The sequence below is a fragment of the Crocodylus porosus genome, unplaced genomic scaffold, assembly GCF_001723895.1.
Source record: "Crocodylus porosus isolate Cpor-Errol unplaced genomic scaffold, CroPor_comp1, whole genome shotgun sequence".
Classification (NCBI taxonomy): Eukaryota; Metazoa; Chordata; order Crocodylia; family Crocodylidae; genus Crocodylus; species Crocodylus porosus.
In genome coordinates, this window is record NW_017728886.1 from 92,204,572 (window position 1) to 92,271,454 (window position 66,883).

Sequence of the window (66,883 nt, forward strand, 5' to 3'; positions counted from 1 at the left end):
ATATGTATGTTCTGTTTGGTGTACATGTCATTTGAAATATGCTGGGTCTATCAATTTGATTCTATCTTACTTCTTTTTATTTTGATATTCAGCTTTATCCTCTTTACTTGTCTAAGGACCTAAATCAACATCAGTCAGCAAGTCTCTCATCTATGTATTTGTTAAGTTAAACTTACACATTGTATTTTTCCATTTGCAGGGCGCACACGTGTTTCAACCGCTTGGATCTTCCACCCTACCCATCTTACTCTATGCTGTATGAAAAGCTCTTGACAGCTGTTGAAGAAACTAGCACCTTTGGACTTGAGTGAGGGGATTTAGGCACATCGGGTGTTTTCCTAGCTGATGTCACCTTCCTTCTCCACCATCATATGGTCTTGACTTCCCATGATTTTTATTTTTGAAAACCAAAATCAAGATTGACAAAAGCTGTGCATGAAGAACTGCCTCCCTCTCAGATCTAACCTTCATGCTTTCATCCTCAGTTTCAAATGGACTGCTAGCCTGTATGCAATAGAAAACAACTGTCTCAAGGTTTCTGTATATCTCCACATACCTCCATTATTAACAATGAAAATACGAATGCAAGTTATGCTACACTTGACCAAATGTTAATAAATGTTTACTTTCATCTACGTTGATTAAAAAATTAAAAAAAACCCTCATCAAGCATTCCAAGCTTTTATATGCCCATATCTTCTAAACAAAGCCACAGTCATCTTACTTTCTAACAGTTGAATCCAGTACTGGGGAGCTGGTCAAATTTTTCTTTCATCCATGCTTGGTTTTTCCTGTCCATCTGAAAGACACCTCTGAGCAAAACTGAAATTTTTATACATGAACTCATGATCCACATCATATCAGCTGGAACTGCTCCAGTCATATGGTGCAGATAAGACACTCGAAAACAAAAACCTGTAAAGCAATGCAAAGTATTCCAGCAATTGCTATGATTGTTACTTGCCAGTACAAGAAAGAACTTGCACTTCAGAGATATTGGGAGGGGCATCTCTATCATAATGTTTACCGTACCAGAAGCACAAATTTGTGCACGCTCTAAAAGGATGTCTCACTATGTAGCATAAAGGACAAGGTTCCCTTATCTAAATATTGTACACGACAAGGAGAAGGGAAGTAAGAAGAATGTTCTAATCTTATTGATATCTTTGGGTTCTGTTTACTGATTCTTTGTTATATGATGTTTAAAACCCTCCCTCACAAATGAAAAATCTAGACAATCCCATCACCTATTGTCAGAAGCCATTTATTTCTCATTGAGCAGGGTTAACGTATGTTTGCTTATATATTTGTTTTTTCCTTTTCTTTTTTCCTTTTGTTTTTGAATGCAAACCTCCATAAACTCAGAACTGGATATGCACAGAAGGGTTTTGCCAAGGTTCCATTAAAAACGAAGCTGCAGAGAATGATGGTGGTTGTCAGGAATAAAGGAGATTGTATCTCACTTTTGGTTATATATTTGTAGCAGTTCCTCTTGGAGTGAAGCCATTGGTCCTGTTATGTCACGTCCAGCCCAATTAAAGACCTGACTCTTTTTTGGTACCCAGTTCAAACATCTTGGTCATTAGTTTTGTGGGCTTCGTCATTCAGCTGCAAAGGCAAGGCATAAGACAGCAGGCTTGCTTTGACAGTAATTCTGGGGCTTTCGTATCAACCTCACAACAATGATTGTGTCCTACTTTTAACCCTTGCTGCCCTTGTTTTCCAAAACTAATCATGGATTGAAAGTGTTTGTCTTGACTGGGAAAAGGAAAGTGGCCCTTTATTTTGTATCACACTACCAGCTTAATATCTGCCAGCAGCTCACATGAAATAGCTGGTAGTCAAATACCATATTTTTTTGTGTGTCTTTTATTATGCTAGTTGTTTTATAGCTGAACGTCAGAACACTGTCAAATCTGCAGACTAATTCAACACCAAACACATTATCTTTTCATCAACTTTGCACTTAGAGAGTGTAGTCAGGCCCAGCCTCCCCATACAGTTTGACTGATCAAAATTATAATAATTCCATCAATGTGTGCATAACAGCATTCTGTTATTTTTTAATGTTTTTTCCCCTTTGATTTTTGAAGTCAGTATATAGCTTAAAAGCAACAGGCAAGGGAGGCTTCTAAACAGTAATATTACATGCTGGGTTCATAGCATACAAGGGAGATGTAGAGTAGTCCATTCATTATTTTTCTAATATTCCAGTCATTGTAGTATGTGATTGTACATGCTTAGTAAGTATTTATTTCCTAACACCCATTCTTGCTTATTATTTGTAAGATGGTAGAACATATAGAGCCCAGGGCCTTATTGTGGCAGGCACAGTAAACGCAAGCCCTGTGCCAACAACTCTCAGCCCTTACAAATTGTTCGGGAACCCACTTCTTCATGAGAGCATTCATTACATTGGAATGAGAGTGAGATACAACAGGATAGTCATAGCCTACACTTCAACGTGCAAACACCACCTCATTCAGCAGGAGCACCATGTATACTGAGCCATGGAGCCCAGTTACTTGTATAAGGATCCTATTTTATCCCTGATAACATCTTTACAAAGTAATCTGCATTATATTCAATGCTGGGTGTCTTCCAATAATAAAAGAAAACAAAGAGATGTATCCAACTGGTTGCTCCCAGTTTGGCCAAAGGAAACAGTACATCAAAAACTGTCTCACTAATACAAACAGGGAAAAGATCCCAATCTTTAGAATACTGTATAGTTAGGATTTTTTTAAATATTTAAAAGCTATATTTTGGTAAAGAAATCAAACTATTTTTTGTAGCATACTAAAAGATATTTGTATTTCGGAGACGGCATCTAGACCCAAACTGAAACAAGAAGGAATCCTGAGTTTCTCCTTTATATCAGGTTCTGATATTGGCAATATACAAGCAGGTAGTGTAGATTGTAGGCATCCTCACATTTGGCAGCCACCATTTCTAGCTACTTGTATGTTCCTGTTTCAGTAAATGTATGGCATGGCCATCTATTTTCCAACAAAATGCCTCTGACAAGTGTACAGCATGGAAATTTTTTTTTTTAAAGGCTGATTTCTGACAACTCTGGTGGCAAGAGAGTACCAACATCCTACATAGTTTTGGATCAAAAACAACATAAGAGGAAAACAGTTAAATCTGCATTTCTTCGTAATCTTTCTAGTCAGGGTTTTGCTACTCCAGTTACCAAATCATTAACACGGAGAGAAAGAAAACATACTTTATCTGTTTGCCCTTCCTATCATCCTGCCTCTATTCTCTCCCCCTGACACCCTTGTCATCTGCAGTGTATGAAAGTTATTGACATATCTGGGATATCAGGGTTTGAATTTAGTTTACATTTCTTAACAGAAACTGTCCATTCATTTTGTCTTCACTATTTGTTGATTTTTTTTACCACATATACATAGTGATGTATCTTCCCTTATTCTCCTTCAATTCAAATTCTCCTACTTAGCTATAACTCAGAGACTTTTCTGTTCTCTCTCCAGGTCTGTATGCTCATTGTAAAAATAATGATCACTGTAAGCTTGTTCCTCTGCCTTTCCACAGAAAAAAACTGCAAGGTTTTCAACACAGCGTGTTACTGTGAAGCAAATGAATAATACACACTAAAAATCACAACCCATTTAATTCCCTGCTTCACAGTTCCTTTATCATTATGTTGGATCATCATACAAAGATGTGATAACCATGTCAATAGATCTTAGAATGCAAGAGAAGAAAAATAGAAAAAACTGACAGGTTTTGTGAATGACAATCTTGGAAGGAGCTAATCAAACATTACCACTAGTTGATTGGCTTCAAGAATTCTGGGTTTGGTTTTCTTGATGTTGTGGTTGTTGTTGGTAGTAGTGGTTATGATGGTGGTGGTGATGATCAATTCATTTGTTTCTGAAATTCTGGTGAGATGCTAGAACTCAAAGCATGAATAAATGTTCAGGAAAAAAAATGTCTTAAGCTAAATCTTTCACCCTCCACACTCAAGTGGTCCTGTTGACTTCATCAGGTCTGCCAATGGAGTAAGCTATACTGTATTTGATCCAGTATGAATATAAGTATATCTCACTGACTGCATTAGGTAAAATATTTCCTTATTTATTAGTTTCAATATGCAAAGGTTCACAATAGTCTTCTGTTTAGACCTCTGAGACTGACATTTTATGTTCTGGAGTCCAAAAGCACCATAAAGCTGAAAGGAAGTGGACCAAGCTAGACCTCATATTTCAGGGAAACTGAATTTTGTGCAGCTATAGCATTGACATTTTTTTCCCAGTTTGCTCTAGTGCCCATGAATCTTCTAGTGAATTGTAACCTAAATTTTGAGTTTGCAACTTAATCTGAAACCTGTGCTGCTTTTTTTAGTTTCTTTCTGGGGGCAGGGAAAGGCAATTCAGGTTTCACCAAATATTTGATGGCTTATTCCATGGCTTCAACTCAAAAAAAGTTGGAGACTGAAATCCCAAATAGCAAAAAAAACAAAACAGGGTAGAGCAAAATTTGGAAAATAAAACAGTTTTAGAAATTAGTAAAAATATATATACACACTCAAACATACTTGTGCGCATGCACACACACCTATGTGTGTACAAGAATTAAATTCATCCCAAATATTAATCCTAAAAAGGAGATGGAGGTCCAGTAGGAGGAGTTTGGCTTTGGAATAGTTTTGATATCATGAATATTCACCCTGTGTTCATAGCAACATGAACAGAGCTTCCCAGTAAAGATTAAACACTTTCAGTCAAATGCAGACCAACAGACCTTTCTACAACTAATGCGGTGCTTTTTTTATTATTCTTGCTGTACCTCAGTGTTCGTTATTTAAAAATTGACTGAAATATACTACAAATCTGGGATAGGTTTTCCAGTTATCACAAGGTCCAAAAGATCAGCTTGTTACTTTCTATCTAGTGAGTCATGTAGTCCCTTTGTTCTTGTAGACAAACAGATGCCTGTAGGTAGTAGATATTAGGTATAGTAAATATTGTATCCTAGGCCGAATTCCCTGCAGCTTCCAATTTATCTAACAGAAATGTCTATTATGGTTTTGTTAAATACATCATACAAGTCAATGGCAGGAAAGGTCCTCATGGTTAGACTGATTTTGCTTCTATTGACAGAAAAATGTCACATGATACTCAGGCTGCGCTTTCTATTCAATCATATCACTATAGAGGAATGTCAATAAAATCACTTTGTTATGGCATTGTGTGTACTGTTTATTAAAAATAATTTATTTTGTGGAGGATGCATTTTATCCTAGCAGGGCAAATTCATCCTTGGTGGAACTTCATTGACTTGTGGAGTTGTGTTCACAATCATCACGGTTGGATCTGGTTTGTTATCAACATAGCATTTGGACAGTTTCAGTGTTCCTGTTCCTTCTTTCACTGTTGTGCTTTAAGCCCAGATCCTTACATGCATAATACCAAAATGCTGAACTACACAAATGTTTGAGAGCTGCAGTAGCTTCAGTGGTCTGTAAATATAGATACGTCCTGGAGTACGTATACACAATCAAAATGCTCAGGCTTTGTGAAGACCAGCTGAAGGTCAAACTCGCCCTGAATAACATTAAACTTTGTTTTATTTTACAGAAATGTTACTGACAGATGGCAAAAGCCATATACTTGCGTCTCTCTCTCTCTTAAGCATCATTTCTTGTATTGCTCTCTCCTTAGCATAATTGCTTCTAAGTATAATTGCTTCTAAGTATAATTGACCACAGTGGGTAGATGATTTAATAACACATGCTGGGGCTGAGGTAACTGTTGACACCAACTAGATGGATTCTCTGGGACTCATGCCATAATATGTACATTTCTCAGGTTTTCAGAATTGTGGTATCACAGTCATGCTTTATGAACGTGACGTGCTATTGTGGAATAAAAAATGCATACCTTAAATATGCAGTCAGTATGGAGACAGTGTTTCCAAACTGAGGAACTGTAAACACATGGAAGGGTCCCCTGAGAAAAATGATCAGTGCTGCATTGGTCACAACATTTAGAATTAGGACAAACAAACTATTAACATGCAACCTATTGACGGGCAGATGCATGTAGGTGATGGTGAAAAACTGGTGAGGCCCTTCCTGAGCATGAGAGAGACAAATCCTTTTTCAGGAGGTCCTGTTTGAGCACAGCTCAGCCAGGCCTAAGAATCAAACCTTGAATCTCTGCTTTTGAAGATCAAGACCTGTGTACCACTTCCTTCACTAATATTGAAATACATGAGGAGTGGCAAACTCAGAACCCAGGTAGCAGATCTGCCACAGCAGCTGAAAAGGCCATGGTGAGAAATTGTTTTGAGGGAGGAAAAAGTGAATAATCAGTATAGGTGGATTAACACATGGGCCTGGGCCCAGGGGCCCCTGCCAATCAGGAGCCCCTGGATGCCTGGGTTCCCTCAGGAAACAGTGAACTTCCCCTTGCAGGTAGGCAGCATTGCAGCCTGCAAGGGGTCCTGCTTGGGGCTGCCATGTGCATGGCCAGGAATGCAACTGGGCAGCATGGAGACCAGCTTCCTGTAGGTAAGTCTATGGGGAGGAAGGGGCAAGGGGGTGCAGATTGAGGCTCCTAGGCTGCAGAGTGAGGGAGGGAGTCAGGCAGGGGCTGGGGGGTGCTGCCCAGCCAAGACGGTGCATGGGACCCAGGGCCAGGGCAGGGAGCAGGACAGAGCTATGGGCAGCTCATCTGGGGGGGAGGGGCGTGGCTGTCAGACAACGCATGCACCCCCAGGGGGAGACATGGGGGGCATGTGCCCCCCCCAATTTGTATGTGGGATGGATATGGGCTGCTTGCTGTGAGTTTGGGGTTCTCCACTCTGCTACCTTTGCTTTGGGAGCCCTGCACTTGCCTCATGCCCCCTGCCTGCCAGGCAGCAGTGGGGGTGGTGAATTGTGCCTCCTGCTGCTGGGCAGGCAGGGGATGCACAGCCAGTGTGAGGCCGAAGGGCAAAGGTAGCAGGGTGGAGAACCCTGAGCCCACAGCAGGCAGCATGGATGACTGGTGCCTCCCGAGTGAGGGGGGGCAGATTGCCAATGGGGGGGGTCCCCCAGTGGCCAATTGCTGAGCCAGCAGCGAAACTAGAAGTGTACTTCTGGTTTTGTGGCTGGCACTTCCAGGGGGTGCATGGCCAATCTCAGGGAGTGCACGTGCACCCGCATGCATCCCCTATGCATCACCAGTAGTGGGCAGCCTGCATCCTCCCTTGCTCCACTTGGCTCCACACTGGTCATGGGGGAGAGCAGGGGCGGAGAGCAGGGAGGAGAGGCAGGCATGTGCCACCCCTCTCCCAGCTTGGCCGGGTCCACCCAGCCTCACCCACAAGGCATGGAGGCCTGCTCCACCCTCAGCAGGGCAGCACCAGGAGGGGAAGGGAGCCCTCCCCACGCTGGAGTCCCTGCTGGGGTGTGGGGAGCCTCCAATTTTCTCTTTCCCCAGGGCTCCAATAAATCTTAACCTACCACTGATAATCAGAAAGTCAGTGATGCTCAGAGACTGTTATAGGTATACCAGTGAGAAGCATAATAATCCCTTCTTCTCTCAAGAGATGGTTAGTTGCCTTGTCCAATCTCTGTCTTAGATTTTTTTATTGCCTGTTTGTTTTATTTTTGCTTGATACTATGTTTTGTTATGTTTTATGTTTTGCTTGACACCATATTTTATTAAATTTTGACAGATAAAGGGAAGAAGAAACAGTAGTTATTAAAATCAGTGAGCTATCCAACCACTCCAGCTTAATAGGGTATAACTGTTTGCAACTTTGACCCATTTATGTGACTGGAGAAATTAAATAGATCATTTTACTAGCACCCATTATATGACATACATTAGCTAAACTGAGTTGACTTCAGAATATGCTTATGATCTACCTGGAGATTTGACACCTAAATCAAATGTCTCATGCCCCTTAACAAGACCATAACCTTATGAAGTATGATAAATTAGGTTGTAATAATTTATCATTACTACAACCCAGTTGTAGTAATGATAAGTTATTACAACCTAATTTATCATACTTCACCCTTTGCTAACAACATCATGATGCTGAAAATGGACAATTAATTGGTTCATGACTAATTGGCTCATATTTGTATTTGTAGGTTAAGAACCTCACACCAGACTGGAAAATAATTATAATTGTGCTGGGCTATACGAGCTAGAGAGCATACTCAGAGCAAAAAGCATTATGTCTTTTCTGACCACAAATCATCATAGTTGAATATCAGAGCTGCTCTAATGTTTCCCCCTCTAACTCTGATGATTTTCCAGGTTGAATTCTGACTGGCAAGCTTTCCCAAAATAAATATGCTGCAACGTTAAAGCAAGAAAGAACTTTTGGGATTTTAATCTCTATCCTTCTGCATTGAGATCTGGAGCAAAAAAGAATCATCCTGTGCTCTGTGTGGAGTACACAGACTTGATTCTCATGTACATTAAACCTCCACTCTTGCCTTACACTGCTCTGGTGTTGCTGTTGAGTAACATTTCTTTTTGATGCAATCCAACAGAAGTCTATGGAGAACTCATAAAGAGTGCAAGAAACCTACCATGACTTTTCTGAATAAACAAAATGTAGAGTTTCTCGTTATAGCACCTCATAATATAGAAAGAATTAGATTGTAGGAATCTTCATCTGAAGTTTTGCTGTTTTGAGCCACAAACTACTGAAGGTGTATGAGAAAATTCTTTGTGACAATAACAAAAAGTCTTTTCTTTATTTTAAAGTAATATCCTTTTTAGACTAATCTGGATTTTTTAGCCTTTTTCCCATTAAAACAAAATATCAGTTTTTCCAAAAGCTTGTATGAGCAGTTTGGTGCCTTGCACAGTGACCCTGCTAATGCACTGAAGCAGGGGTGATGAAAAATGCCACAAAATGTGTATTATGGCGCTGAAAACTAGTTCAGTTGACTCTGAGAGTGAATTGCAGATCAGATTTTGAAAATGAATGATTTAAATGATTATTTTGTTAAATTTCAGATGTAATGGTCTCAAACCAAAATTACCTGAAGAATCAGTTGTGTTTCCTCATGATTCAGTGTGCAAAGGTTTATATTCATCATTCCCAAAGCATTATAAATGACCTAAACAGTATGCTTCATGGAACCATAGGTGTTAGACCACAGCTTCTCAGGAATGCAGCTGTTGCAGTATTGAAGCTGTGAATTTATTTCAGATTTATTGTACAATCCGTTAGTGTGTCAGTCCTTGTACACTGTTGAGAAAGTACTAAAAGCAGTACTGGGGGTGGGGGGCAACTGGGCCACCAGCCCTGGGTGTCAACTTAGGGAGTGAGCAACAATAGCAGCTGCTGCTGTCAACAGCCTGGCTGTGGCCGCTGCCCCAGGCGCCATCATTGCCCTGGGGCACAAAACTGACCAGTTATGTCTCAGACTAAATACACAACATTTGTAACCATGCTGCTCTCTCTTATGAAAAGAAGTCTCTTAACTAGAAATGTAATAAATTCAGCTATCTGATCTCACAAGATTAGATCAATGGTAGGTTGAATCCAGAATCTTGCCTCTGCCTGTAGTCAACAGGGTTCCTGGTTTTCCCTAATATAAAAATCACAAATTCTCTGTTAAAAACCCTGATTAAAAAGAAAGGCCCCCACCCCCCCAACCGCCCTGGCCCTCCTGCTTCCCCCACCTTCTCCCCCCACAGTCCCCTGGGCCTGCTTGGGCCCTTCACGGCCCCCCCCAGCCTCCTGCTCCTGACCCTAGCCCTGCCAGAGGGGGCCCCTAGCTGCCAGGGCTACAGGATCAGGGAGCAGGGTCCACAGCCCCCTGCCCCCAGCAGGAGGCGGGGGCTGCTGCTCTCCTGCCACTGCCTGCTGCAGGCTTGGGTTGGGGGGGCATAGCTCCTCGCTGCTCTGTGCACTCCCGGAGCGGCAAGGGAGACCCATGCCCCCCTGATCTGTGCATGGGGCAGAGACAGGCATGGGCTGCTCACTGCAGGATCAGGCTTCTGCCCTGCTGCCCTCCCCCAGAGCCTCTGACACCAGGCAGGTGTGACTCAGTGCTGCAGGGCAGAGCAGGGCCACGCTGAGATCTCCATGCCATTGCGAGCTCCATGCTGGCCTGGTAATATGCCCCCTGCACAGCAGCAGCGAGGGGCAAAACCCCGCGCTGCCACACCCACTGCTGCCAAGCACACAGGACACATTGCCAAGGCAGTGCAGAGCTCACAGCAGCAAGGAGATCTCCATGTGACTTCTCTGTGCCCTGCATTGCCAGGCCACACCTGCCAGGCTGCAGAGACCCTGGGGGGAGGGCAGCAGGGAGGGAGCCCAAGCCCACAGTGGGCAGCCTGCACTCACCCCACCCCATACATGGATCTGGGGGTCATGGGTCCCCCCTATGCCCTGGGAGTGTGTGCCGTGGTGGGGAGCTGGCCCCTCCCCCTGCCCCCCAGACAAGTCAGCTGTGACCCAGTCCCACTCCCTGCCAGGGCCATGCATTGTGGCCTTAGTCTCCACATGCTGCCCAGCTAGGCAGCAGCCCCAGCCCTGCCAAACTCCCTTCTCCCCTCCCTCCCTCCCTCCCTTTGGGGGCCTGACTCTCCCCACCCCCCAACTTACCTGGTGCCCAATGCATATACATGCACACGGTGCCCCCTGCCAGACCGTCCTCCTCCCACTCCCCCCCCCAGCCACTTACAGGCTGGAACTCTGTCAGCTGGCAGAGGGCTCGTTGCAAAACCCATGGGTTTCTCCAGTCAAATAAGAAATCTGCATTTCCTCCAGTAAAAGGCAAAATCCATGGTTTTCTCCATTTTTCCATGGGAAACAGAAAACCCGGATCCCTGGTAATCACCACCTGACATTTCAGAGGAACAGAAACCTTCATGTCATTCACTTCATGCTGTAATGTTATACCTGGGGGTCAAACATCCCTGATGAATCATACATCCATCAATTCAGGTTTTTAAAGAAAACTATTTTATCACCTTTTATACATTGGACCTGATGACCATAAACCAAGAGAGTTACTTTTGAGGCTTAAAATAAACAAAGCTAAAAAATGGGGGAAATTTCTGTGGACTCCCATTATTTCTCCATCTAGTTTTATACCATAATAGGATTTGCCATGAGCCAGCTATGAATCATGAAGGGCCACTCAGTTTTACACATGATTCTATTCAGTCATGCTCCATTTTTTGGAAACAGACATTTGATGCCAGCAATTCATTAAGCAAAAAATCATCTCATCCTCGGTGTGCAAGTCTTTGAATGTTAACTGGTAATATCAAGCTATATACATAACAGAATTATCCTACATGGTAGTGATAATTGGTGAAACGCTACAGAAAGCATGTGCGTAGAAGCATGAATTAAGTCAGGCGTAAGTTATGCCTAGGCATTCTGACTCTTCCTCTGCATGGGAGTAATATCATGTTGCCAAATCTAATATTGGCAAATAGAGCCAAATCCCATGATTTTATCACAGTTCTCACTGTATTTCTTTAAGCTTCAGCTCTTGGAATCAAGTTATTTCATGGAAATCTCAGCTTCAATTAAAAAAGAAGTTTGGGACCTCACTTGAGGTTTTTTCCAATGCTTGGGGTTGGTAAATGATATGTAGGAAGTATCTGCTCATAATTTTATCGTCTTTGTGAAATGTGCTGTAAATTTACCAAAGTTGGGCAACAAATGAATTAAAAAGCTTTAATCTAATAACTGTGGCCCTAAATGTCTTATCTCTTACCATATCAAAATGACACGGGCCATTTTAATATGCTTCAAATACATTTTTACAGCCCTCCTAGTATATTGATTGTCCTGAGTTCTCTTTGTGCTCTGGGCATGCAACAAAAAGAAAGCAGGTTCACACCTTGGATTTAGATCTTCGTGAAATATGGCTCTACCTTGACTATGAGAGCCGATCTGGAGAAACTGCAGAATTGATCTTTCTGTAGACAGTGGTTTAAAAACAGATTCTTTTTGTTGATGTAACTCCAGTGATTAATATGACTTTTTAACTAGAGAAATTAAAGAGATACTGAGCTCAATAGTCTGACTGGGAGAAATGATTACTTGCAGGCGTCTGCAGTAAACAAAGGGTGGGTTTGAAATGCTGAGTTACAAGAGACAAGAAATATCTAAACGTTATAACTGGTGGCCAGTCTTACACGTTTCCTGGATGGCAGATGACCGTTGTTACAAAACTCTTATTGTATTGCAGTGTTTACTAGCAGCACTCAGATTCTGGGTGGAAACCACTGCAGAAAATTAATGTAAGCCCTTGTGTGGAAAACAGCCTGTAAAAGGATACTCATGGGTCTTTTTAAAAAGAGCTTAGGCACAGCTCTGGTAAAGTATTTTGATGCCTAATTCCTAGTTAGGATCTTTCGTCTCATCCAATAGGAGTTAGGTGTCTTTATATCCTTGTGGTTTTAGTCACCCGTTTTGCAAACTTTGAATTCTGTGGGCAACTGTATCGATGGCTGGATTAGCAATCTAGATTAAATTTACTTGTGTAAAATAGTAATTCAGGATATTAACAGTAATTTGTGTGCCTAGTGCTGCCACTCTGTGTGCTGTGCATCTTTCCGTAAACTGCACAGCAAACATAAAGACTAAAGAAACCTGGTAGTATAGCTAAAAGGAAAACTAGTTTCTTTGCTGTCCTTCGATTTTTGATTCATCTAAACTTGTACAAAAGAACGAAGCACAAAACTGATTTGCAATTACATGTCTCATTTTGAATGAACACCTTGGAAAACCAGGGCTTAGGTTTTGACAAGAATAATTTTTTAAAAAGTGCATGAATGTAGTATCCCAGGTTGGAAAGGTGTAGTTCTTTCATCATAATATAAAACAAAGGACTGCATGTTGAAATGACTAGTTTTATCAACTTAGAATAAATAAAATACTTCATACATCATTTAGCTAGACTGTAAAAGTGACAACCCCAGTAGCATTATGCCTTAGTACTTAGATTATTTAAAGTAGGAATTTTATTACATCTGAATAGCATTCTTAGCTGCACGTGCCAGGATACAGACAGTCAAATGCTTATGCTTACACTACAAACAGGTCATCATGATGATCAGAAAGGAAATTGTTTCCTCCATGTCCAGTATAACTCAGGAAGTTCAATATTAGGCAAAGGATCAGGCTAGAGTTTACCAGACTTAAAAGCCATTGTTTGACCTAACCAGGCAAATCCTGCGCTCTCATACAACATTGCTTGATTCACCCCTCAAGGGCAAAAGTGAAATCATGCTTTCACTTCACTGTGTGCAGACATAAATCAAAAGGACAGCCTCCTGAGCAAAGTACTGGAGGCATTGTCCTCCACTCCACCTCCTTCCTCACTGCTTGTAGGTCAAGTACATCTTATAAAAAAAGAATTAAATTCTGGGACATATCAGACTGAAAAAAAGTCGAACTATAAGACACTAATGCTACCAGTACAGGCAGAGATAAATGGCTACCTTGCCATTTGAGTGAGACTGAGCATAAAACTAGCTTTCCTCTAAAATGGAAGAGTACAATACTTTGGTCACTGACAGCTAATATGGAAGCATCAAAGAGGACTCGTGCACGGTTTCAGTGTGAGATGACTGTAAGGCATCTATCTATCTTTGTCTGACCAGTTTCAAAATAGATTAAGCTTTGTTCTATAGGGGGAAATTTATCCCTGTCCAGATAATTAATATAAGTGTTGTGCTGCTTTATTTAAATTCCACATAACCCTATTTTAGTACTTCTGTGACACTAAAGTGATACCTGGGACTCCTCTGAACTTAGACAAATATTATTTACACAGGATCTAAATGGTATAGATATCTATTCTATAGCATTATACCAGAGCATTCCAGCTGTTGTGTGGTGCAGTGGAAGGCAAATGGACTTCAGTCAGTCTGCAAGAGAGTTAAACAAAATGTTTCTTCTCCCAACCTTTCTATTCAGCAGGGAATTCTGATTAATGGTGCAGCAAATCTATCTTTCTGTTACACTGAAACAATGAACTTCTGAAGGGGTTGGCATTTACTACCCCATGGAGGAGAAAAATAAATGAAAGAATGACTGGAACTGGACTCCATGATGGATTGTATAGAAATTTGATGTTTACTGACAATTTACCCACATTGGGGAAACCAGAGAACTCGGGAAACTTGTTTATATAAGCTTAATGTATGTGTATTAGGGCCTGTACTTACCTGAACAAAATAACACTAACTATTAAAGAAGAGCTTCTGACTTCTGAATTTATACATGCTATAAACAGACAGGCTGGGTTTTTTAAAGATATTTAGGTATTTAACGCTTATTAAAATCAAAAGTACCTTGAAAACTTAACAAATCTTGCCAACGTACTCAAAGAAAGGACTTATTTCTGAGAGAAGCAATATCTGTTCCACTGTTCTGGCAATCCAGACATTTACACTTTACTTTCCTAAATTTATTTTGCAATTACATTTGAAAAACATGTTTCTTTACTTCCTGGTATGGTGATATTCCCTAAACTATTGGACAGTTGCTATTTTGGGCTGGTTTTCACCCCAAATGCAAGGGCATTTTCTGTTAAATATTTTGAGATTTTCTAGGAAGAAAGGCACTGTAACAATAAGAAATTGAACGATATTCATTCAAGAGTGCAGAGATGTGCATGCATGCAGAGTTAGCAAATAGCTTAATCGGATTTGGTTGCCTTCAAAGTGCAATATAAAACTCAATTTAAAAGATTTTGGAATAAAGAATAAATAAAAGTGAACTGAGCACTCAGAGGGAATGATGAAAAAAATGTTCTCCCCTATATGCTGCCTTAGAACTGTCATACTGGCAAAAGGAGTAGAATATTTAAAATATTGCTCTAAAAAGACAATATGCACCCTGCTTGCTATATATGCCACTCATCTGGCTACATGTAGTTTAACATGTATTTCCCATTACATGGGACAACTACATGCTCTGGAGCAGAATACTTCTGCTTGTCTCCAAAAATGGGGTGTGTCCTACTCCACTAGTATCTTCATGTTCTACTCTGGCTACTTCTTGTTATGGAGTGCTGTTTGTAAGGTTGACTGCCAGCTCTGGGACAAACTGATCACCATGATGCTCTAGGACCCGGTTTTCTAGGAAATCACTACTTGCTTAAAGTGAAAGAAAGTGAAACAGGAATATTGGACGGGAATGACAAGGCTGCCTCCTGTAAATTTCAGATTTACATGCTCTTGAGGAAGAATTATTATTCGTCAGATACCAACACATTGTCTGGATACCAGTTAATTCCAGTGATACGCAATTTCAGCCTTAACAGTAATAATTAACATTTAGATTTTATTTATTAACAATGTTCTGTCCCGCTTATCAGTGACAATATTCTGTGTATGAAGCACATTGAATCTTTCTTAAACACAGCTCTGATTGTCATTGCCTTTTAATAACTTCCTTTTTTTCTCTCTTTTAAAATAATTCATTACAGAATGATCTCTTTTTCCAAATCTGACTTGGCACTGGGTGAACAAGGGAATTTCAGCAAAATTTCTGTCTTAAATGTATTCACTTGAATTTACATAATAATTGATTCATGATTGGAAGGTTTGCAGGACTCCTAACCTATATGTTGGGCCTTTGCCTCATTAATCTTTTCTGTGACAGGCTCTGGACACCCGCAGGCACTCAAGAAGCATGTGTCTGAGTGATTAACACAGACAGATGCTGCAATATTGTCTCTCTTAAATAAGATTTTTTTTCCTTCAAAATGTACAGTAAGCAAAAGTCTAGAGGATAGGACTTGTTAGGCAAGCTAGAAATGTCCTCTACTCTTTCTCAGTTATACCCCCTTTCTTATTAGATGACGATGCTCCCCTGCTAAAAGAAAAATCCTGCCTTCATAGAACTAAATATGACACTAAAACAAAGCTCCAAAACTGTCCATTCTTAGGAGCAGTAGGAATTCCCATAACCCACATGCTAGCCCCAAAAGTTAGTGGTTGCTTTGTGATTTGAAGTTTCATAGACACTCAGTTTTTATCCTAGTGAATGTAACTGTATGTATCCTCAAACTCTTGGTTTCATTGGTAAGGTTAAAAGTTAATGCTGGATTACAAGGGGAGAAAGAAGTATTTAACATTTCTCATATTGCTATTTACTGTAATTGCACTGCCCCCTTGGATTCATGTATTATGAAAAGCAAAAAATTACATTCTTGAATTACCTTGTCTATACTAATCCAACTAGATAGTTGCAAAACAATCTCTTTATTTGCAAGATTTCAGGCTCACGCTCCCTTCCCTTCCTCAGGCAAAGGAGAATGCAAAGCAATTATAAATTTTTTCTCAGGTAGAAATACTTTTCCCCTTGCAATTCAGGATTAACTTTTAAGATTGTAAAATTCCTCCCAGGTAGAAATGAAAGTTTAATTTCTACCTAGGAGAAATTTGCATTCTCCTTTGCCTGAGGAATGGTGCGTAGGTCTGAAAGCTTGCAAATAAAGACATTTTTTTGCAACTAGCTAGTTGGTTTAATAAAAGATATCACTTCTACCACACTGACTGCTTTTGCTTTTTAACTAACACAGCTACAGCCTTTATCCCTTGTCTATACTAGTCATTTTATATATCTACATCTAATTTTTCAATCCTCACATTTGCAATCAAGTCCATCCATGCTTCTAATGTATAGATTTGTAATGATCTTTCTGTTTTTGTGCATATTCCAATTAGCTAAGTCCATTTTGGGCCTGTGCAGATCTCTGCAGTAGGAGAAGTTGAAATGGAAGTAGCTTTGGTGCTAGTTGTCCCTGTCAAAAGTCTGGGATGGAAACCAGGATGGGAGTGCAAGGTGGCTGATCTAGTTAGATTTGTAGGTTCTTGGGGCCCTCTCTTTTACTATACATTTTATACCTCCTAAAATTATACCTCTAGGGCTAAAAATAAAGGTCAGGTTTACCCTGGAGCTGAATGTCCTGGGCTTTGACTCCCATCAAAACAGTCTTTTACACAAATTGAAATTAGCCAAATTAGATCTGATTGCCAGGGAAAAGTGTTAACTCAGTACTTCACAGGTATTTAAAATGGAACAATGGGTTTGCACTTGTGAAGAATCCCAGAGTTAAAAAGGCTTTGTCCTGGAAGGAATCCACTGTCAGTTTTTAGCCTAGTGGAAGGTCAGTGGTCCTCAGTCTGTTCCAGCTATGCATAGATTTCTGGTTTATGTTGGCCTATACAGCTAAATGTTTTGCAATCAGGACTCATAGTAGAGATGATATCTTTTATTAGACCAACACAAGTTTTGCAAAAAAAAAAAAAAATCTTTAATTGCACACTTTCGGGCACCAACACGCTTCATCAGGCGTTGGAGAAAAGATTGTAAAAGTTCTCCTGGGTAGAAATGAAAGTTCATATTTCATAGAGTCAATAGATGGAAAACTCCTCTGGGCAGTCAGTTCATAGCTGGTTCATAGCTGGTAAATGTTTATTGGACTCTCATGAGTGATCCCACTCCTGAGAGCTGTGACCCCAATCACTGTTTTACAGTAACAGAAGTACAATGCAAGAAGAATGATGCAGGGTCTGCCTTGCCTCAGCAGCAAAATCACGTTACATTCAGGAAACTTTTATAGCGAAGATGAGCTGGGCTGGGTTGTGTTTGACCAGCAGGAGAGCCATGCTTACAGCAGGCATCATTGGCACTGCCCCATGCTTTGACAGAGGTTATAGCTTTGATTGAGGTGATAGGTATGTAGCAGGATTCAGAGTCAAGGAATCTAACAAGGACCATGATGTGAACTCTATGCTTCAAGTCAACAAATGTTGATTATCTGCACTTACTCGCTGGAATCACCCCACCAGACAAGAGCACGGCACAGAACGCACCCAGCAGATTGAAGAGGCACCCACTACGAGGCCACAGCGTGGCTCCCGATAGACTGAAACCATGGAAAAGTCCCCTTTCTACGAGGGGGCCACTACATCAAACACTGACAGCCGCACCACTAGAAACGTGGTGGTCACAATTAGAAATGGCCCAGGAGAGAGTTAGGATGAATATCAAAGCTGATGAATATCACCCTAGAGGAGCAGAGCTTGACTGGCTGACACGGAGAAGCTCCAACTGCCTCTGAACAGGCCAGTAACACTACAGCTAACAGATGGGTGTGGGGGTGCGCCAATGGCACAAGCACCACGTGCGGATGTGGAGGACACCTTCAGGCTCCAGAACACTTGCCAGCCTGCCTACGTACACAGCTGCCACGTGCTGACCAGGACCTAGCTACGGGTATGTACGCACCTGTTTCCGGGCCCAGCTTTGCCTAGGGCAACAGGACACAAGCAGACTGATGACTGTAACAGGGGCATCACTAGCAGACTGACGACTGCAACAGGGGTGCCCAAGCAGGTGTGCCTGCGATCCCTGGGTGTGGCACGTGGCAAACTGGGGAGGGGACAGGCAGCACCGCAAGGGATAGGGCAGGGAGCAGAAAGCAGAGCAGGGAAGATGAGACAGGAGCAGAAATGAGTGGCACACTGGGCTGCAGGGTCTGGCACACCACAGATCGGGGAGGGGACAGGCGGTGCAGGACTTGAATGGGCAGCAAGCAGGAAGCCAAGCAGCGGATCAGGGGTGGGAGAGGATCTGCCAGCCAAAGCCACCCTGGGGCACCTGCTACAGGACCCCGCCTCCTGGGTAGGGGCAGGGTTGGTGGTGTTGTTCGGGGTGGGTGGAGCAGCCGCTAGGTGGCCTCTTCTCTGCGGTGGCGCCCCCTGCCCGCGGCAAACCCGCGCGCAGCCCCACCCCGCGGCCGAAGCGCGCCTGCGCAGCCCAGCAGGCGGCGCTGCCCCCCCGCACTCGAACGTGGGCGCCAGCCCCGCCCCCCGCATCACAGCGAGGCGCGAGGGGCGGGGCCTCCCCGCGCCCCGCCCCCTCCCCGCCGCGGCGCGTGCTGCCGCTGCCTACCCTTCACACAGCGGCGGCTGCAGGAGCCGTGGCCGCTGCTCGGGTACGGAGGTGCCGCCATGAGCCCCGAGAAGCCGTCCCCGACCCCGTCTCCGCCGCAGGCGCCAGCCCAGGCTGCGGCGCGGGGAGGCTTCCTGCGCGAGATCCGCACGCCCATCCGCACCGAGCCCTTCCGCCAGCGCTACAGCCTCAGCCCCGGCCGCGAACTGGGCAGGTGAGCGCCCGTCGACCGTCTCCCCGCGGGGGGGTCCAGCCTTGCACCGCTCCCTCCGCCTGAGGGAGCAGCCCCCCGCCCTGCGCGCGGCTCCCAACCCCGTCAGCGGCAGCGGGTGCCCGTGGGGAAGCTGCAGTGAAATAGTTGCAGGCTTAAGTCTGGCAAATTCAAACGGAAAGTAAAAGCCCAATTTTTCAGTCAAATCCTTTAGAAAGACAGCACGATACTGTCAAAGTCAGCGTCTCACCTCTCCCTAGAAAACCTTCAAGGGAGGTCGCAGGTTCTCTTTCCCTTGGTGTCTAGGGCTTAATACGTCCACTTTTTTTCCCACCCCCTTCCCCTTTGCAAGCCGGCAGGAGCTTCCAGCCCACCTGGGGATGCTCTCGAGACCCAGAGCGCCAGGCTCTGTTGGGAGCAGGGGGAGAAAAAGCCCCCCCCCATGCGGCAGCTGAGTGCTGGGAAAGCCGAGGCGGGGATGTCTCAGCCAGGGGTTTTTTTAACCTCAGTTAGCTGGGAGGTCCCCTGTGGCAAAGGGCTTTACCTCAGTTAGCTGGGAAGTTCCCCATGGCAAAGGGCTTTGCTCTTGCCACCTGGGTTGTTGGTGGAAAAACAGTCACAGAGAAGTGGGGCTGAAAGGGACCTCCAAAAAGCTGTCTATGTAGTCCAGCTGCCAGCCTGGGGCAGGATCAACCGTCTCCAAACCATCCTATACAAACCATAATCTAAACTTTGGGTAAGACTGCTGCTCTCAGCTCTGGCACCACACAGACCTAGTGCCCTCACTGTCCCAGGTAAACCAGGGGAATCCTGGCAGTCAGTATGTCCTGCTTCTATAAAAAGTTTGTTAGTATATGGTCAAGAGGTCCCAGGCAGAAGGCCACGTCCCCCACTACAGAAGAAGGCAAAAACCTCCAAAACCATACCAGTCTGACCACGGAGTAAATTTTTTTCCTGACCCCACATATGGCAGTGGATCTGACCCAGAGTGGAAGGGCAAGACCTTTTAGCCAGGAAAAATGCTAATATATGACTATTTTTTTTCTTCCCCCCCACTATTACAAACAACCCAGAAACCTCCTGCTCTGCTGTGCTCTGATATAAAGGACGGGCTCCTTCGGGAGACCTGTTCTGGGGAAACAGTGTTGGTGGTGTGCGGCACGCAGTTGAGACTCGCAGGGGCAGGTTAGCAGGTGACGTAGGCCTAAGAACATAGAAGCGAGTTGGTATGGTTTTTTTGGCACGGTTGCTGTTGTTGGGGCAATCTGCTGGGAGAGTGTTAGGTTGGCTCCCCAAGGCCGAGCATGCCCCTCTCGGTTCACTGTTGGATGGTTTAGCCAGAGGCCATCACTCTGTCTGTAAATGACAGGTGGCGCCTCTCTGGTTGGTATTTGATGGTTCAACCAAAGGGCTTGTTGTAGGAAGGCATGGGTGTGTTTTTGTTTTTCAGTTGATTCTAAATGGGAAGTTGGACTACAGCAAGGTGCTCAATCTTTTCAGTCCAGTGGGCCAGGTGGGCAGTGCCTGATCCTTCCATGGGCCAGATCCAGCCATTGGACCCAATCTGGCCCCTGGGGCAGGGACAGCAGAGTCCCATCCAGCTGCATGGAGGGAGAAGGAGAACAGCTGGACCCCCATCCAGCCATGCGAGGGAAGGAGATTTGGTTCAGCCCCAGCCTGGCTGGTTGGAGGGAACGGGCTGTTGCCTGCCCTAGCAGGGAGAGAAAGCAGGGCATGGGCCAGCCCCAACTGGGTGGTGTCGAGGGAAGGGAGCCTGGCCCTGCCTTGATTTGACTGTGCAGGGGGAGGTTTGTGGCCCAGCTCCAACCTGCCCCACAGGGCTTGGAATTTTGGTAATGGAGTGTTGTGGTAGTATTTTCACTGCTCCCCCACTGCCAAATTTCCCGACCCATGGGAACTCCTCAAGCCAGATAAAGAAGTTGAGATTACCATTTTCATCTAGTCCAGGGGTGCTCATCTGTCACGGTGTGGTGTACATTTTATATGTGTACTTTGCACATGTGTATGTGTGTTATATACATTTTAAATAAAATATATAAATATTTGTGTGTGTGCACATTTGCATTTAAAACGCACGCACACATACACACACATGCACCACGTGTGCACACCTATACACCTTCATATAAAACGTATTCTAACTTCACCAGAGCTATCTTGGTTCTATCCTGCTTAACAGGAGAAGAAAGTACTGCAGTACATTTGAACTGGGTAATGTGAACACAGCTCTGAATGGGATAGCTTAATATGTAGTCATTTTCTGCCTTCTGTAATTCTGCACCAAAGGCCTTCATTAGTTGAACATCTTAAATTAGGTAATCTTTCTGCATTTTCCTATTTCAGACAGTTGTCCCTCTCTTTTTCACTAGTCTGCATAAATCTGGTCCATGCTGCATTTTTTCCTTTTTTCAGCTTTATACAGGTTTATGATCCCTTTTCCTCAGACTATAAAAGAAAACTTACAAACACATACTTACACATGTGGACTTCCTTGAATTGAAGGAGTTCTAAACCCAAGAAGTATTTAGTTGTCACCATCAGCATTTTCATAAAACAGATTTTGTTTTTTTTGTTTTGCTCACTCACTGTCACAAAACAAATGTGAAATTGAAAAGGCTCATTCATGTTTGACTCGCCTATCACTGGGAACTGATTGTAATGCATATCTAGAAATTAGTTTTGCTTTGTGTCAGTTGGTAGCTTTCTAGTTTTTAAATTGTATTTGTAATTAACTTTATGCATCCTGTTGCCAATGACTTGGGGATTTAGGCAAATTAAGTTGTAAAATCCTACCATTTTACATACTTCATGTGTCAGGCAAAAAGCATCCCTTGTGCACATTATCATACTTTGTTGTTGTAATCACTTCTTTTTATTTTTTGGAGAGAGTATATTTATTTTATGTGCTTCAATAGATTGCCTGTTTGGCTACTGATCAAGGCAGCAGTCCCATTCTGACTAGCATAAAAAAACCCTCTTACCTGATTTTTGTTCTTTCTCATTCAAGATAAGAGGTCAAAGCTCAAGAATGTGAATAATGCACGTAAAACCTTTCCTGTTGCTTGTACTGTCCAGCATGTAGCATACTGGTAGTAGATTTGAAATGAAATATTTATCATAATTATGTGAGCTAGGGTAGACTTTTATTCAGCCTTCCTAAGGTTTTTTCCCCCTGTTCTTGATTGGTATGTTAGTGGCATTATTAAACTCTTTCTCTCTCAATCTCTCAATAAAATCTGTAGTAGAAACTTTCGATCCTTCTGGATTATGGTGTATGCGTGAGAGGTCACCAGGACCTTAGACATGTATGCCTACGCAGGAGTATGGGGGACTGGAGGCTGCCCAAACCTTCCATTCCCCTAGATCAGGGGTTTTCAACCTTTTTGGGTCATTGTAGCCCCAGCAGCCAGTCAGCAAGCGGGGGGGCAGGGGCAGCAGCTAGTCAGCGAGCCAGGGGTGGGTCCCCTGTGGCTGATCAGTGAGCTTTCTGGCAGCAGCAGAAGTGCCAGCAGTAGTGCCTGCTGCTGAATATCCCCTGAGGGGCCATCCCAAGTGCCTCCAGAGGTACACATACCCCCAGTTGAAAACTCCGGCCCTAGACCATTGAGACAGAATCCAAGGATCAGACAGATAACTCTTTTCTAAAATTACTTAGGGTGTGCTTAGGACTTGCCTTCCCTGCGTTGTTAGGGTGAGGTGTTTAAGTTTTGTCCCTAAGCCAATACCCAACCACACATATGTCTCTTACGTGTGCTGCTTTAAACTTAAGCTTGCTGCTGGTTAGCTCCAGCTAAGAATGCAGCAGCTTGAGTCACAACTTAGTAGCCACTTATCAAATCACTCTGCATAGCTTCAGTGTTTTGCAGGGTTGTGCTCTTACTCAAGTTAGGTAGTCATTCCCAAGTGTAATAACTCTGATTATTGCAAAGCCCTGTCCCCCCTACCCTGCCCAACTTTGTAGGAGTAATATCATGCAAGTATGTCCTTCAATAACTGTTTTTTGGTTAGGGGCATGTTAAACGGCATTTCTCTAAGGCAGGTTTGAATACTGACTATATTTTACATAAAATTATTTTGATATAAAAATTACACACACGCATTCACTAAATTATTAATGAATAGGTATACATATTAGCGAATATTCAAACCTGGCTTATACACATTCATTAGTAATTTAGTGAGTGTGTGTATGTGTGTGTGTAATTTTTATATCAAAATAATTTTATGTAAAATATAGTATTCAAACCTGGCTTAGAATAGGATTGTTTACCACTTGGCTTTCAGCAGCTGCCTACATACGATGTATTCCTGCCTCTGCTAGCACGCCTGTTGCAGTGGAGGTGCACAGAGCTGGCAGAAGCTGTATGGTGTCACCAGAAGCGCCTGAATATGAATGCATTCTGATGGCTTGGAAGTGGTATCAAAACTGGTAGATGTAACCAAGGCCTTGGTCTTTTAAGGATGAAAGCCAAACCACCCAACTAATAGTGCTTTTGTAGACTGTCCCAGGGACAAACAGAGGGGAAGACCCCAAAGACCCAGGGGGGAGCCCCGAGGTCAGGAACCCGCTGAAAGAAATGAAAATAAAAACTGCTTACCTGCGGCGGAGCTAGAGGTGGGACTCGTGCAATGCGTCAGCTGCATCTTTATAAAGTTACGGCCGGCAGATGACATCAGCCGCAGAAGCCGGCTGGCGGGGATAAAAGGGGCTGCCGGCAAGGAAGAGGGGGAATCGACGCTGACAGGAGCACCAGCAGGAAGCCGGAAGCTGATTCCCCCAGCAGGGAAGAACACAGCAGAGCACGTGGCAAGCCAGAGACTGCTAGCTGCCGCGGGGAAATAATAGAGCTGAGGGCAGCTCCTCTGGACTAGGAACCCGGAGAAGAGAGCCAAGAGACGCAGATAGACGCTGACATCCATCATGACGGCTGAGGTGCTGCAGAGACCAGCATAATCTATGGCATTAAACCAGGTGGGACCATTGAGGGCACCGGGGAAGCCAAAAAGGTACGGGAGGCAAGGGCAGCAGGAGAAGCTGCGAATGACGGTCTTCAGTGGTGTGGCGTGGTTATGGCAAGGGATGGATGGACAGATGCCCGTGGGAAGGTTGTCTGTGGCCATAAGTTCCAGGTGGGTGACGAGAGAGTGGAATGGTGGCGGAGCCTACAGTAGATACCGACTGCCGACTGAGTCTGAAATAGACCTGAGGGTCTGTACATGTCGTTAGTAGTCAGGCCAAGGAAGGGGCCTGGGAGAGGGAACTTAGGGGTCCCTCAGATTGCATCTGTAGTTTTGTGGTTTTTTTGGTGTAGATTTTGTGTTTCCTACTTTTGGAGGAGTTGTAGGGCAGAGCAGGCATTCTAGGTATTATTTAGTCTCTGGAAGAGTTGCTGACTTTTGGGGAAAGTGGCAGGCTCATGGACCAGATAATTGACCACAGGTGGCCCATGATGTAGGCAGGGCAGACTGCACTGGCCACAAAAAGGGAGTCGGGCTCAATGGCCGGGAGCCTGGCGAGTAGTATAACTGTGACCTGTCAAGGCTGGGTATAAGGGCAAGGTATAGGGGAGGTGAAGCCTCGCAGAAGATCACCCGATAGCCATCGATAGCCATCTCATGGTTGAGAGAACCCCGGTAGTTGGACACTAACCACTGAAACAAGATCCGAAGTTGTGGCAGGTGAAATTGGGCAAAGACTAGTAGACCAGGAAAGACTAATGTCCAGGAAGAGACACCCACTCAATGTAACAGCAGGGACGGACGGATGAACACCACCGAACATCTGGGCCCAACTGACACATGACAAGATGTTCGAGGCCAGATGGGCATGTAGACCATTGGTTTTGCTTGTTATTAAAAATGTTTAGGTTCCTGTTACGAAATCATAATTAAAAAGTTCAGTCACTGTAACCCTGGACTTGTATATCAAATCAAAGTCCATGAACTGGATATTGTGTGCTGGATAGCCTTCTGAAATTGGTCAAGCGGTGACCACACGATAGGCTGTGCTGTGGTGTTATCAGAAAGCAGTCTATTCAATTTACGCAGTCATCTGAATAAGCTTTTCCTGGATGAACATGGAAGTAGTACAGGTTTGTAAAGTGCAATTCAAACAGTTCCTTTTTTTCTTCCTCTTCTTTCCCCTCCTTCACTGAAACAGGTAGTTTAACTCTACAGCAGGGGTAGGCAACGTTTTTTGGCCAGAGTGCTGAAAAAAACACAATGTCTACCTTGGAAGGTGCCGGAGTGCCGACATGCCAGAGCCTGGAGTAGCTGTTTGCAGCCGGCCCACGGAGCCCAGTCTGCTTGCAGCAGTGCTTGCAGTCTCCCAGCAGCCTGCTGGGAATAGCCTGGGCTCTGTGGCTGGCAGCAGCTGCTTAGAGCCTGGGCTGGCAGTGGTGTGGTGAGCAAAATGGCTTTGCATGCCGTGCTCAGCACACGTGCCGGGAGTTGCTGACCCCTGCTGTACAGTTTGCTGCGAAATACAGGGACTTAAACCAGTCCTCACAGGGTGGAACTAAATAAGGAAACATGTTTTCATCTCAACTCTACCTGGATGTAATTTAATGTACAAATAATGCATGACTTTTTTTTTCTTTTTTTAATACAGCCATATTATAAACATTTTCTTTTATGCTGTCAGTTCAGTAACCTGAACCTTAAGTTCATGTTCATTGACATGGGGTGATCACACATGTATATTATAATGTAAGAATACATAAGTGAAGCTTTGTGATTCATGTCACGTTTTGGTTAGGCCTCAGATAACTGAGATTACGCTGATAGTAATACAGCAGAGTTGTTGTGGAACAGACACTGGAGGTGAGGGACTGATAAAGAAATGGAGAGGTACTAACAACTGGATCCATTTTGTGAAAAGAAAGATTGATAAAACTTCTGCATTAAGTCTCCTCTCTTTCCCCTACTAATCAAAAAGTGAGCTGAAGTTAAAGGAAATACACTCCAAACAGATTAACTATGTGGCTAAATCTGTGTCATTCCATTGCTTTCAGACCATTTTTCTTAAGCTTTCTAAAAGATGAATATCCTTGTAGAAGTTGCTATTAATTCTACTCTCACAGTAGTGACAGGAGGTTTTGCAGATTTAATTCAAAAATGTTTATTTAAAGTAATGTCAAATTCTCTGTTGTTCTCTAGCAGAGTCCATGACAACCCAAAATGTGGGTAAACATATGATGTAAATGTTCTTGCTTATCTAGCTTGACGCTTGACTTGCAGTTACTGAGACTTTTGTTTCCTTTCTTCAAGCCAGAATCTGTGCCAGTTTAAACAGCTTTAATGATGGTTAAGGTCATTAAGAAGTGACGTTGGTCTCTTGTGATCTGATGCTTTTTTGAAATTTGAATACTTAAATTGGGTCCTTTACAAAGATTGTGTGATAATAAAACACGCATTGCTTTGAAAATGCTCCTTTCTTTTGTTGTGTTGTGGTAGCTGGTAATCTGTTTCCAGCTACCACAAAATTAAAAGAGCTGATGTTGATTTAAGTCATCACAGTGAGTCTTAGTAGCCGCATAGTAACTAGTTTTACTATTCCTAAAACTACAAGACTTGTCAGGTTTTGGTCTTTCTGCCTTTTTTTTGAAAGAATCCAAAAATAAGAAGACAAGTCCAGCAAACATATTTGAGTAGCTCAGACTGTACACTAAATATTCAAAGATCACCTCTGGTTTATTTAAGAATTAGTATTTGTAATTAGTTTCAATTTCTGCATCACATTAGGTTTTTATCCAGCTCAACTATACTTCCTGTATATGACCAAACCAAGCATCTTGTTTGATGGCTTTCTACTGTTCTTTGAATACTGTAGATGTTTTATTGCTGTAATGACAAGTGCTTAGTGAATCTGGCATTAATCGGTATTTATATCAGATTTTTGGAAGGAGAGGGGAAAGCATTTTGTCTCCAGGTTGCAGCAGCTCCACAGGGTTCATGAAAACAGTGTCTTGTCTTGTTTTTAGTTCATTTCTGTATTTTACTGAATAGCTTTTGTCTGAGCATAGAGCATGTTCAAATCAGGAGTGGTGCTGATTTGATAGTAAATTGAGAAGAATGTCTGGTTTTAGATCTTGAATTCAGGAGTTGGGACTTCTAGAAGGGAAAAAAAAGATGTATTATTAATGATGATCATAGTGATGATAATATTACAGGATAGTTAAATAATACTCTGTTAAAGGGTCTCATCCAAAGTCCATCCAGTTACTGGAAGTTACTCTCTTGTGCTTAATCCACAAACCATTGAAATAAAATAACACTGTAGTACATTTATTGCTTGCAGAGTTTATCTGTTTTACTACTGATGAGGCACAATGTCTTACTAATAACAATTAGTTTACACTACAGTATGATGTAATATAGCAAATGTCGAACTTACATGATGTATGTGTATCCTCAGAGATAAGGTCTGCACTGAGGGTCACCCTAAACTTGCTAAAACCACATGATGCCCCCTCCCCATTCAGTAATGTTACTGTGAGGCCACTACAAATAGTGCGTTCTGTTCCTCAAGTTGAGCCCTTCTGGGAATCAGTCTGTCCATTTCTTTGCTCTTATGATGGGCAGAAGAGACAAGAAGTGGGGTAGAAGTCAGAAATAGGAAGTTGTGGGATTGTTACATATGGGCTTCCTGTGATTTGTGGTGGGCAGTGCCTAAGTGAGTTCTGAAGATGGAGCAAAAAAGGAAGAATTAAAAGAAAACTCTTACCAGGCCCTGAAGTGCAGCAGTGCTTCTGGGGTATGCTGAATTGTTGCCAAGGTCAGCCTTGAAGGGTTTTCAGTTGAGGGCTCATGTGTATAGGTTGTATACAAGGGACATATACCATAGATATCCCTGCTAGATTTCATTTCAGTAGTTTTTTGGGCAGAGTTGCTGTCATCAGTGGTTAGAATTGATGCTTAAATGCACTTTTTATTTACTGTTGGACTTAGTTATGAAGTTACCCTCACACAGAAGAAGTGCTGCAAATACCTTACTTCCCATTGCTCTTTATTGTGTAATTTTCTACATGCTTCTTTCCCTGTGTGTCTTGAAACCTCTCCCCTTGCTTCCGAATATGGCTAGCGCATCTTCATATTTTTAAAAAAATTGAGTTTCAAGAGTTAAGTGCTACAGAATACAGCTAGGCAGTTGTGTAGTTGAGATTTTACTTGCACAATGGGAAAATGTGTTAATAGTCTCATTAGGTATCTCTTATAGAGGTGCACCGATAAATCAGTCCCATATCAGCACTGATATAGGGAAAATTGATAGTATTGGCAATGAGCTTTTTTTTACCTGATGTGATTGATATCCACATCTCCATGCACGTGGCCAGGAGAGCAGCCTGGAAGTTTTGGAGAGCAGCACTTGGCTAGTAAGTCTGTTGTGGGGGTATAGGGGTTTCAGATCGAACCTGAGGTAAAGGAGGGAGTGGGGCTGAGACAGGCGCTGCTTAGCCGGGTCAGGGTGTGGAACAGCTATGAGTGGCTCGTCTAAGGGTGTGGGGATGGGGGTGGGGTGACTCCCACTGCTGCACACACCCCGGGAAAGGCACCGGGGGGGGGCATGTGCCCCTGGATCTGTGCATGGGGGCAGGGTGGGCTGGTGCTGCAGGCTGGGGCCAGGGTGGTGTCATGCTCTTCCTGGCAGGGCTGCACTTGGGGCAGGTGGGAGCACTGGGAGTGGGGCTATGAGGGGGGTATGGCAAATATTGGGGTGGCTGCATCCTCCTCCCTGCCCCCCTGTAGCATTCTCCCAGTGCCGCAGCCTCCAACTGCCCCGAGAGCAGCCCAGCCCAGCCCCCCCGTCAAGAAGACCCCAGTGCAGCCCTGGCCTCAGCCTGCAGCAGCAGCCTACCTTGCCCCACATGCAGATCCAGGGGCATATGGCCCCCATGCCCTTCCTGGGTGTGCAAAGCAACGGGAGCCACCCCCCAGTATTCCCCTCAGACGAGCTGCGTACGCCTCACTGTAGGGGCCTCGATCTACTTCCCACACCATGCCCCTTCCATCCCTCTACCCCTTCCCCCCACACTAGACTTTCCAGCCCGACACTGGTCTCCAAGCTGCCCGGCTGCATATCAGAATCGGATTGGTATTGGCCGATCTGGCTCCTTAAAAATCGGCCATTGGTACTGGCCCAAAAAATCTCTATTGGTCTACCCCTAATCACTTGATCTTATTAAGTATCTCTAAACTGACTGATTTAAGCAGAAACCTTCTCCGTACCTTTTCCAGAAGTGTCTGTTATGAAATCTCTTGTACCTAATACTGAAACATCTGGCCCTGTGCTAGTCTTTGTCAGACTGCATACTAAGTTAGACAGGTCACTGGCTTTATATATATATATATATATATAGCACAGTAATTACGTTTTTCAGAGTGATTTCTTTTATTACAAATTTTAATTAAGTACTGTGTTCAATTCATGCTCTGTCTGAACAAATTGAAACTCGCATCTCCTGCCTTTCAAGAGGCCCCTAACCATAAGGCTAGAGCGTCATGTTCATTCTTGCTCTTTCCACATGCAGAGGAACAGCTCCAACCAGAGAAGTGAGGATACCTACCAGACTATATTGAATATGACACAAAACATAACAAGCAGTCCAGGCATGGAGGAATTGTTGCCCAACTAATCGATCTGGGTTTGGTCTTGGAGAAAAGACTAAATTTTATCTCTGATACCTTCAGCCAGCAGGCTTTAATGGATATTGTAGATTTTTTCTTGGGTCGGGCAGGGAGAATAGGGGAAGGGGGTGCTCGTTGTCAGATTGGGTTTGGTTTATTTGTTACTTACTAGTATATCTTGCAGCTGGCGTTTGTGCATTGAGATGTATCAAAACATCCAGCATGCCCTCCAGGTCTCTTACCCAAATAATTACCACTAAATTAGAGCCATCAATATCCTTTTCAGATCTTTCATGAATGTATTAAAGACTGTTCTGAGATTAGGGCATCATACTTAGCTGTTTTTGCTAGGTGGAAAGCTTAGTTTGACTTTTTAAAGCCAGGACAGTTCTGTAAGCTCTTATACTTTAGTTTATATTCTTAGTAGCCTTTGAAGAATGTTCTTAAACATTAGGAGGAGGTAAATGTGCTAGCCCTTTTCCGTGGTGCTCTGCCCTACTGACATGTTAAACTCTTGCAGAAGCTTGGCTTTGTTACTCAGTTTAAGTTGATTCCTAGCATGTCAGATTAATCAAGATGTTTGATCTCCATCTTAGGTTTTTTTTCAGTCTGTTTACTTGCTGCTTCAGTAAGGTTTTTTTCTGTCTGTAATTCTGAAGATTGCTTCTAGCCTCCCTAAACAGAGTGTCTGTTGCTTTCTGGTAGAGCAAATGACTTCAGTTCAAAATCACGTTTTACTAACAGCCACATCCTTAAGTTCCTTTTATGCCTATTGCTCATTAAGGAAAAAAAAGTACCACAATTTTAGGATCGCAGAATCAAACACACCAAAGTTAGGCACCCTTAATTCTGGCATTTTCTGTACAACATTCATTTCTTGCTTACACAGTCCTCACGTGAGCATATGCTGTCTTTTCCACAGGGCCTCTGCCTCAGTGCACAAAATGGGCCTGTTTTAGTGATTAATCAGAGTTGTGCAGTGAAGGAGGCTACTGTTTATATAAAATACATGGCTTCATGGTTCAGGCAGTTGTCTGGTACTCTGGAGAACTGAACCCTGCCACCAAATTTTTGTATGCTGCAAGGCAAGTCACTTGCATCACTATTTGCATAGGTGGCCACTAATTGTGTATTTGTAATATTTTGGATGTCCAACTCTTACACAGGGGGCAGGGTGAGTGGGGAATCTCATTTACACAAGTGTTTAATGGCTGTACCTGTGAGTGCTATTAATGAGCACTCTTCTGTAAATATGTGGAGTCATGTAATATTAGGTAAAAAATGGGTCCTAGGTGTCTCAGATACTTTATGTTCTTCCATTTACATTTACCAAAACTGAACCCTTACTCATTCCCTTAATTCAGGGTAACACTCCACCCCTCATTTCCTTAATAGAAATTTATTGAAATTTGATTCGGATATCAGTGATCAGAATCATAGAAAAAGCCCCCTAGGAAGTGAATAATTCTGTCTGCATAGCAGGGTTTGAAAAATTGTGCAGTAAATAAGGCAAATAAGAATAATTCCAAATACTGAGTAGCTGTTCATTAAGTGAGTATTGTCCATCCTGTGTCCTGAATGTGGTGTAGGTATGGAGAAATAGTATGTGATTAAGGATGGTATCATTATGCATACACAGAATGAAGCTGAGAAAGGAAGCCCCTGTGCAACCAAACTTTTGAGCACTTCTGACTTTGCAGGATTATCGCTGTTCTTCTAAAGTAGTTTTGTACGTGATGTACTAGGTTTCAGAAGCGAACTGGTATAGTATTGACACTAAGATCTACTGTATAGACATCTGACATTTGAGCTACTAGAGTAACTGGTAGCTAAATGGAATTCATTTTTTGTTTATGAAAAACAATCCAGGAAAAGAGAAGTCCCTGACCAGCAAAGGAGTAGACATGATTTGAGACTGAGTGTCTCTGATGGAGAAGGGAGAGATCCTGAGTGTGTAAAATTCTTTGGATTGCAGATGCTACAGTGTGTAAAAAATCTTGGGATTGTGGGTAGTTTTTCTTTTCTCAAGCCTTGTGCTTATATATGTGCAAAAATAAGATTTGAGATCTAGACATTGCTAAAACAAAAAGTAAATTTTTATTAGTTTTAAGTCTGCTGATTTGTGTTTGTTTATTTTAAGAAGTGGGAGTAGGATTTTTTTCTAATCAAGTGTTGGAACATATGCTTATCTTATCTCCTTGGACTGCCTCCAACTGATGTGTGTATTACACCGGAAACCTGCAGTTTCTGGAATTAATGATTTACTAGTTAAGTGCTTAATATTTGTAGTTACAATTATATTCGGTGGGTGCACTTACAGTTCCCTCATCTGGGATGCTGGTTCCAGCACTGGTTTTTGTTTAAGTGGAACAGGGTAATACTTATAAAACTCAGACATACTTTTACATTGTCCCTATGTTTGTTTTTGATTTTTCAGAAATCTTGAGCATTATGGTCCTCAGTCAAACTTTAAAATAGGCAAGGGGTTGGACTAAATGACCTCTGGAGGTCCCTTTCAGCCCTACTTATTTATGATTCTTCTCTGATTTAAGAAACCTACACCTAATTAATAATTCTTCTTTAATTCCAGGGGGAAGTTTGCAGTGGTAAAGAAATGTGTCCAGAAAGATACAGAAAAAGAGTTTGCAGCAAAATTTATGAGAAAAAGAAGAAAAGGCAAAGATTGTCGGATGGAAATAATACACGAAATTGCAGTGCTTGAGTTAGCACAGTGCAACCTCTGGGTCATTAATTTACATGAAGTTTATGAGACAGCAACTGAGATGATCTTAGTTTTGGAATAGTAAGTACTAATCTCATATTGTGGGGTCTTAATGCAACTATGAAATAGGAACATATTCCCAAATACTTTTTTTACTTATTTCAGTAATCTAAAAGTGCTATGCACCCAGAAGATTAAATTAAAAAACAGGTGCTTCGTTAGTTGCTGTTGCAATTGGCTGGTTGGGAGATCAGAAGAAAATACCAATTAAATTAGTAATTACACGCAAGTGATCAAATGTTCATTGCAGACTACATCAGTTTTCACAACACTTAATTTATTTACAATGAAATGTTGCTCTTGTCTTGCTCATGTATTATACTTTTAGTTATGATGTCTAGAGGTATTTATGTGCCAGATAACAACAATTTAAAGTTTATCTTACAAAATGTGGAAGGCATGGCAAATTGTTATCCTGATGAAAATTGGGATAAAATTGTTGAGGCAAGTATTTATATTAAATTAATGACAAAACTTCTTTCATCTGGCAGTTACAACAGCAACAAAAAAGATTGAAATAACCAAAATGAGTTATTTCTTTTTGAAATTTTCAATCTGAAACTGACATTTTTGTCAAATTTCTTGTTGTAGAATCTGTATTTTTCACTGAAAACTTTCAGCTGAGGATTCTTCGCTCAGCTCTAGTGCCCATACTTCTGTACAAGGTGGATAAAAATCAGTGATTTTAAAATTTGGATTTTTTTTATTCAAATCAGATTTTGCTTGATTTTTAATTATCATTTTTTTTGTTAAGATACTTTTAAAGAAAATTAGACCTATATAAAGAATGTTTTAATTTAAAATATGTTAAAGCTCAAAAATACCATCATGGACCAGGGCTTATAACTCCTAAATATATATTAACATAAGACAATATATTCATGCAAACTTTTTAGAAAAGTTTTATAAATAGGTCACAACAGGCCATGGACTATATTAGGGGCCCAATCTTATGGCATTCCCAGAGGCTTCTTTATAGATTAGTAAAGATTAAAACAGAAAAAACCACTCTGCGCAATGGGACTCAGCGTTTAGCCGAGAAGATCCCATTAAGCATCTCTGTGATGCTTTGTTTCAGTTCTCAGACTGGGCATTTGTGTCTTCAGAGCTAACATCCTTGTTAACAGCAGTACATGGAGATGAGAGATAACCGACCTGATTATTACCCACCCATTAGCCCTCTTGTCTCTCTTTAAGTTTGTGTACACAGAGTCAAGCCCTTGCCTTTGTCTAAAAGTGAAAAGTTTCAAGAAGTTAAATAAATAAAGAATAACAAACAACAAGAATGCCCTTTTTGTAGAAAACAGTGATTAAGTCGAGGCTTCCTGACCAGTGATTTGAATCAATTTGCTTTAAATTTAGTTTGCAAAGTGAACAAAACTGGCTTGCATCTACCAATGCATCTCGAGCAAGACCCAGGATGTCATCCTTCCACTGTACTTGGCCTTGGTGAGGCCGCAGTGGGAGTACTGCATCCAGTTCTGGGGTCTACAATTTAGGAAGGACGTGGAGAAGCTTGAAGAAGTCCAGAGGAGAGCCAGGCGAATGATCAGAGGGTAAGAGAACAGGCTGGACATAAGGAAAAACTTTTACTGTCTGAGCCTCCAAAGCCTGGAACAGACTCCCCCCACCACCCCCCAAGAGGTGGTGCAAGCATGTACTCTGGACACTTTCAAGAAACAGTTGAACATTTATCTTGCTGGGATGCTTTGGCCCTAGCTGACTGCCTGCCCCTTGGGCAAGGGGCTGGACCTGATGATCTCACGAGGTCCCTTCCAGCCCTAATGGCTATGAAATTTATAATGTCTATGAAAATCAAATCCATCCTGCTTCTACATGCTGGAGATGTTAACAGATATTCATATGCCTAGCTTCAGACCAATGTGTGAGACCCATCTCTCTTTTAAATGTAGCTCATCTCCTTCTGTCATTGAGAACCCTTCCTACTGTAACAGTAATATAACAGACAGGTTTCCAAAAAGAAGTTGAATGGTACAGGTGTAGATGTCTGTCAGGTAGTGAGTGCTGCATTACATTAGTTTTCAGGCAATGAAAATTCTGTTATAAGCCCTGATAGTTATGTGATTAAAAATACATTGTTTAGGTGGCCCTAAAGAGTCATGTAAAGTTGTCTTGAATGTGGCTTTCAATTATTTCAAGTGAATCGACAGCAAAGCAAGTTTTGCTGCTAGGTAAAGTAAAAGTTTTGTCAATTTAAGAGGAGATCTTGCCTTCTGGGAAGTGTATCTTTAAGGGTAGGTTTTAAAATTTGACAGTAAATTCCATTTTTAGTTTTCTCTGTATTTGCAAGGACTTTAATAGACATAGAAACAATCCTGTAGAATAACTGCCTTCCTGTATAATTTGTGGAGGGCCGATTCAGACGTTTCTCATTTGAAAACAAGCCATACTGCCATGGAATTAAAGGTTCACTGACCTTCCTGTCTGTAAATATAATCCTGTACAGACAGTGTAAACTGTTTAGTATAGAAAGTGATCTTTTCCTATTCCCTGCAAACATACTTGGATAAATTAAGTTAGCTGCAGTGTAATAGAACAATATTTTTCCAAACCTTGTAAACAGCAAAAAGAAAAGAAGAGCTGTTACATACCTTTAGTGGCATTGCAGGTTAACCTGTCTCTAATAGCGTTACCTTTGATAATTAGTAAACTGTTATGCTCTAGTCACAATTAAGGTTGTGACTGAATATCTTCCATTAACCCAGAAACGGAAGAGACTGGAAATAAACTAATAGGAAGGACCTGAGGATTTTTGCTGTCTTCATGTTTTTACAGGGCTATTAGCACACATGAAAACCACTTTATCTCCATCAATATACAAAAATTAGGTTTCACAGCTTCATCAAACTTGAACTTTAACACAGCGCTTTAAGTGACTTCACGGTTTCTATCAAATATAAAGAGATTAGTATGTGTATTGTACTTTTCATGCGAGGTTATTCTGCTGTGACACAAGTCACTGCTGTGGTTCAGTGCACTACATAATATCAGTTTACCACAATTGTGAAGTGGGTGTGATATGAAGGTGGAAGAGGCCTTCCTTTTTCAAGAACTGAAATACTTTATTTGAATTCCGTATTGCCAGTGAGTATTTATAAGCTCTCAAGTAAGTGAAATTACTGTTTTCCTGCCAAACTCTAAAGTTGGCCTTATTTCTTAAGTTTAAAAAAAATTGCTGCTTCCAGTATTTTCTGTTATTTAACAAATTAGGGGCTACAGTTGTTAAATGATGCTGCTTTTCCCTAGTCCACTACAGTAGGTCTGATCATGGGTCAGGAGAGAGGTTTTTTCCCTAAGAATATAGTCTTTAAAATAGCAGCAGTAGTTCTTTATTACTAGTGTACTGAGATACTGGAAACAGAATATACTAAAAAAATTGGTGGTCAATAGGTTTGTTTCCCTGGTGCTTAGAAGACTGCACTTATAATTTTGTGGAGTCTTTGCTGGTCTGGGTCTTGCTTTACATCTGCTTAGGTACCTTTCTGTTAACTGGACTGAAGGAGACTTCTATGATCGCTGTTGCTAATTTTTAAATTTAAAAAAAATATAAGATGACCCCCCAATAATTAGATTGTATATATATAGAATTTATAAATTGGTTTTAATTTTCCAGGTACAGAATTGAATTAATGGAAGTTTGCCTTAAATTTGCCCCCTTCTCACTGCTACAGCAGGGAAAAGAAATATTGGGGGGGGATCAGGTGGCCCCTTTGCTGCAGCAGCTTCTTGCCCCCACAGCTCCTTCCTCCTCCTCCTTCACTGTCAGACCCTGCTCTCTGAATGCTGACCTTGACATAAACTTACTTGTAATGGGCATATAGTACCCATAGACTTAGTTCATCCAGAATTGATGCATTTTACCTTTTTAAACATTGCTCCAAGTTTTAGCACAGATACTTCATACACTCACTTCTAAGCACCACTTTTGTACCTACTTATATATAATACAAACTATGCATAATAGTCATCCAAAGTGCATGGTTTACTATGTAGTCTATTGGGCTGGGCCCCAGCAGAGTCAACAGCATTTCAATTCATGATGAGCCAACAGCTCAGCATTCCTCAGTGTGTGTACATGTGTGTACTCCTGATTTCCCTCCCCACCATGTGCAAATGGGTGTTCTTGTCATGAGTTCTGGGATCTTCCAAAAACTTATATGCAAGTAAGGTGCATGGTAATCTGGTCTGGCTCTATATCATGGAGGGTGGAGCCACGCTAATTGGATGCAGTAAACTGGGGGGCGGGGGGCAACAGTGTGATTCTGGGTGAATTGTTTGGTGCCCCATTTGGTGATGTTTGCAGACATTTAAGGATGGTGAAGAAACAGGGAAATGGGAAAGAAAGGCATAGCTCAGCTGTGGGAGTGAAGAGGGTGTTGAAATGCATTCTTTGTAGTGGCTCACCATGACTTGAAAAAGAGTTGGTACTGAGGGGGACTGAATGCAGTGGGCCCTACAGTGTATCTTATTCAAATTGGCTCTACTAACCTATTCTTGTGGTAGGTTCCCATTAGCATGTTTACCCAATATAGGCCATGTGTTTTATAGTAAGGCTCAGTGTTTGCTGGACTTCATCAACTTCATAGCTGGTTTCCATGACTGAGTACAGGCTTCTTTGTCAGCAGCAAAGTGACAAGCAGTGCATTTAATGAGGGTTTTTTGTATGCAGTATAAAATGAGGGTTTTTTTCCCTGTGTTGATTGGAGGAAAAAACCTCATCTTGTATTCAGATAAATACATGTTTGTTTGTTTGTTTGTGTTCCTGCCTGATGCTTCATGCTGGAGCATGTTTTAGACTCAAACTCCTAGTTACTTGTCTGTGTGAGCTGCTAAGAGAAGTGGTGGAAAGCGTAAACCCCAGATCATCCTGCACCTTTCCTTTAAGCTACTTCTGAACATTTTTTACCTATGGTGGGGATAAATAGGATTTCTTTTCTTGTAAGATAACTAGTACTCAAGCATGGGTGTCCAGACCTGCTTTCTGTCAGCAGATACTCTAGATCCAAATAAAGAATAAAGTCAATCCTTTTTATGAAGTGAAATCACGGATTCTTTCCTAGATTCGAGGCTGGTTTGTACCACTTTTTCGTTTTGATTCTTCTGAACAGATGGTGTATGTAGATGCCTCCTTTCATATTTCATACTTACGCACAGAAAGGAAAGGGTCAGTGAGAAACTCCCGTCAGATGTGCTTGTCAACAGATTTTTGTGCGGTATGGGATTTTCTATATCTTTCTCATTTGAATTACTTTTGTATTGTGTACATATTTTCATAGAAACTAATTTAGAGCCTTCCTCAGTAGTTAAAATTAATGTTAAGCAGCAAACATTCATGTATATTTAAGTGTGCTGGTATACTGAAGTATTGGTAAAGGCTGGTCCTTCAGCTTTGTCGAGTATCTTGCTTCATAGCAGATGTCTTAATAACAAAGATTTAACCAAACATTATTTAGGGTCCTAAAGATGGAAATTAATTTTTAAAAGCTGGAAAACAGTCTCCTTTTCCTGCTCTAAGCTGTAGAATTTATCCACAGGAACTTCCCAATTTCCTGCTTTCTCTGAGCAATATGGTATTTTGCTAACGGAAAGGGCAGACTGATGGACTGAAGACTCGATTCTGATTTGGAGAATCAGTGATTTGGCCATAGACACAACTTTTTAAATGTTTTTTCTACGTAACTTGAGGTACCAGACACAGTTTGTGAACGCTGTGATGGTGGGACGAATGGAGCATCCCACAGGAGTGTGGAGGGAGGGCCCCGCATGCTGAGCGGTGGACCTAGAAGTGGACCATAAGTAATTCTGGTCCACTTCTGGATCCACTGCCGAGAGTACAGGGGACCCCTCCCCCCCCCACGCCCCTCTGGCTCAGTGATTGGCTGCGGGGGGATCTGAGGTGCCTCCCCCAGACAGGAGGCACTAGTTGCCAAGACAGGGAAGCATTGGGGGGGAGGCCCCCAGCATGCTCCCCAGTAGGCCCAGAAGTGCTTCTGGTTCACTTGTGGGTCTGCTGCCGAGCATGCTGGGGACGCCCCTGCACTCCTATTGGATGCTCCCATCTGCCCCACCAACTCACCATTCACAAGCTGCCTGCCTGGTATCCCGAGGTGTATAGGTACCTTGAGGTATTAAAAAACATTTAAAGCTGTGTCTATGTCTGAATCATCGAATCGTTCCAAATATCTCTTAATCAATTTGGAGGGTTCTGATTTGATTCGGAGAGATTAAAGGGTCTCCTGATTCGATTTGGATTTGGAGAGTCAGACACCAAATGGGGCCAAATAGAATCAGCAACCAAAGTTTTGCACAGCCCTACTATTCACTTCTCATTTGTACAGTGAGAAATGTCCATTTCCACTTCCTACCTATCTATGCAAGATGTCTTGTAACAAAGAAATAAGTTAGAGCACATGTGGCTGAAACTGGATGTAGCTTTCAAATAAACTCACCCAAAGAACTTTAAAATCATGCATTTGTGATGGAGGCGAGGAAGAACTTCTCCATCATCATAGTGAATTTTGTAATCCCAACTAGGATTGTTTAGAGTAGGAAGCAGTAGTACTGTGCAAAGCTTTGGTTGCTGATTCAATTTGGCGGTGATTCAGCCCAATTCAGCGGCCGAATCTCTGAATCGAAATTGAATCCAGATACCATTTAATCTGTCAGTCAAATCGGAACCCTCCAAACCAATTTGGAGAGATTTGCTGATTCAGACATAGACACTGCTTTGAATGTTTTTTCTACATACCTCAAGGTACCAGGCAGCTCACGAACACTGAGATGGTGGGGCAGACAGAGCATCCCACGGGAGTGTGGGGAGGTCCCCAGCACTCTCAGCGGCGGACCCAAAAGTGGACCAGAAGCACTGTCCACCTCTCAAGGTCATCTGGTTCAGCCTCTTCCTCAAGTTAGGATCATTCCTGATTGAACTCATCTGTTGCATCTAAAGTCATATTGATTACGTCTTTGATTTTGACTTCTTGGTTATAAGGCCTAATTGGTTAGTACTGTTATTTAGGCCTTGTGCTGTTTCATTTATCAGTTATCAGGAGACAGATTTTAAAAGGTCCACATCCCCAAGCCATTCCATCTACGCCTGGTATTCCAGTTTCAATGCCAGTGATCTGTTGCATAGCAAAGTCAATGGTGACAACAAAGGAAAGAGAGACACTTTTGTCTAACTTCTGTGGTAACTGTAAACTAGTTAATTCATTCCTGACCCATAGATCACAGCACACTTGTCTTACATTATCCAGATCATCCATGGTCTTTGCTAAGGAATCCAGAACTTTCCAGCATCTGCCACAAACTCTCTATAAATGCAGTCGGAGCTTTTTCTGAAGCCTGTTATCAGCCTCCCTTGGTTATTGTTTCTTGTGTCTACTAGCTTGAAGTTGGTATGGATGGATCTACCTGAGCAACAGCTTCATTATACTGTATTGACATACCCTACGTGGTTTTTATGGAGAATAGGCCCTGGTATTTCAGAAACGACATGGATTTCCATTTTTATTTCAATTTTTTGGATTACATTCAAGGTGCTTTTTGAACTACTTCCTGCATCATGCACATCTTAAAGTACAAGTTCTTTGTTCTTCCCAGTAGCTGAGACCAGGTGATTGTTTGCATTGATGTTTCCTGGATTTTTACACTTAAGGGCAGGATCTCTTTTCATGGGATTTCCCTGCTCCATTGCACAACCAGGGTGCTTTGAGATTCTTTTGAGGGTGTTTGTTGACTGGTGTCACACTACGATTAGCACTGTTATATGTGTAAGCACCTACACAGAATTCTGAAGATAAACGCATAGATTTTAATAGGAATCCTTAGTGTCAAAAACATTTCTGATCTATTGTTGTTTTTCTGGTTTGTTTAAACAGAAGACTTGCTCTGTTATTGTTCCATAGTCAAGAAATGAGTGAAAGTTAAGAGCTGACCCTTTCTAAAGGGTACCTTGTGGTTAATGAGGTTGAGAACCACTGCAATACTCCCAAGTCCTGTGAAGTTCGAACCTTAGGCTTGAGGGTAAACGCAGTCTGTACTGCAGCATAAAAGCTGGGGATGTATCATAGTGTCCTATACTTGTGTAACTTGATTCAAATGCAGAATTGCCCCAGGTAAAAAATGCCATTTCAAATGGACTGAAAATTTGTGTTTTATGTTTTAGCTATTTAAATTACATAGCAATAGTTCTCATAATGATTCTGTTACAAATCAGTTTGTGCTGTCTTTTCCACGAGCACTTCTTGTAGAAGTGGAAAAGGGGTTTGAGAGGGTTATGAAACAGTAATTTTATGAAGGACCTTCTTTCAGCCAGCTACAATTTGAAAGGAAAGGAATTCAGTTGTTAAATATTAAACAGTTGTTCCCTGCACTAAATTAACATATACACAGTTCTTAAATGTTTAGTGTCTTGGTGGACTTAATTGTGATTACACAAACTGTACCTGATTTTACTGTTTAGAAACAATGTTTTATACAGTGTTTGTGTCTGTCCAGCCTTTTTACATGGGGTGGGAAACATTCCTGTCAGTCGAAATAAGTAGTTACCTTGCAGAATTACTACTTTTTGTAGTGTGGATTTAGTCATAGTTAAGAACTGAGTAAGGCATAATTTTGCATTCGTTTGGGTTTTTTTTGTTTTTTTACAAAGTACTTAAAAGCGTTTCTACAAAGCCTCATCTTTAGGAAATGAGAGAAATGTTTCACTCGTGTATTTTAAAAGGGGGAAAAATCATTCTATTTATAGGCAATCTAAAATAGGAAAAAGCTGCCATCTGTGTTCTTGAATGAAGAGACTGAGTGTAGCAAGACATTTACATGTACTGTTGAGAGAGAAGCAAATGGTATGTTTTTGTAAGTGGTTTTTAGATCATTTAACTTCTGAACTATAAGGATATTACCCAAGAACCATGTGTGGCTTTATTGGATTTTGTGTGGTCTATTTAAATTGTGGAGAAAACAAAGAAAAGGAAACTGTTTTGTTGGAAGTAAAAAAATGGTGAATGTTAAAATGAACTTTTTAATGCTTTTCAGATTTATAGAAGTTTCTTGCACGTGTGCAGTTGATATAATTTTGTTACAAATTTAGTTATAAAAATGATGCTATAAACTTGTTTTAACAATGCCCTTTGGTTTCCCTGCAAACAAACTGAGATGGAGTTTAGTTAGGAAATATAAAACAATAGTATGGCTAACAAAGTACTGTTGTGCAGCTGATGTAATATAGTATAAATGGTTTGGTACAGTCTGGGAGTTAGTTCTTACGCTGCGACTGAATTCACTCTTGGCTAGCAAGCTTTTTCCTTAATGACAACAGAATACCTAATCTGCAATAATGACAAAGTTTTGTGATAATTAATTTCTTTTCCAAAAGGTCAGTAATTATTTGATTCACTTGCACATCATAGTCAACATTTGAATTCCCTATAGCAATAACTTTTTGGATACGGCACATTTCTTTGCTCATTAAATAGTACAAAACAAGTTTCTCCTTCATATTTTAAACAACTTTGTGTGTAGGTATCAAAATGAAGCTTTTAAAAAAATTTTGGGGTTAGTTTTATATTTATAGGTCTTGGTCTCGTTTCCTATGCTGGTAGTAGCTCCATTGACTTCAGTGAATGAAGAACCTGGCAAAGTCCCATGTCATCTCTCTCAAACATTAGAGAAATCTAAGACTGTTTGTGTTGTAAAACAGACTGTCTGGATTTCTGATTTAGTGTATTTTTGTTCTTAGCTACTTTAATAGCATAACTTCTTTGAAGTGTTTGGCAGGGTCTGTGCTACATGCTTTGCTGGCAAAACTGTTTCATTTAGTGGGATTCTTAATTGATATGCTCCATTGGCAATAGCTCCTATGGTAGATCCATTTCTACCAGCAAAACTACACTTTTAAACTGGTATCGCTTAGAACATGGAAGAGCTAAAAGAAACCTTAATTGTAATCTTAATTTGGTTGTATCTATACTAGCAATGCTCTCTTGCCTTAATGTACTAGTTGACCTATATCCGTAATACTTTCTCTGTATAAGTGCATGGCCTTGGACCAATTAACATGGCTATTTGTGGAGATCTGCTAATGTTTGATTACAGCAGATATTTATATATGTATATCATATTCTTGCTTTGACTAACTCATACATTCTCTTCTTTCAAAACTGTTTTTCTTGATTATGTCCACTTTCAGAGATGCAGCAAACTAGAAATCAATCCTCCCTCAGTCTTGTACCAAATACAACTGACATTTCTTTGGGCTTAGGACCATGAGCCTTTCTTACTTTATTTTCCAGGAAATTTACTAAAATATTTCCATAATAAATGAGCTTTTGGAATTCGTATAGTTTTTCAACCTTCCGTTTTGAACTTGGAATCCTTTGGGGTTTTGTTGTTGGTTTTTTTTGTTTTGGGTTTTTCTTGGGGAGAGAGGTTAGTTGGTTTGTTTGGGGGGGGGGGGTTTGGCTGTAGAATACTTTATTCCATCAGATATTTCTGTCAGTAGCAAAATATCTCCTGGAAGTCCAGTCATAATGGAAAATATAAAGGAGTTTTGCTGCTTGCCTAATGGGAGTCTTGTGGCATTCCGATATACAAAGTCCTGAAAATTGAATAAATCCCTAACTCACACTTAGGCAAGTGTCAAATAATTGTACAGTAGTAGCAAGATTATAGCTCCTCACTTTATCTTTCTGCTGAAGCAGCTGACAGTAGTGAAAGCTTTTTAATTGCCTTTAGTACCTGATTTCTCTTCAACTCCAGTATCTGAGAGAGAATTTTCAGTCCTTCACAGAGATGTTATATTTTAAGGACCCATTGTAGAGAAGCAGATATAAAAGCACTGTATCAATGTATCATTTTATAATTTTCTTCATAGATGTGCTTTTTGCTCGGCTCTCCCAGATGCATATACTCTCAAGACTCTTTTAGGAAATGCCTTTGATTTTCTCAGTCCTTTCTGTGCACAGTCCTAATCTAATCCTATTAGAATTCTATTTTGGAAGGAAGTTTGGACCAGGCCCTTATTCTTTTACAAAACCAAAGTGGAGGCAAATATATGAAGACTAATTTGTTGAAGATGCCAATAGAGGGAAAGGCACTAGTGGTACCCTTCTAAAGGGTTCTGAGGACTGAATTTTCTGAATATCCAGATTTTGAAGGCACCAAGAACATAAGTTACTAAAAGCTAGAATTTCTCATCTAAAATTACTAGACCTTAAGATCTTCCTGTTTAGAAATACTGACATACCTGAAGCAAGAGCTGTTACATTAATTATTCTGCATTTTAGTGCATGTGGTTTTTTTCTTAGGGGAATACTTCTTTGATAAAGGTGATTGTTTAACTTTTTTAATGCTAATGAAGTGAGGGCCTCCATAATGTGTTTAGCAAATCTTATTTCGTTGAATATAAAAATGGCCATCCATCTACTATGATAGCCTTTCACATGACTTTACTTTTTTTTACAATATATCAGCTAATGCCAGGAAATAATATGCTATTAAACATAAACTATGTTAAACTGGTAAACTCAAGGACTCCGAGGTTTGGAAATACAAGCAACCCTTGTTCTGTCATAACTTGGTCCCCTTATGTAGAGGAATTTTAACATGGTCTTTAATTATGTGGGCCTTTTTTTTTTCCTTCCCAGATGACCTGTCTTGTCTCATAGAACAGTGCTCAGTTCAACTTCCTGGGTCCAAGTCCCAATCTCTACCCCAAGCTCCATTTCCCAATTTATTCATCTGGCTGCCACTTTCACTAAGCCCTAGTTGAGCTTCTGTCCCCTTTGCATTTAGATCAGGTAGCTTCCTCCTTTGTGTGCCTCTAAACCAACAGGAGAGTCATTGATAGTATGGGGGAAAGGCATTCTCTCCATTCCAGTGCTTGGCCACAACTCAGCCAAACACTACAGGTAAAGTTTAGCTTTGCTTATGTGGCCATGGGCTGGAACGTGCTTGGTTGCTTTTTGGGTATGGAGCCTATGTAATCTGGTCAGCATTAGGGACTGCAATCCTCCAGCATACATTAATGAAGATGAAATATGTAGGTGTTTTAGTTGTTAAACTCTACCAAGAATGTGCATACTATTTGGGAGGTGTGAGGAAGTTATTGGCCAAATTTGGGTAGGTTTACAAGGGGGAAAGCTTATGTCCCTGATGCTAATGCTATTCCTGCTTGATATTATATCCCCAGTAACAAATGCACCAGTGTTAAACTTACTTGTTTCCAAAAGAAGTTGCCATCAATTAAAAAAATTGAGTACCTGTTTTTGTATTGTTTTGCTTATTGTTTCAAAGAATAAGTACATATTAAAAAAGCTAAACAGACACCTGAACTATTTTGGCTGACTTTATGTAAAAATTTTGACGTGGCACAAACGCATAACATGGAAAACTTCAGCTTGAATGCATAGTTTGCCATCAAACAGCTGAAAACAGTGTCTTATTATGGCATCTGTTAAGCAACCTTAATAACAGATGGCACCACTAGAACACCTACAATACCAGGAATGCATAAACAGGACAAAAATGCAGTTTCAAGAATGTTTTATGTAAATTGAGGTTGAACTGGATTTATTTAAACCCGTCATCCGCTAGTCTGATGCTCACATACAGAGCTCTACAGTAGTTCTGTGCAAGTCCTGGCATAGAATTAAACATTTTAAAAAAAACTTTATTTGGTTTTGGTTTGTTAATCCACGATATTGTAAAAGTTAATGATTTTAGGAGACCCACTGTGATGATTTTAGTTTACGGTTCAGTAACCCAATCCATTGTATGAACTGCTTTAGTCTATGTTGTAGATTCAGCTGCATACTTCTTAATCTTTAAAAAAAAATACAGTAAAGAAAACAATGTTTTTAAAAATGTCAGGTGGGATGTAATATTACATCCTTGGAAGTTTTAAATAAGAAGTTAGTCCAAAAAAACAAACAAACCAACTGATTGGGAAGGTTTAGAGATGGATGCTTCTGCCTTGAGTGAGGGGGTTCAACTGAAGTCCCTTTCAGCCCTATTTTTTAGTGATTCTAATTACTTGCCATATTTGGGAATTGAAATTACTTCTTTATTTATTCATAGTAATAGTTAGGAATAAGGATGTTTCAGGGAACAATATAAAAAAGCAGTCTAAATATAACACTTCTCTTTTGTAATCGTAGCTTCGTAAGCGTAGTTGGGATTTATAAACACTTAGTATTTTTACTGATGACAAGTTCATGAATTCAAGTTTTCATAATTCTCAAACTTCTTTTTCTTTGCCCTTGGATACTAAGATGTATCAGCAAGCATGAAGTAATAGAGGTTACTAATATTGAAAGAACTTCGTATTTTTCTTGCTTTTTTTTGTTTGTTTTGCAAAACAGAATTTTGTGTACTTGATGGATTTAGTCATTAATTCTCAAATTAACTATTAGCACAATAAGAATAACATGAGTTTGGTACTATGTATATTTTATATTCTGCAAATAACTTTGTTCCACAGTGCTGCTGGTGGTGAAATATTTGACCAGTGTGTAGCTGAAAGAGAAGAAGCTTTCAAAGAAAAAGATGTGAAACGGCTCATGAGGCAGATTTTAGAAGGAGTTTCATTTTTACACAGAAATAACGTGGTTCATCTTGACCTCAAGGTAAGATATCATTGTTTTTTTGTGGTGGTTATTAATGAGCCAACTAATCCACAATATAACATAATACTAATGATAATTTATAAATACAATGTACATCCAAAACTCCAGGAACCTCATTCACCTTTCAGGGTGCGGACAGAAGAGCAGCTCCTGGGTCTAATTCAGGGAGATTCATAGAAAGTGCCATGATTTAGACCAGTCCTCCCAACTCAATAGACCTGTGGTTCTCAACCTGTTTGCCATAGTGGCCCACATTGGTAGTTCTCGATGTGTTATGTGCGCCACAGTCATACAGCTTGCTTCCTGTGTATCTGTGTGGGAGGGAGGAAGGAGAACGCAGTGAAGGGAGATGTGTTCTGGTGTTCTCTCAGCCCTGCTGGAGTGGGGGAGGCGGGTGAATTGGAGCCCCTCATGTCAGTGGGGATCCAGTTCACGTGCCCGCCAACTCCAGCAGGGCTGAGAACTCCAGAATAGACCTCCCTGCCTTGCCTTTTCCCCCCTCCCATCCAGTGACAGGAGCTGGGCCTGGGTTGTGCTGCAGCCAGACCAGATAGAAATTAATGAAGGTGCTCTTTTTTAGAGCATCTTGATTTGAACCTTTATATAATGAGGGTTAATTTGTCACATGATTGGAGTGCTCTGCAGCCATGCTTTTCTGTTTGAGCACGGCTTTAGAGCTTTTTCAAGGGGCTGATCACACAACAAATGCATGTTCAACAGGTATTAGAAATGTCAGCCTTGCATTTCTTTTCCAGAAAGTTATAAGCATTATAAAAAGATGTATTTTATATTGGTTAATATCATTAAGTTTCACTTGCAGCCTGCTATCATTATAAACAAGACTAGGTTTTATGCAAAGGATTCCTGTGGTAAAGTAGAATGCAAGTATCTTATGGGCTAACAACACTCTTCTTAAGAGTGTCTTGGCTGAGAATTTGATTTGTGAAGTTTGGAAAAATTAAAGGATACTGTAACCAGTCAGTAAAAAAAAATGACCGATTGACTATTAAGCTGATACAGGATTCTGGAACAGCTGTATTTTAATACAACAGGCTGATACAACTCTTCAATATTTGAAAGATACTATAGTAGAAGACAAATTAGGAATAAATGACAAATGTTCAGTTAGGAAAAAGTTCTAACATAGGGTAAATTCTTGAAAACATGCCGCAGGTACTAGGATTGCGTGAAGCTTTGGTTGCTGATTCGAGTCAGCAGCCGAATCTCCAAATCCGAATCAAATCGGGAGACCCTTTAATCTCTCCAAATTGAACCGGGACTGTTTGAATCAATTCGGAGAGATTTGATGATTCAGACACAACTTTTAAATGTGTTTTCTACATACCTCAAGGTACGTAGCAGCTTGTTAACACTGAGATGGTGGGAGTGGATGGAGTATCCCACAGGAGCGTGGGAGGGTCCCCAGCGCACTCGGCAATGGACCCAGAAGTGGGCCAGAAGCACTTCCAGTCCACCCCCGTTCCGCCGTGGACCACGTGCCCCTGACTAAGCAAGTAGTGCCTCCTGGATCTGGGTGGGAACTAGTGCCTCCAGGATCCCTCCCACAGCCGATTGCCGAGCCAGGGGGGCGCGGGAGGGATCCCTGGTGCGGTTGGCAGTGGACCCAGAAGTGGAGCAGAAGTAGTTCTGGTCCACTTCCGGGTCTGCTGCCGAGCACGTGAAGAGGCCCTCCTGTGGGACTGTCCATCCACCCCACCACCATCTCAGCGTTCATGAGCCGCTTCTGGTATCTTGAGGTATATAGAAAAAGCATTTAAAGGTGTGTCTATGGCCGAACTGCTGATTCTCTGAATCGGCATCGAATCTTCAGATTCCGATTCAGTGGAATTGAATCAGGACAGTGATCTGGATCAACTAATCAAATTGCTGACCCCCAATTTGGGCCAAATCCGAATTGAATATGGCCTGTTTCGCACACCTCTAACAAATACTTCGCTATGGAGAGGTATAAGTAGGGGGCATTAAGCAGTACATATGGAAGTTTCAAACTTTAACTGTAATTCTGCATCCTTACTGGTGAAAGTTTCGTATGGCTTAGTTTTCTATCCCTTTAGTCGGTTTCAGTTTCTGCTTATTATTTCATCTCTTGTTGTATTTGTTATTTTCTATTTTATTTTGTTTTTACTGTGATTCATTAACTCCTAATTACTGTAATCCCCAACATAGAATTTCGTCCTCTATCCCAAACACCTTTTATTAAGCAGCTGACCGATAGAAATCCCTAAAGAAGCAGTTTGCTTTCATATCTGTCTTTTTCTTAGAATTTTATAAGATCAAGGACTGATTGAGGAAGGGATGGGGGAGCTGTATGTTTACACAAAATCATAAAGCTCTCCTTTAAAATGTGGTCATATCATAATATGACAAATTATTTAATACTAAGCTTTCTTTTTAGTGATCAGTATACATAGTAGTTACACATTAGTAACCAACTAGTTTAATATGATGTCAGTTGGAGGTGTGTATTCCTAGATGCATGTGTTCAAACATGTTATATTTCCGGTTGGCATTTTAAACAACATTTCACAAGACATAATAGCTTTGTATATGATGACTATAACTTACATACGCTGTGGTTTACTATAAAAGCACAAATTGTTTTTGTTTGTAAATTAGTAATACTTGAACGATAGATTTGTCTGTGCACAGTACTTGAGTGCTAAGGTTTGGATACTAACCTACACTAAAATTTCCATAGTACTGTATATTTTGCGAAAATAATCTTGCTGATATGAGAGGTTACTGCAGTCTGTTACATTTTTACAAATTTTTACCTCCCCCCATGTCCAATTTCCTAATATAAATGGACTTTTTTTTTTTAGCTTGGCTCTTAACCTAAAAAGACAATATTCTAGTTGCTGAAGATCCTTAGAGGATTTTCCTATCTAAAAGAAGATGAATACTGATTATCTCATCTGGATCTTAGTAAGGCACAAAAGGTGTTGCTTGTAAGCAGAGTGCCTCATTACCATTACTGAAGTTTTAATGAAGCTAAGCTAAAATGTTTTGCTTGCTCTCTAACATTAGTTTTACATTTGGACCTCTGAGGGCTTCCTGCCTTTGGTCTGGAGCAGACAAAGACATCTAGGAAGATTTATATTTAGCTTTTTGTGGTGTTTGATACCTCTGCATTAGGTCAGACTGTGTCAAAAGAATTGAATCAAAACAGTTGCCTGAATGTTACCGTTATTGCTGCTACTTTGGTTTGTCTTTTAAGAATTAGATTAAGGTCTATTCAACCAGAGCCATGGCATTGACAGCCAGCCTGCTTTAGATCATATCTGTCCCATGATAGTTACAAGATTTCCCCTGTGAGACTAAACACTATCTCATTTTATTCTGTAGGAAATTCTAATGCTGACTTGATTTACCAGGGTTGCCACCTGTCCCTCTCCCCCAGAAGGGCCTGTTTCTTCTTCTTTGGTGCTCGTCACATCCTGATTTCACCAGATGTTTTTTGACCTTTTTAAATGGCAAAATGCAGTGAATCGGAATGCATTGACTTGGAATGGGAGTAAATCCATTCTAAGCATATGAATACAACCTTAAATCTACTTCTTTGGTTTTAGTTTGGAATTTACGCACAGATGTATGAGACCCCTTAAACCTCTGTCCCTTTATTTTTGGGTAAACACCTTAGAGGTTTCCTTGCTTTTTTTTCCCCCTGCTGACTGTCTTCATATTTTATTAATGGATGTCTGGTAAAATTTGAGGCAAGCATGCATGATGAACTATGAGGTTGGAAACAGAGGAGAAGCAAATGGAGAAAGGAAGGAAAATATAGAGGAGTAGGAAGAGAACCTAATGTGTGCAAGAGCAAAATAAGTGACTGTAGAAAGAAATAAAAGTGAATTGCTGGAGAATACAGCAGCATCCAGAAAAAGAAAGTGGCATAAAGCCAGGAAGAAAAAATAAAAGAATAAAATACTTGTCTGAGTACAACCATTGTCACCTATTCACTAGCTCCTTCAATCAGCACTTCAGCAACATGTCGTATACTGTGTTCTCCAAAATAATTAACAAAATCTCTGGTTTCTTCAAATTGTTTCTTTGAATACAATTTTACTAGATCTATAGAAAACTGCCTAATGCGGTGAGTAGGCAGGTTGCTGTTTGAAAAGAATCCGTTGGTTTCTTGGAATTGAGATAAAAGCTATGTTAAACTGTAGTTAAGGTTGCATGTGTATCTATTACATCAAGGTTAAAGCATTGTAGAGATATACTTACCCCATAGAACAAGCATTAGAAACCCAAGAACGAAAGTTAAGATTAACGTGTTTGATTTGTGTGTCCCATGAAGAAATCAAAATCAAATCAGTTTCATCTGGGACTCCAGGCATCTGTGCACTAGTGGTTATAATTCAGTTATGGTGAATTACTCCAGGCAGTTAGGTTATATAGGCGCTATAACTGTGTTTTGTTTGTGTTTCACCGGATGACTGTGCTATCCTTGTAACATTTGGGTGACTGATGCTCCTCTGCCTTAACTACATTTCAGTATATAAGATTCTGCTTTAGCTGCTTTTTCCCACTGAAGCAACACAATGTGACTGCAGCCTTTTGAACAGTTTCTTCTTGATGCCACAGTCCCCTCCGTGCTCCCAGTTCTGTGCTGTCAGGATTCACCTATCTTCCCTGAAGGGTTTTGACTTCACTCCCATTAGAAATAATGGAAGGCGATGGCCATTTTGAAACAAAAGGACCTTTCTATTGCACGCTTAGCTTTTTTTCTTATTGAGACCAAGAAAAGCTGTTTTGAAAGAGGACAGTTCTTCGTGGGGTTTCATGTAGAAGAAATATTGCTTTTAATGAAATAACGTTGGGATATAAGCAACAATAGCAAGTGAATGACTGTTAGTACTTAATCCTCAAATATGGCCAACACACAAGACTTGAGAACTCTCCAACAAAGAAAGTTTGAAGAATGTGTCTCATTTCTCTAAAATCAGTTGGGGTAGTATGATTCAGGAACTAAGTTTTATTAAAGGCTTAGTTTCATTTTTGCCTCAAACTAAATTTAATTTTGTTGTAATGCCTCAGAAAAATGTGCAAAAATCTAGAACGCTTGGTTCAGAGATGATACTTTTTATTAAACCACCTAAGAAATTGCAAAAAAAACCCTTTTCTACAAGCTGTCAGGCTCTCTTGCCCTCAGGCTCAGGGAAAATTAAAGAAGGTAAAAAGTAGTCATAAAAATGTTCAAACTTAAGCGCTTTAGGGTCGTTGGTTGTAGCCAAGTTGGCCTAAGGACATAGGCAGACAGGGTTCTTTGGGTAGATGTGATATCTTTTATTAGAACAACTAAATAGTTGAAAAATTATTCTTTGTAAGCTTTTGGGCACAAACACCCCTTTTCAGGCATAGAGAAAGTCTGCTGGTGTTTTGTGTGCATTTCCTGGGGAGAATAGAAGGCAAAATGCAGGTCTGTGAAAATGCAAATGTGTGGCAGTGAGGTTCAAGGGAACAGGAGACAATAGGTGTGAAAAGATAATTGGAGGGGGTGAGGGACGGAAAGGACAAGAAGATGATAAAATGTAGTTGGTAAAATGCAGACCGGTTATCTGGGGTTATCAGATGGCAGGCAGGTTATAATGTGCCATAAATCCAATGTCTATATTTAGTTCATGATTCTTTTGTATCCAGTAGATTACACTTAAGTGGTGTAACTTTGGGGAGCGCACATTGTTTTTCCTGCGTAAGTGAATCACTGCTACTTAAGCACCATGAGCAAAAGAGACTTGGGGATCACAATTGACTACAAGATGAATATGAGCTGGCAATGTGATACCACAGCTGGCAAAGCAAACAAAACTTTGGCTTGCATCTACCGATGCATCTTGAGCAAGACCCAAGATGTCATCCTCCCAATGTGCTTGGCCTTGGTGAGGCCACAGCTGGAGTACTGCATCCAGTTTTGGCCTTCAGTTTAGGAAGGACATGGAAAAACTTGAAAGTCCAGAAGAGAGCCACACACATGATCAGAGGGCAGGAGAATAGGCCTTATGGAGACAGGCTGTGAACTATGGGACTCTTCAGCCTGGAGAAGCGCAGGGTCAGGGGTGACTTGTTGGCAGTCTATAAGTACATAAGGGGGTGTGCATCAGGATCTGGGGGAACGTCTGTTCACCAGAGCACCCCAGGGGATGACAAGGTCCAACAGTCTCAAACTCCTGCAAGACCACCTTAGGCTGGACATAACGAAAAACTTCTTTACTGTCTGAACCCCCAAGACCTGGAACACACTCCCCACAGGGGTGGTGCAAGCAGCTACTCTGGGCACTTTCAAGAACCATTTGGACACTTACCTTGCTGGGATGCTTTGACCCTAGCTGATTGCCTGCCCCTTGAACAGGGGGCTGGACCTGATGATCTGACGAGGTCCCTTCCAGCCCTAATGTGTATGAAAGCTGTTGTCTTTGATACATACATGGGCTGGTTTTCCTGGTGCCAGTGTCTTATGCCAGTGCTACGTGGTAAATATAATTTGGGAAATGGTCCACAGGAATTCCAGGTATTTCAGAACAAATTCATCCCTCTTCAGATGTTGGCATTTAGTTTATTTACTGGTTCTTAATGAGGATTCATTTTAGGTGCCTACATTTTTAGTTGAAATGTTTACATTCTAATAACATTTTAAGTACATAACTAAAAACACTTTTTAAGTAATAATTATTGTTCAAACAAAATTAAGGTCACTTGTCTGTTGTCCCTGTTTTTCTTTACAGACGCAGCAAAAATACGCTTAAAGACTTTAAAGATGTTGAAAATTGTGACAATTTACAAATAAACTGAGTTAGCAAAAGACACAAGCTGGCATGTGTGGGACAAACGTGCTGATAGGTTCTACACATACCAATGGTGTTAACCTCTAGGGAGTTTTGGTGCGTCTTTTGTGCCATTCTCAGATTAGAACAAATCTGATTTCTCAGTTTTATAGCTATGTCTGACTGTTGAATGCTGCTTTTAATATAAATACCTGTTCACAGTTATCTTCAGTAAAATGCATTTTTATGTAATAGAGAATATACCCTCTTTATGTTTAAAATAGCACTGTATCTTTACAGCATGAAATAATTGCATATGGGTTTGAGTGCTTCTGGCATCTGTTAATTATTTGGTATATTTTTCAGCCCCAAAATATTCTGCTAACTAGTAAATCTCCTTTGGGCGACATTAAGATCGTTGATTTTGGCCTTTCCAGAATAATGAAGAGTAGTGAAGAACTAAGAGAAATTATGGGAACTCCTGAGTATGTGGGTAAGTAATCAATTAATAGAGGAGCCATTAATTTGGTCTATGGAAAGAAAGTATTTTTTTAATATGTGGGAGAACTTAAATTTGCTTTGTTTGCACTCCATGTGTTAAGCTGATATCTTCAGCTTTCTGTAGCATTGCAGAAATGGATATGACATTTATGTGGAACTAATATCCTACTTTAGCCTTCAGGAAAAAAATGTTCTTCTGTCACTCTTGATAGTGAGACCCTTTATAGGTAAGTTAGCTAATCAGTGTGCTGTTAACTGAACCTGGGCCCACCTAGTGGGAACCACAGTACAGATTTTCATAGGTTGTCCACCTCACCAGAGGTATGAGTGCTTGCCAAATTCTGACACGATAGGAGATAACTTTATGAAGTCTCCCTTTCACAGAAAAGTAACTGGCAGTGAATGTTTGTTTTCCAAAAGATGGAGAAAGAGTACTCTAGCTCACCTACTTTTTTTATATATTTTTTTGTCTTATCTCACCTATTTTTTTCTTAAATTGGTTTATTTAGACATGTGCTATGTAGTATGCTAGTCATACTGCTTTTACATATAGAAAAATGTAAAGAGACAAATGAATGATTCAATAAGCAATTCTTCAGCATATTGAATCATATTAGTTGCCAGCAGAAAATTAGGCACTAGGCACAGAGCTCGGGGAGGGGGGGGAGAAGCTACATATGAACATAATGCAGAATATAAATATACAGACATTAATAGGAGGTCCTGAAAGAAGTTATCCAGCAGAGGTGACGTACAACAGCTAGTATTGTTTTGAGTTTTGAAGATTGTAAAGAACTTGTGTAGAAGTTTTTCTATATAAAGGAAAGTTGAACAGACTTCTGAAGTCAGTAGTAAAAGCCAAATGGAATAAAAACTGAAAAGAGCTATGATTACATTTTCTTTAGGAAATGAATCCAGTGATGGTTGCAAATTTGTGGTTGCTTGTTTTTTGTTTGTGGGTTGGTTTGTTTTGGGATTTTTTTAGATTTTGACTTGCTACAGATTTTTCTTTAAAGCAATTTTGTCATATTCTAGATGATGAACTGCGCCTTGCATTGTTAGGTCTTCTGAAGTGCGTAGTGCTGCATTATTTAATGCTGGCTTATTATGCATGATTTTGCACATAAATGAGTGAATATAAATTTAGTTGCACTGTTTTGAACAAGAAGTATAACCTACTTCCTGCTTTTTTTTTCCATAATAGCTCCTGAAATCCTAAGTTATGACCCAATTAGCACAGCAACAGACATGTGGTAAGTGCAACCTTTGATATGTACAGTTTAAAAAAAAATTGAGAGCTGTTAAAAATAATGCTTTTCCTCTGTGTTTTCTGTTCTTTATATCTAGGAGCATTGGAGTACTGGCATATGTTATGTTAACAGGAATATCGCCTTTCTTAGGGGATGATAAACAAGAAACATTCTTAAATATATCTCAAATGAATGTAAGTTACTCTGAAGAAGATTTTGAACTCATCTCAGAGTCTGCTGTGGATTTCATCAAAACCCTTCTAGTTAAGAAACCTGAGTAAGTTCGATAAAAAGTTGTCTTTCAGTGTTCCGGAGACTAGTGGAGTTCTAAATACAACTGCCAGCTATAGGCTTTTTCTGATGTTTTCCTAGAGCAGGGGTAGTAAAATGAGCACACATGGTAGAATTTAGCTAATTTGTAATTCATTATGCCCAGTCTTATGTTCTGCATGTACAAAAAGGTAGTCTCCATTTCTCAGCTAAAATAAATGACGTGGCAAGTTTCATGTTGCTCAGACTTCATTTTACAGCTGCACTTCAGTATGATCGATAAATAAAATTGAATGAATTCTGACTAATAAGGCAAACAGTGGTATAGTATCCCACTCCTTTTGCATTTGTTCATTCACTTACTAATATTGCAGAATGACTCAATTTGCAGCAAGTTTCCCAGTCTGCATGTAGTACTGAGGTATTTTACAGTCTTACAGAGCTGACAGTCAATAAAGTATACTTATTTGTGAAGTGAGCAGATTTGACATGGTTGCCATTAGGAAGCAAATAAGAAACCCTACAATACTGCTTCTGTTTTGAAAAGTATCTTTGGAACTTCATTAATGCCTCTCTGGCTCAGCAACTGAAAACATAGTTCCATAGGAAAAAAAACAGCTTCAAGGATTCAAATATTGGGCAGCTTTGTATAAATTAGTATTTTGTATAATTTACCACTACGTGGTAGTTCAGATAGCATGTGTTTTGATACCTAAAGGATCCTTCTGTTTATTTGTTTTATAATACATATATTTTCTTGGTTTGCTATTGGTCCTGGTTTTTCTTTTCAAAAGGGGGGCACTACCACAGTTCTGTTGTTCAATGGTTGAATCAGTCTGTGCTGTTTTTAATGCAACCTCTTACCCTGGGAAGAACTTGTTTAAACTTCCTAGTTCTTATCCAAGGTCTTTTGTTCAGTGTTTACCTTTTGATACTCCTGGCATTGTTGAATAAGCAGCCTACCTTTTTTTTTTTTTTGTAGGGAACGGGCAACTGCTGAAGAATGTCTTCAACACCCTTGGCTAGCACAAAGTGATATCCCAGATCCTGCATGTAGTAATAAGAGTATACCAGCTGAGGCAAACACTGCCACCCAGAAAGATGAGGATTCTGCATCTGAAAAGTCTGTAGATGCCGAGAAAACTGAAGAGGAGGAATCGGTAGTGACAGAGGAGCTTATTGTAGTTGCTTCATATACACTGGGACAGTGTAGGCAGTCAGAACAAGAAAAAATAACTGATCAGAAAGCCATTTCCAAACGGTTTAAGTTTGAAGAGCCACTGCTGCAAGAAATACCAGGAGAATTCATTTACTGAACTGTATAGAACTCAGTAGCTATAACTGGAAGGCAACAGTTTCTACAAGAAAAAGGTTTCTGGCCAAATGAATGGCACAGATATGCAACAAACCCTCTAGGTGAAGAGGAAAATGTTGATAAAAGAAAACAGAGAAGAGTGCCACGCTTTTTTTTTTTTTTTAATTTTATGTAATAATTAAACAGTTTGTTTTAGAGGGTTGACAGGAGTTCACCAGCAATAATGGCTTGCCTTTTTTTTTGTACTTGACACTTTATTCTTTCTTAGGAGTGTCTTCAAATACTACAGAATGCTACTTATCCCCTTGTTCTGCAGAAGCTGAGGAGTATTTTAATGACAACAGGAATTTCTTGATTTAATTTAGTCATTTGATGTAAATATACGAAGTGAGATTCTTTTTTGACACCCTTTAAATAGTTCCACTGACCCCAGTGAAACTTTCTTCTGTGTAACAGTGTCAGAAAAGAATCAGTCCAGCTGACTTGACACCCAGATTTCAACGCCTAACAGTGTGAGCTTTCCTTTGAGTTCGCACCACGTAAAGAATCGTAAGATCATCTGAGCTGAATCCCAGTCTAGATTTAGGTTTAGATTTTGGTAAAGCCCTTGAGGGCATGTATGCCCCACGGGGAACATAAATAAGCTCAGTTCCAAAACAGCAAGGTGCAGTGCTGAACGGTAAGAGATGGTTGCTAATTAGCTGCCCCTGAGGGAGCTGTTCTCCACAGATGTTAATCTTTTTTTCATTTCTCCTTGGTAGATGCCCTGGTAGAATCAAACTCTATATATTTATGTCAAATGTAATGATTGGGGAGAAATGACCCATAGCCTAATTCAGCTTCATTTGAGTTAGTGGAGTTTTTCCACTGACTTCAAAATCAGATTGTTGGTTCTCAGTTTAAATTTAACAACCCGGAACTAGGGATAAGGTTATAATGGGAGAGTGAGGTGCTTTTTGGCAGGGGAGAGATGGATTCCCTAAACTCAGTTGCATGGCCCAGTTCAGTCTACACAGCAGCTGAGGAAGAATGTCCCTTTCTTTTCCAAGGGATAAATGAGGGATTGCTCTTACCAGTTCTTCTCTCAGGGTGGCAAGTGTATATAATTGTGACCTTGAAAAGCTGTAAGAGGATTATGCTGGTAAGTGAGGATGCTGTCCTGTTAAGATGCTTTATTGGGACCAGCTGGATAGCAAAATTTGTGACAGATTTTGTGCAAGGAACTCGCATTGGGCTCCTTACATTTCTGACATGTTCCAGTCCCAGTGCAGTTCCAAAATTCCATGTCTACATAACTGAAGTTTAATATTATCTTGTGAACTGTTAATGTTCAGGTATTTGTTCACTTTCCCTGTGCTGTTCAGAAGTCGTCCATGATGATAAATCATACCTAAAGCTTTTTTGTCATGATACAATTAATAGAAACTCTACCTAGTTAGTTTTTTCTTCTTCCATATAACCACAATCTCTCATCTGACAACACAACCCAGAATGTGTTTACCATTTAATTTTTTGGTACTAACAGGCAGAAGTCCCTGATACTGAAGTTGAATCTTGACATCTGTGTATCTTAACAGAAGAGGTAAATTGTAGTTTACTACTAAAAACAAAGGTAGATATGATTTAAGGATATTGGTATGATTGGATTGGTAATATGGTTGTAATGGGAAGAGAAGTAATATTACCTGATTAAATGGAATGAGGAGTATTGTGTCCCAAGAGAGAGGCTGTGTTTTGTTTTTCTTTAATGCCCGAGTGCCGGGATCTGGCTGCCTTTGGTTAAAGATACACTGGGAAGTTTACACTTAAATTTAACCATGTTATATTCTCCACGCTTTACTTTCATCTTTGTTGCATTACATGCTGAATAGTCATTTGATTAGAGCAACGTCTCATTCCAGCAGGACCTTGTACATAATAAAGGTATGATAATTATTTACTCAAAGGTGATTCAAATTGAATAATTCATATTGTAACCCAAGGGTGATTTTCAGTTTTTCTGAAGCATTTAAAAGTTGTATGCTTAGGCTGTGCTTAAGTTTACTCCTTCTGCAGACTATATCCTCTCAAACCTATGTTAAGCAGTTTCAAAGCAGTTTCCATGTAAGACTTTGAATAGCCATGATAAACTATTAATAAACCAAGATTATAACAAAGGAAGGTTAGTTGTGTTTCAGTCTGCATACTAGCTTTGTTTTCATGGATTGTGGAAGTGACCAGTAGGAGTCTTTGGGTCTCCCACAGTCCTGATCACTACCCAGTGTTATCAATTCAGTAATATTAGTCCCCTCAATAGTTGGTCCTTTTTGCAGTTTGGTCACTTAACCAGAGCAGCTTCTTTGGTCATGATGTATCAAATTTCTGTTAATGTCAGGCATAATTGAAAATGGTACGCCTGGAGTTTGGGGAGATTTTTTTTTTAATTATTTTTTGGGTAATACAACTATACTTCCTTGCCAAACAACAAACAGCAATAAAAGTGAGAGATTGAAACTTTGTTTATACTCCAAATCTACAAATAGCAAATACTGAAAAGAAAACATTTGATGCTTGTCATGTTCACATATCCAAATGCCTGCTAACATTTGGAATTATCAGTTCTGTTATTTCTTCACTCATTTGCAAGTCCCATAAGAAACTCGGTTATGGTGTTTAAGCCTTGACCAACTTGTTAATAGTGGATTTTGAGTAGAACAGATCAAAAATAGATGCTGAACAGCATACAATTTGTGCTATATGTTTTAGTTTGTATAGTATGATAGTGAAACTTTAAAGTGTTTAAACTAAACAAATTATAATGTATTTGTTACAAGGCCAGCTTCCTTTGAATTGGCTGCTTTGAGACTTCCAATGTGCTGCATTTTTGTTAACTTTTTGTGCCTTACAGTGAGTTTGTACAGTATTTTTAAAATCATTTAAGAATTTGTATAAAGTTTATATAAAAGTTTAATAGTTTGTAAGTTATATACAAAGCATGTTAAGTTGGTCTATAATGGAAAAATAAAGTTTCTATTAATGTATTATTGCCAGGCTGTTAGCCAAGTCCCCACACATCTGAAGCGTTGATAGTTATTTCCATTCCACTATAAATGTGTACAGCTGTAACTGAGGAATTGCTTTTCTAAGCAGTAAAAAGGTTCTATTGAGTTTATTTGTTACTAATAGTATGCATCTCAGACTTGCTATGCCAGAGGGCGAATTTGATAGGCTAAGTTTTGAGGAGCTCACTGATTTGTGAGAAGTGGATTATCAAATCACTCCATATTCAGTGAAGTAGTAATATTCAATCTATAAAAGAATGCGTTTAAATGGGAAAGTGTTTATACTCTAAAGTGCAGAAAGTAAGGGATTAATTTCTCCATCCCATTCCTGGGAACTGAAATTGCATTCTCCACATCATCTTACAGACCTGAAATCAACTGTGCTAAGGACTTCAGTAGCTTCCTTGGTCCTCAGTTCATGTGTGTCCTGGTGATGCCTTGTTACATTTTGTAGCGTAGCAACTATTTGGCTGAGTGGATGGATCTGTCAAAAGGTGGAAGGGGGAAACCTAGCTGGGTTATAGAAAGTGTTAGACTATAGTTAACCATATTTAAGTGTTTGGTGTAAGCAGTCTTGTTGCTGTTCTGTCCCACCATAGAATACTGTAGATATTATACAGCAAACAATGAAAGGCAGTGATGTCATGAACAAACTGCATTTTGACTGGAATAAAATGCTAATACAACTGTTACCTGGTTGAGAACAGACTTCAGGGACCCTGCCATACCTCTGCTTATAGCTGTCAAACAGAAAATTGCCAGCAATCTTTTTCCTTTATGGCAGTGCAGGATTATTTTCAGTATAGATCTGATTTGGCCAGATGTCTCAAATTGCCATCTATCTAAGGATCTCAACACACAATTAATTTTAGCTTTTGGAGTTTGTGAGGGGAATCCTGTAACCATTTTTATAAATGGGAGAAACTGAGGCACAGCTGTTTAAGTGAATTACCCAGCCTCTCATGAAAACACAGGCAGAGGTGGGATACAGCCCAGACGGCCTTACTCTCTTGATCCTGTGCCTTTTTTTTTCCCCCCCCACACTATGACTGCTAAAAAGGCTCCTATTGCTATCCTTGGAAGATGCTTTTCGAGTTTAAAGGGATGCTGTCAACTTAAATTGCACTTCTGTCTCATAACTTTCTCAAAGAACAGACTATTGTAACTGAAATGTGTTTGTTTACTTTGTATACTGACAGGCCTTTCTGTATAGTTTGCTGTATTTGTGTCTTTCACATGTCAACAGAACAAATCATTTTAAATAAAATGTACAAAAAATGGAGACTTGTAGGAGAATGCAAAACTGCTTTTTTCTCTTTTTTTTAAGTCTGTTCAAGTGGATATTCCTTTCTGTCCTACCTTTTTTGAAACAGGATTTTCAAAGGCACCCAACTTTTCACAAGGAGGCTAATTCCACTACTTTCTTAAAAAAATCTCAAGTAGTGCATGGTGATGTAGCCTGTACCAGCTCATAATCTTAGAACTGTCTCCCAAGTCCAGTCTTCATACACCCTCAGTAGCCCTACCAGCTACCAATCATCTAAATTAAATATTATTACTTACCTTGAATGGCAAAAGAACACGTCTGTTTAACTTGCCTCTCCTTGCTCTAGCCTCTTGTTCCATGAGGTTACCAGTCTCATCAGTACCACCAGATAACGAGTATGTTTGTTGTCTGAATTAGGTATTTGTAAGTTTGTACTCAGCAAATAAGAGCACGATGATATATCCATTACCCTTTGCACCTAGAGTAATATTTTTGACATGGCACATGAGGGTTATAGGAAAATGTCACGTATGTTTGTTGGAGAGAATTTTGTAATATTTACAAAGGTTAAACTTAAACTGCCATTAGAATTAATGAATTTAGCACTCTCATCTCTATATAGGTCTCTTGTGTGTCTTCTAGTCTTGGAAATGTTTAGGACCACTATTTTATACTTACTGAATTGTAAAACACATGGGCTGTAGATGTGAGGTACAACTTGGCTGGAGACTGGAGGTGTGGAGTGGTGGGGGAGGGCAGGGAAGACCAACACACTTGCCCATTGTGTGAAATCCCAGCTGCTGTTCTCTATAATGGATAGAGGAACAGACCCAAGGACTGTCCAGCATTCTGTTCCAACAAGAGTTGTAACAGATGTGTAATATCACCCATGGTACGGTTACATTGTCCCTATATTTGGTCTAATCCTGATCTCTAGTTGTCAGGGGATGGTGGTGGAGTAGTGAAGCCATCTAGTTCTGTCTCCAGAAGATGAGCTTGAAGCCTAACCCAATCTTGTGCTGAAAACTGCCTCTGCTCAAGTCGGACATTAAAAGCATATGGCTCTTCAGGCTGGGGAATTAAGGCAAGCAGATGTGATGTTAACCATTTTGCTTCCTTGTGTACTATTGCCTACAGAAACCAGCATGTCTCCACCACACGAACTCAATGGGCTGTGTAGTCAGAGTGGACTGCTCTCTCCTTTGTTAAAGTGGCTCAGTCCCTGAGCCAATGAAACTTCAATATCCTATCCAAAATTCTTGTCCTTAAGATTGTTTCTGCCCTCGCCCCTTCTCAGCACGCGCACACACCAGATTATAAAACAACTATTTAAAAATGAATTGTAGAGGGTAAAATTTCCTCATGCACACTTGCCAAGATCAGACTCCAGAAAAAAAATGTGTTCTTTTTCTTAGGGTAGGGGGGTTTCTTTTAAATGTATAAATCTGGTAAATCAGACTTGTAATCAATTTTGGTGGTGCTTAAGCTGTCACAGGTATGGCAGATGTGGCTGGCTCATCCTTTTCTTTTTTGCTATTCCCAATAGAAGCTGCTACAAAAGCTCTTCTGTGGTGTGCCTTTCCCCTGGATTATTTTACTCAAGTCTTTCCAACGAGTAGGATGAATAGGGCACAGCAAATTCTGCTTTGTGAGGTTTTGCTACAGTGTGGGCACAACCACCTGATTCATTACAATGTAGTCACAGCAGTTTGTCTACTTTGGGCCAGGACAAGGTGAGCAACTGGCATACCTGATCAACCAAGGAGCCACAGACTTTTTTTTAACACAGATGCTTTTACAGTTTTTTAAAAGGAGCTAAGTAGGTGGTGCCATTGCCTATTCACAGAGAAATCTGTTAAATAGCTAAAACTATTTTGTAACCCAAATGTATAGGAGGGCATCTATAAAGACTAAGAAAGGCCTGATTTTGAGATGCATTGTGTTTTCATTCTCATCTATGCAAAACAGCTGGGGTGATTCATTTGTACATCCAGGAAATGACTACTTAGAGAGCAAAGCAATGTCAAGGTGGACCCAGACTGGCAGCTGCAGTTTCAGGGGGCCTTGTGGAATAAGAGACTTAAGGTACTAATGGTATTACAGTACTGCTGTGGAGGCCAAACTCTGCTTGAAGCTTCCTTGTCCAAGCATGTAGTAAGTGACCTTGAGGAAATGGCAAGCTAAAAGGACAGACAAGCCACAAAGGGTGGGGCATGAATGCATCCTTATTTACAAAGCAGGGACCTGAACTAGGGAGACAGACAATGATTCAAGGCATGGGTCAGAGTTGAGAACTGAATAATGATCTCTCTGCTCCTGCTCGAATATTTACTACTTAAGCACCATTCCTCCTTGAGAGGCATGTCTACAAATGCTCCCTAACAGCACTGTTCAGGCAGTCTCTATTCGAACAAAATTTAGCAGAAATATTTCATTTGCTCAATCCATTTCTTTTAAATTTATTGTCCCTTTGTTAATATACTTGCCAGTAAATAAAGTTCTTGCCCTCAGACTCTCTTGTTACTACTTACTTCAGGGTTATGCATTTTCTATTACAGAAGTGATTGATGTCATATAAAAAAGTAAAACTGGAAAGGACCTTAGAAGGCGATCTAGGCTCACTCCATAGTGTAAGGGTGACTGTATTTGGATCTTGGGGAACACTGGATTTGCAGCTGAATAAACAGCTTTAACCTGTGGCCTAGCAAGCTGTTTAACCACAAGGCAGAATGATATATTGAAAGTAACATTGCAAGATGCTAGGCAAGCATTTTTCTAACAATGTAGTATTGTAGTTCTTATATATAAGATTTTGTTTATGAATGCTTATGCTAAGTAACCATCTTAAATGTGTCAACCATTTTCAAACAAGTCTGTGCGAGTCTGCATGCTCTGAATGAGGTGAAGTCTTAGGAATGTGGAAGATGGCATAATATGGGACTGAAAAACAGACTGGAATGTGAAAAACAACATGTAACTGGTAACAGAACCCAAGATAAACATATGCAAAAAGGTGAATAGTGATTGGTGAAGATGTCTCCAGAAGCTTCCAGGTTTTGGTCAAAGTCCGCCCAGTGACCAAAGAAATAAAGTCAAGGTCTTAGACATGCACTCATAGCAAAAAGGCATGTAAATGAATGAAATGCATAGGCAATTCCATGCTAGTGAAACAGTAAACAGGCAGAGCTTCAAATAGGAGGGAATATGGGTGGAACAAAGGAGGGACCAAGATGGAGTAAATGTTAATGATTATGAACCAAGGTGTATAAATGTGGAAAGAACTAATGTTCATTGCAGGTCCCTGGTTTGTTGTTTTTTGGGGACCTAGCCCAAAGCTGTCTCCATTCTGAATAAAGCTGTTGTGAGCAATGTGTGCGAGCGATGTGTGTGGGTGCTTGCTCCCTGAGTAACTGGATCACCCTAGTTGTTGGGTGCTGCATGGAGTTGGGGTCTAACACATAGCAAGCCTAGATTTAAACCACCTGTCAGGCCATCCCAAACAAATGTTGTTCTAACCTTCACTTTAAAAAAAGAAAAGTGGAGTTTCTATGGTCAACGTGTTAGTGTTCATCCAACCTAATTCTTAAAAAGTTCTTCCTAAAATCCAACCTAAATTGCCCTTGTTGCAATTTAAGCACATTACATCATGCATGCACAGAAATGAAAACTCAACCCCTCTTCCCCCTTCTAAAAAAAAAAATCCCCAAAACTGTAAGGTTACTCATGAACAACTTTTAGTAAAACTGGTAACTAGAAAGTTAATATAGACATCTTCAAACTAATTTAAATGGGGAAGAAGTTTAAAATGTATGTGATGGGCCAAAAGAATGGACTTTACAAGATCAATGTTTAACTGGCTTTTCTAGAAGGCATTTGTTAAAAAAAGATTCATACTATAAACCAGAATTAGTCAGGGGGCTAGGCTGGATTAGGCTCAATTAGTGACAACCAACACAAGAGAGTTAAAATGCCTAAACAACTAAATGAAGACACTTGGCTTCATTCTGTCCTGCTTCATAAAGAAAGACTGAGGGTCACGCAGGAGGCTTTCTTCTCTTTAGCACTGTTGGCTCTTAAAGTGGTCATTCAGAAACAAATTAACATTTAGCATTGGCTTATAGCTGCTAATTGTCAGCTGTCCCACCACAGGAACAATTAGTGAAATTAAAAATCTGGCAAATGCAAAACCTTAAGATGTAAGTTTTTCTCTGTGCAGTACATAGCTGGACACTAGATGTTATTTCCCAGCGTGCGCCAGGCTACTTGGCTGCCTCTTGCTGCACCTGGGGCCTTTTTGAAATCAGCAGCTGTGGGGTGGGCTGTGCCTTAATTGACACCATAAGTAGGGAGTAACTGACTGTTTAAAAAGCCAGGCCCTTTTCCCATGCCTCTTCACCTCACACACTACTCCAACTACAAGTGTTCAACGGAGAGAAGGTTGCTTCTCAGCCATCTCCAAGACCAGCAGGTATGGAAGTGGCTATAGACTGATGGATTTACAATCAGGGGAAACCCCAAATAGACCTTTTAAATGTAAAAGTTATGAAGTCTTGTTGTTGGCTTGCTGTTCTAGCAATGCAGTAGTTACTTTCTAATACTCGCCAGTATTCCTGAGAGCTTTCTCAGTGCTCAAGTTTAAAGAAAATAACTTGGAGGAAGCATGAAATATCTTGCACAAAATACCTTTTTGTATTATGTATATTAATAAGGTTTTTCAGACAAAATGAACTGCAACCATTAAGAGATGTCTTATCTCTGCTTCCTTTTTCTTAGGAACTCTCCTCTCAAAACCCAAACCGAACCTTGATTTAACTAAAAAAGAAAAGTTCTGTTTTGTCATCCAAATTTGGAAAGGTGCATTTTTGTCCTGTCCTGGCTGAGGGTTGAACTCCTGTGCACAGGAGTGTTAACCTATTAATGTCAAAAGCAAAAATAAGAGGCCTAGCAAAGCTACAGCCGGAATACTGTGTAGCCTGTTAAAGGCTGTATTGTCCCCTTCAGTGAAGCTGCAATATTCCCATGTATCTAGGCTGGGATTATCCAAGGGGCCTAAAAAAACTTGCTGTTCAACTCTTGCTGACTTTGGGCACTTAATCCCCTAATACTTTGGTAATCCTGGTTTACATGGGCATGGAATGGTAAAGAACTGTGAGCAAGTCTAGGGTTGTGTGTGATGTTGTTATACATAAATTGGGAGGAACTGTATAGGGTTTAGCTGGAGAGCCAGCTCCATTCTATCTCCTCTCTCCTTGAAAGGCTCCTGTGCCCTTTAGTCTCTGTAGCTGTGAAAAATTCAACTGACAGAGGTGCTTGGTTCAACCTTGGTTTCCCAACTGAGGTGTAGCCTTCAGATTGTAACAAGCAAATTCATGTAGTAAACAACAGTTGTGTAACAGCCTCCGAGAGCTCAACTAGCAGGAGCTGTCACTGCTGCCTCTTGCATCTCTGAAATGTGTATGTGATCCACCTTGTCTACTGAACAAGCTCTAGGGCTAGGGACAGAAGTTGCACATAAACCAGTTTAAGTGATCAGAAACCGATTCAAATCTGTAACACAACAGAAGTTCAGTGCACTTAAACCACATTTAAAATGGCCAAAACTGGTTTAAGATAAACCTGGTTGGATACATCATCAGACTGAACTGATTTGGATCAAACCAGTTTATGAAACTTCTGTCCCAGACCTAGGAGTTTAAAATGTTCAAAAATATTGCAAGTTTCTATAGCTTGCATTAAATTACATAAGTGATTTGTGTCCATAAGCAGGGTTTCATTGTCCACCCTTGTTAATTGGCTGAACTACTACGACTTGCCCCATGAACTACTAGGTTTTGCATTCATAGGTTAAAATGGAGGGGAAAAACTTTAGTGGAAAAGTCAGTTGTAGCTTGGCAGTCCATTTTCAATAATCAGCTTAAACAAGATTTGATGCATGTAGTTGCAGCTTTGCTGACCTATGATGTTATTAACTTTGGGATATCCTGTTGCTCCTGTGTTGCTTCAGGGTACCTAAATGGACTAGCTACCTGTATTCCTTTGCTTTCTAGTAAAGTACTGTAAGAGCAGGGAACTGTTGCAATTCTCAAGAGATGTCATAGATTTCATAGACATTAGGGCTGGAAGGGACCTTGGGAGATTATCGAGTCCAGCCCCCCGCCCAAAGGGCAGGAAGTCAGCTGGGTTCATAGGATCCCAGCAAGATAAGCATCCAATTTACTCTTGAAGGTGTTCAATGTAG

At 40.7% G+C, this 66,883-nt stretch overlaps 2 protein-coding genes across 2 annotated transcripts in view; both read left to right on the top strand.

The window, feature by feature from the left end:
* The window catches only part of HECW1 (HECT, C2 and WW domain containing E3 ubiquitin protein ligase 1), a 298,561-nt gene extending 293,343 nt beyond the window's left edge, over positions 1-5,218 (top strand). Inside the window, exon 28 of the mRNA XM_019539214.1 lies at positions 200-5,218. Coding sequence (XP_019394759.1) covers positions 200-311 — 112 coding nt within the window. The 3' untranslated portion in view covers positions 312-5,218. The remainder of the gene's footprint in view (positions 1-199) is intronic.
* Positions 5,219-18,897: 13,679 nt separating this feature from the next.
* STK17A (serine/threonine kinase 17a) lies at positions 18,898-60,660 on the top strand. Its single transcript, XM_019539231.1, has 7 exons — positions 18,898-19,144; positions 32,379-32,591; positions 46,072-46,216; positions 53,368-53,494; positions 54,707-54,755; positions 54,850-55,029; positions 56,005-60,660. Exons 1-7 carry the CDS (start codon positions 18,990-18,992, stop codon positions 56,336-56,338), a joined length of 1,203 nt encoding a protein of 400 aa, XP_019394776.1. The 5' UTR covers positions 18,898-18,989; the 3' UTR covers positions 56,339-60,660.
* The last annotated feature ends 6,223 nt before the right edge of the window (positions 60,661-66,883 follow it).

Coding starts and splice junctions, on each gene's coding strand:
- STK17A (XM_019539231.1), top strand. CDS start 18,990: ATGAGCCCCGAGAAGCCGTCCCCGACCCCGTCTCCGCCGCAGGCGCCA. Junction 32,592..46,071: donor ATGATCTTAGTTTTGGAATA/GTAAGTACTAAT, acceptor TTTGTTCCACAG/TGCTGCTGGTGGTGAAATAT. Junction 46,217..53,367: donor TGGTTCATCTTGACCTCAAG/GTAAGATATCAT, acceptor TATATTTTTCAG/CCCCAAAATATTCTGCTAAC.